At 42.0% G+C, this 63846-nt stretch overlaps 1 protein-coding gene across 6 annotated transcripts; it reads right to left on the reverse strand.

The window, feature by feature from the left end:
• Positions 1 to 10707: 10707 nt before the first annotated feature.
• Positions 10708 to 32169, reverse strand: Mro (maestro). Of its 6 annotated transcripts, XM_047525952.1 has the most exons (8): positions 32141 to 32169; positions 29602 to 29737; positions 24305 to 24437; positions 18826 to 18925; positions 17171 to 17317; positions 15942 to 16124; positions 12265 to 12420; positions 10708 to 11703 (listed from the first exon to the last, which is right to left on the reverse strand). In XM_047525952.1, exons 4-8 carry the CDS (start codon positions 18919 to 18921, stop codon positions 11539 to 11541), a joined length of 747 nt encoding a protein of 248 aa, XP_047381908.1. In that variant the 5' UTR covers positions 18922 to 18925; positions 24305 to 24437; positions 29602 to 29737; positions 32141 to 32169; the 3' UTR covers positions 10708 to 11538. The 6 variants fall into 6 exon arrangements, with proteins under 6 accessions (XP_047381908.1, XP_047381909.1, XP_047381910.1 ...); XM_047525953.1 differs by lacking the exons at positions 29602 to 29737; positions 32141 to 32169 and adding an exon at positions 28277 to 28295; XM_047525954.1 differs by lacking the exons at positions 29602 to 29737; positions 32141 to 32169 and adding an exon at positions 24736 to 24754.
• Positions 32170 to 63846: the final 31677 nt, after the last annotated feature.

A 63846-nucleotide genomic window follows, 5' to 3' on the forward strand; every position in this document is an offset into this window, starting at 1 on the left:
GTCAGGAACTAATGAGAAAGGAAGGGGGAGTGACTGATTAAAGCACATGGAATTTCCTTCTGGGTGCTAAAATGTGTGGAACCAGAGAGTGTGATGGGTACACAACATTATGGATTCTTGCGCGTGTTCCCAGTGGTTGAGGGAAAGGGTTCCTGTTGGAGGGATGGGCTGGTTGTAAATTAGCCACCAAGAAATTGATTTAATAGAAAAAAACCATAGGAGACAATTATCTTTTGAATCAAGGAGTGTGATGGGTTGAGCCATGTCTGACTCTAACAAAATGGAGGAGCCCATGCTCTCTTTATTTATAGCTGCACTGATCAAAGGGGGACGGGGGGGGGGGGAGCTTCTTCCATGAGAAACAGGTTGGGGTGGAGTTAAGCAAACTATTTTGTTTTAGCAGGTCATTGGCACATCTAGGGCCTACAGATTTCAGTGGCGAACCAGTCTGCACAGAAACCACATACTCCAGGCAATCTGGAGCAGTATTTCATGATTGCCAGTTCCTGAGCGCCAGATTCCTGTGTCTGATGGTTCAACCAGGCCTAGTTTTATTTGCAGGCCATGAATGGCACTCGGCAATGGATGTATTAAATTCCACTGAAATGTGCACTTTAACAGCTAAAATGATAAATTTTATGTTATATGAATTTTACCACCACCCTCAAAATAAAAGATACCCCAATACTCAAAGGGAAAGGGTTTAGCATGGAGTCTGATATAGTGATGGGGAATTAGCCAACCCAAGAAAACAGGAAGAGGCACTTCCCTTGGGGCAGCTCAGGTCACTGTGAGCAGGCTGGGCAGGGGCACCTCAACTATCCAGAGATGCATCTGCAGTCAGAGCTGTGGGAAAGCAGGGTACTGATCCCTTGTAACAAGGTGCCCTAGGGATTAGCAGCAAAGCATGACAAAAGCTTTCAACAGATACCTATTTAAAGGTTGAAGATATGAATGAAAGAAATTTCATGCCTTTGCAGGGAAGAGTGATACCCTCTCCTCCCATCACCAGTAGCAGAACAAAGCCTTTCTAGCTGTAACAAGTCCAAGGGTGACCTGGAAATCCTAAACCTTTCTGTGTTGAAAGAATGGCTCTTGAAAGGTGAAAGGCAGATGCACCAGGCCCTGGGTTCAATCCCCAGTACCACAAAAAGAAAACAGGAAGGAAGGAAGGAAGGAAGGAAGGAAGGAAGGAAGGAAGGAAGGAAGGAAGGAAGGAAGGAAGGAAGGAAGGAAGGAAAGAAGGAAGGAAGGAAGGAAAGAAGGAAGGAAGGAGAAAGACAGGGATGTTGCAGCCCTCCCCTGGTCACTGAGCAGCTTTGGTTTTCTCCCTCTGAGGAAGGAGAGTCCCGCCTGCTAGTGAAGGGGAGGCTGGCTGAGATACCAATGCCATGATAGCAGCTGGCCCCTTGCTCTCCCTGACTCTCCATGCTCATTGACCTCCTGCACCCTCTGTCCTCCCGTGCAGCTGCTCCTGAGACCCATATGACCCCACAGACACCCTCTCCCCTCTTTGCCTGCTGCTGCATAGACAAGTTCATGACTCTCTATAAGAAGTTTCTTGCTGTCCCTCACAAGTCCATTTTGCATCTCTGAATGTGACCCCCCTGGGAACCTCATGAGTGGAATCCTACAGTATTTGTCCTTTTAGGTCTGGCTTTTTTCTCTTGGCATGGTGTCTTCATCCATATCCTTTTAAATCTTTTTAAAGCAGCTGAGGATCTTTTAACTACTCTTTTTGTTGTTGCTTGTTTTTACAGTCCTGGGGACCAACCCAAGGCCACCAGTAAGCTAGGCAAGCACTCTACCACTGAGCTACGCCCCAAGCCCATCTTAATTTGGACTAGCCATATTTAAAGAACTCAATAGTCACCTGTGGCTCATGGCTACCATTTTGAAAAGCACACACTCAAGAGCCAGGGTACAATGCAAACATCCACAAGAAGGGCACTACACAATCACCACCCACATGCAATGGTCCAACCACTTGGTCTCCTTGAAGGTCAGAAGGAGTGGAGCCCTTGGGAAATAGGATATGGAATTATTCATTCTTTTCAGGGGGCTGTGCTGGGGATTGAACTCAGGGGCACTCAACCACTGAGTCACATTCCCAACCCTATTTTGTATTTTACTTAGAGTCTCACTGAGTTACTTAGCACCTCGCCATTGCTAAGGCTGCCTTGAACTCTCAATCCTCCTGCCTCAGCCTCCCAAGCTGCTGGGATTACAGGTGTGCACTTAATTGTAGCAGAAAACTGTCAAGTCCAGGTCAAGAAGAGCAGGTTTGCATGGGGTTACTGCCACTATCTGAGTCTGGACAGGGACCCCTACTAGCAGCTCTTTGCCTGTTTATGATCTAAGGCATCAGGTGAAGGGACTGTGGAGGGTACGTGCAAGACTGAAGACCTCTCATGCATGACTAGGACTTTCAAAAGAAGGAAGCATGAGTGGGTGTCACAGGACTGGACAGAGAAGTGAGGAGTGCCTCTCATGCCTCCATCCCTACCCAGCTGAGGCCTCAAGTTAACATCACCATTGGCCATGACTGCTCACAGAGCACCTCTCTTCCAAAGAACATTCCACAGCAACCAAAGCGGAGACATCAGCTCATGTCAGTTCAGCTATGTAAGCAGAACCATTCAAGCAATGCTTCCAAAATGAGGGTCCCAGAACGAGATCAGCAGTTCTTAATACAGAACACCTTCTCAAATGGATAGAAAGAAGGCAGAGGGCCTGATCGGAAGAACGTAATCGTGGATCAGAGGAGGTTAAATCCCTAGAGTCCAAAAGTCAGTTGTCAAATTGCAAGTACCTCAAAAAGAGAGAGAAAGGAGGGAGAAAAGACAAGACTAAAAAGGAACCCTGTCTAGACCTGTCTGTCATAGTGGGGTGGAGCTTCATTTTTTTTTCCCCAGCACTCTTTTCTCCCCAGACACTACTTGATAAGTAGAGTGTATTTGGAAGTCTCTTCCTCTGCAGAAGTAGCACTCAAACATACCCTGTACACACACACACACACACACACACACACACACACACACACACAAATATTCCCCAGATTATATTCTATGCACTGTATTGAAGTCAGTCAAAGAAATACATTCAAATTTGGGAAGAAATGGTAACCTGATGGTGAGAGGCAGTGAACAGCAATCCTAACTGCCACGCTTGCCTTCCTTGCAGTTTCTGAGCCTAATAATACCATTCATGCTGTTGAATGGTTCAGAAAGGGCAGGGCAGCAGGAGGTGTGTGGAGTTCCTTCTGCAACCTGCAAACCTGCTGCAGCAGGCTCTGGCTGAGATAATCACCAGCACAAGAGCATGAAGGCCAAACTGGGTAATCGAGGTACACCTAACAGCTGACCTCCAGTGGAAGGATTACACTAGAAAGAACAAGGAAACGTGCCCGACAGGCCCTGCTGAGTGGCCACATCCATGATGGGGAAGGAGGCACTAACTTTCGAAGTGAGAACTTCTCTCTACCACTTCACCACACATGCCCTGACAGAATGCCATCCTAGCCAAGCTTTCCCTTAGAAAGTCCACCAGCGATGACTTTCCCCCCACCTGCTTCTGCAAGACCTCACATACCACATAAGTTGTATTTATTCTTCCCAGGGGAGCCAAAGCACAGTCAGAAAGGGGGAAGTAGAGGAGTGAATGGGAGAAGAGGCAAGGACTTTTCCAGTTGGTTCGTTGCTTGTTTATTGCTAGTGATTGTTTTATTCCCACCCATAAAAAAATATTGACTGCTATTTCATTAGTCAAAAGAGCACCATGAACCACTTGAATTTTCAAAGTGGAAAAAGTCCTCAAGCAAACCCTTTGCACAGGTTGCCTGCTGTGGGCCACACCACCGGGTTCCAGCTCCAGAAATGCCTAGATGCACAAAGGGCAGGATTTGGATGCTCCTTAGAGAGAGGATGACCTAGCCTGGTTCTCTCAGTCACCCCCAGTCTCCGTCGCCACCCTCCAACCTGGTTCTACAGCCTGAGAAGTAAAGTCACAGTCTGCTAGGAGCCTTGCATCAGTGTTGGGGACACCCAAAGTTACAGGTGTTAATTTCTCAGGCAGACCTTGTTTATTGATATGCAAGTCTAGATAATATTTCATAAAAAGCCTTGTAAAATCCAAAATGCAGGACCAGGCATGACTTTTCTTGGGAAAGGTGCAAGAGGTTCATCTATAGTTAGGTCCGGGTAGAAACACGGATGCTGGGAGGACAAAGGTCTTTTCAGATTAAACCAGTTTAACTGTGCCCTTCTCACTACTTTCATAATATGCTCTGTTGACTGATAGTTAATGAGAGGAAGCCAGATGTAAATAAAATAGTCTAACCGTCTAAACAAGTAAACTGTGTTTAATACAGGAAATTGTGTTTGTTCCCTTAAGTCATAAAATTTTTATTTAGGAAATTGGATGACTCACTTAAGTTGTAAAAAGAGATTTGGCAGCTTTGAATTAATTTAATCCACCATTCTGCACATTGAATAGATTTTCTTGCCAGTTGGAAAATTGAAGATCCCTAGGTTTGCTCTGAGAAGGCTTGTGAAGGGCTAATAAATAAACTGTCTCTCTAGCAGATTTATATCCAAACACAGTAAATTTTTCCTCTTTTCCTGATGGACTCATAAATAATTTTTTAGTTCAACTGGATTCTAATACTAAAGTAATCCAAAGTAAGAATGGCAGGTTTCCCACAATTTCTGAATGTCACATAAGATGCCTATTAATTTGAATGCAAATGTGAAGGCAATGCTTTGACATTTCTTACTTTTAAACATTAGGTATAGGACAGCTGAATAAAAGAAAAAGGGATGTTCCTACTGGAAAAGTGAGTGTAACTAAATTGAACAAAATAGATACACTTTAATTTGTAAACTAAATTTCACATGTAATAGGAGTACTTGTCATCTGGAAAAGCATTCTTAGGTAAACAATGTATCAGATCTAATTCACTGTTTATATTCTAAGGCTTTAAAAAGAATACTGATTAGCTGTTGCTTTTAAATTGCAATTGATGTTAACATTCTATTTCATTCTTTCCACCCTTCCTCTCCTGATAAATAGTGGCTACGGTGAAAACACCCCTTGTGGGGTAACACTTCCGTTCTCACAGGTTGGCATCTGATCCTCATGGCATCTTGTGGGCTGGGTTATAGCCCCATTCTGCAAAAGAAGACGCTGAGGTTCCACAGTTATGTGGCTTGCTCAAGAGAACCAGTTAGTGATAAAGTCAGGGTGCAAAGCCAGGTCTTGGGCCATGACGCCTACTGTCCTTCCAGCACAACAGGTCATGCTGGAGAACTGAGCGTCCCCGCTTCCCAGCAGGTGGCTGTGTCTGCTGATGCAGTCAGGCAGGCTCGTGGAAAATTTGCTTTGGATGGCTCATCGCATTTTTGCCAGGGCAGAGGCATGTGCCTCTAGCAGTGTGGCTTAGGAAATGACATTTTAACTCTCTGATCTACATTCTGAAAGACATTTTCTTCTTGCAGGGAGACATTTGGGTCGTTCGCTGGTTAACACTGGCAAACTGCTGTAGGAAATTCATTAGCTTGAAAGGAACACGAATACAGCAGTCACATCCGGAAGCAGAAGGCGGGGCATTAATTATTAACAAGAGATTGCCTAACAGAAACAATACAGAATTATTAATGGAGCTTTTGGGAACATTAGGGGGGATGAACAGAGCCCACTGAGAATATCTCCGGAGCACAAAGCAGTATTACACCTGCTCTGAGTGCTCATGACACCCCAACAAGGGCCCACGGGAAAGAAAAATTTGCTGTTCTCATTCCTTTGCAATTCACATTTTTATTAAAATTCCAAAACCTATCATGTGGTAGGCCCATGTTTGGACAAGGCACCAGTGTTTGCAGTTCAATAAATTCAACCAATCTCTGCTGAATGCCTGTGTCAGACCAGGCTCAAAGCTACATTTTTGGAGAACTGGTGGGGAGTAGGTTGCAGAAGCTGCCCCAAGTGCCAGTGGACTGAGATAGTACTCAAATCATCATAAGTCACACCACAACAGACCTCTCTGAAGACCTAGGCATTTCAGAGAAGGAAGAAAGAATGTCTAGCAAGCTGGTTGGGAGTCACAAACAAAAATAATCCCCAATTCCAGAGCCAAGTACTTCTTCATGCCAAGCACTGTACCAAGTGCTCAGTGTTACCTAGTGGAATCTATGTGGCCCAGCGACTCTATGAGCTGGGGTATTATCTCCATTTCACAGATCAGCAAACTGAGGCTTGGTGCACTGACCTGCCCGCAGTCAGCCTCATGGGTAAGAAGCAAAGCCCAGCCCCATCCTCCCAACTGCTTTGTTCTACCCTCTGAAGAAGGTGGTGTATGGAATCAGCCCAGGGACTAGTGGATAGAAACAAGGAATGGGAGAACAAAGTATTCCATCCCAGCAGCAGGAATTGAGGAAGATCCTCTGCAATTCTAAGTTGGTGTCTACTGTGCAGAATCTTAAATGTCCGACTTAGGAGTCTGTGCTTAATGTAGTAAAGAATAGAGGGTTTTGCATATCAAATCATCTCTCCTCAATAAATTGGGATATGTCAGATTTACCTAGAACCCAAGTTTTTCTAAGAACATTTAACATGTAAATACAGGAACTGCCTACACATTGATCACTGGATGGTTACTGAAATGATGTAAACTCAGTAACTCAAAGGGATAACCAGCCATACACCATGTGTCATCAACAAGTTATGTTATTGACAAATTATTGTCATGACAGGTTACAACAAAATGGCACACAAGGATAAAGGTATTGAGAATGAACAATGGCCATCCCAGGCCTTCCAAAGCATGTCACTCACTGGACTTTTTTTTTTTTTTTTTTTTTTTTTGTGGTGCTAGGATTGAACCCAGGGCCTTGACTAAGCTATATCCCCAGCCCTTTTTGTTTTTCTTTGTAAAAGGCATTTTGCGTGCATTTTATGATTATAAAAGTAACACATGCTTATTACAAAAAACTCTGAAAATTCAGGAAAGCACAATGTGTATCTGACTTATTTATATCACTTACTGCTCACTGTCCTACACAACTATTGTTTCCTTCTAAACACAGTGTTTTGTTTTGTTTTGTTTTGTTTAACAATGTGTGAAGTGTTTCCCCAATTAATTGCTTTATGGACTAGAATAAAGGCTTCTGTTCACACTAATTACCAGAGATGGTTATACCCCTTAGATTCTCAGACTTCCTCTGGTATTGTCCCTCCATTTAAGAAAAACTCATCTCTTGCCAGGCAGGTGGCACATGTCTGTAATTCCATCAGCTTGGGAGGCTGAGGCAGGAGGATTGCAAGTTTGAAGCCAGCTTTAACAACCTAGTAATACTCTGTCTTGAAATTAAAAAAAAAAAAAAAATTAGACAGTGCTGCGATAGGGTTGAGAATATAGCTCCATCTCCATCGGTAGAGTGCTTGTCTCACAAGCCCAAGGCCCTGGGTTCAATCCCCAGCACCACAAAAAAAAAAAAAAAAAAAAAAAAAAAAAAAAGCTGGGCGGTAGATCAGTGGTAGAGCATCCCTGAGTTCAATAACCAGTACAGAAAAAAAAAAAAAAAAAAGAAGGGTTCATCTCACTCATCTCACAAGACTCATCTCTTCCCCTGAAAGAATTTTATGAATAGCTCTACCCTAAGCACTTCGCACAGTAACACAGGAACATCTCTTTTTCTTTTATTCAACTGTCCCATATCTAATGTTTAAAAGTAAGAAATGTCAAAGCACTGCCTTTAGATTTGCATTCAAATTAACAGGCATCTTATGGTGAAGGGAAATTTTAAATAAATAAGTATAAAGGTAATCTGTGGATCAGTTATAAGAAGCAAGTGAAATAACAATACTTATTTGTCAAAATGGGGCCCTCCTAAGAATCAGTAATAGCTCCAGTGACTTTTTGACTTCTGCATACCTGGTCAGCATTTATTTACTGAGCACCTACAATCACAAGAGAGATACAAGACAACTTTAATCTAAAAGGAATTTAAAAAAGGACATTTCAGTGAAAAATCTTCAGAGGAGAATAAGACAATTTAAGTGACACAAAACTGGTAGAATCTCCTGGGAATTCAGAGTTTCCAGCTCTTTCCTAACCGAGGGGATCTGACATTGGACCTATCCTTTGGAGTATAAGACAGACTTACTTGTGAAATTGTGTGTGTATTGGAGTACTGGTGTGGGGGGTGCGGGATGCATGTGACTGTGGGGGAGGGGCAGGCAGGAAGGGGATCAGAGTAAAAACAACACCCTGAACAAAGGCAAGGATGTGTAAGAGAACAAGAAGCATTTGGGAAAGGAAGAGCATGAACCCATAGTTGAAAGACCAGAATGGCAGACTAGACATTGACTTTATTCCCTCTATGATTTGGAACCATTAATCAGTCAGCGAATGTTTCTTAATCATCCACTCTGTGGCAGGGCCTGTGACAGATATGGCGAGATGCAAAAAGAAAAACAAAGCAAAGTCCCTTGCATGATCACGTAACTTTCTAGACATAATTTAAATTCAAAGAGGAGTCATTAAGAGCAAAGCAAAACTGGTCAAAATGACAAAACTCATGAGGAGGAATTTTTTGGTCATTTCTTGCGGTGTGACAAACTATTCCGAAAGTTAAATGACTTAAAACAGCAATGATTCCTTATTCACAATTCTTCAGTTGGGGTGTGTGTGATGGGAACATCTCCTCTTTCTCGGGCCATGTCAGCTGGAACAGCTTGAATGAGTAGGGCCTGGCTGGACCAGCCAGCTGGCCCCACGTGTCTGGGCCTCAGACTTTGTTGAGGGCTGGGTTCCTCCTCCACACAGGGATCTCAGACATTCGCCTTTGTTCCTGTAATCTGACTTCTTATGTGGCTGCTGGCTTCTGCCGGAGTGAAAAGAGGAAGCAGCCAGGGCTCCCACAACCAGCATGGTGGCCCTTTCTTCACATTCTAATGGGTAAAGCAGTCACAGAACTATCCTGGGTTCAAGGGGAGAGGACGGCATAGGGGCATGAATATCGGGAGGTGTGGCTCACTGGGAGGAAAATCAAAAGGCTGCCACGGAATCTTGAAGTCAAATAATCCAACGGCATCTTTCACAGATTAAATCAACTAAAGGACGCTACCTGCGTAGATTTTTCAACTTCACAACATAGGCGTCCATCCACCTCCCCCCATCCCCACCTTTATGAGTGCCGCAAATTCAGATGTTTCTCACGCCACTCACTGATCACTTAGGAGAACTGCATCAGATTGTAAATCAACCTTGCAAGATAGTTTGAAGAGGCCAACATCTGGAGAAGGAGAGGGATCACAGCTTGGGCCCTTCCCACCTGCTCCTGAGCCTGCAAGTCACTCCTAGGAGGTCTTGCTGTCACTTCAGCTTCAAAACAGGAAGAAAGAAGCCCCGTTCACAGCTGGCACTTGCCACCCCTTCTGCCATCTCCACATCCTGTCTCCCAGAATGCTCCAAAGCACCCTCATCTCCTCACAGCCCAGTATCTGGGAGAAAGGGCAGAAAACTGAGTTCCTGGTTCTCAGAGTGCCACTTTAGATCACTCTAGTTTTTATGACCTTCTCATGATTTTCCCCCTTGGTGATCTTTCCATTTCGAAAACTGAACATAGTGTTCCAGGCGTGACCAGTACTGCGTGCAGTGGTGGTACCAGAATTAACCGCAAGAGAAGCTTAGGAAGCAATTGTGTTGGTGGAAAGTGGAGGAACTAAGCAATTTTTTTTTTTTTTTTCCCCTGAGCAAACAATGTTGCTCAGGCCAGTCTTGAACTTGGATATTCAAATGATCTTCCTGCCTTAGCCTCCCAAATAGCTGGGACTACAGGTTTTTGCCACCACGTCTGGTCAAAACTTTTTTTTCTTTTTAAAATTTTTTAGTTGTAGATGGACATTATGCCTTTATTTTATTTATTTATTTTTATGTGGAGCTGAGGATCGAACCCAGTGACCCCTCAGATAACTAGGATTGGTCATCAAACAATTGGCATTTTGTTCAGGAAATGATTAGTAAAAATGTGTGCTTAGCTCACTTAAATTAATAAAAATGTAGACCAGGTATCATAGCAATTAACTGTGTTTAATAGAGGAGCAGACGATGAGGGTTTCTGTTTTTTGTTTTTTTGGTTTTGTTTGTTTTAATACTGAGAATTGAACCCAGGGGCACTTAGCCACTGAGCCACATCCCCAGCCCTTCTTATATTTTATTTAGAGACAGGGTCCTGTGAAGTTGCTTAGGGCCTTGCTGAGTTGCTGAGGCTGGCTTTGAACTTGTGATCCTCCTGCCTCAGCCTCTTGAATTTCTGGGATTACATAAGTGTGCTGAGATTTTTCTTGTTTGTTCTGCCTTTAATCACCAAAGTTTCCATGAAGAGTAACTGCACACAGGCTCCAGAAATCAGATTGTATGAATTTGAATTCTGGCTCCACCATTTGTCTTGGACAAGTTACTTAATTTTCCCATGCCTTAGTTTTCTCATCTATCAGCTGAGAACAATAAAAATACCTATCTCATAGGGTTGTTGTGAACATTAAATAATAACTGCAAAAAGTTCTTAGTGTCAAATAAATTATAAACACGCCCAATAAATGTTACTATTTTATTCCTTAGGTTATCATCAGTCTATCATTCATAGATTTTTTTTCTCTTCATTAGTTCTTTTTTAAGATGATCTTGAAGGCAATGACATTTTAAGACCATGAAAAACTAAAGACGCCCCTGCAAGCTATTTTTTTTTTTTTTTTTGGTATCTTGGCCAACTTTAAATAAGTCTTGGCAAGAAAAGGCATCAATAGCAAATAGCAAAATATCAATAGCAAATACATTTTTTAAAAAAACTTAAGGTAATTTTTCTGCTAAGCCTCAGAAGTTTAATATTAGAAATACAAGATAGTTAACAGCAATAAACTTTAGAAGGAAATAGCTGAGAAATAAGCACTGAACCTGCATATACTTTGTGTGTTTTTAGGAAAATGCTTTCTCATTAAACTTGTGTGGGGAGAAAATGAGATATGTGAAAGCAATTTAGAATTTTACTTTGGGTATAATTATGCAATTCCACGATATTATTTTTGCCCCCATCTGCTCTCCTGACATCCTCTTTTCTAGCAGAAGAGGCATCCAATGAGACAAAACAGAGGGAACACAAGGTCCCCCGCAGGACACTCGTGTGGGACCATTCTCCTGCCTCTCCCGCTTACAGAATTTTATTTGCGTAGAAGAACTGCAGGAGCTCTGGATGATAGTGACTCTGAAAGAAATTAGCAAAGGTACATGTGAGGGAGGGACTCAGCAAACCTCCTAGATATAACTAGTGGACAGCTGTGGGTGCACTGGGCTAAGCAGTAGGAGAGCAGGCGGCACCGCCTGTACTTAGCTAATGACCTGAACGGGAACTGCCCGTGACACTGTGCATAACTCCCAGGTGTTCACCACTTATATTGCATCATGGGTCAATCACAATCGAATAATTGGTCTGAGTCGTTTTATGGGTGGATAACTCCCTCCTGTGCTTGGCCACCTTTGTCTTAAGCACTGGGAGGGCAGGGACTGAGGAGAATTCTCTCCTGCCCTGGCTCGCTCACCAGCTGCCTGCAGAGTTTGGGGTTCCTTTGATCTTCTTCGCTCCGGAAGCCGTATTCGTTTCTCAGTTTCAGATACGGAGAACAGGCTCGAAAAGTCGTTTTGCAAGCCTGAGGGAAAAAAGTAATATCACCGCCGTGTTGTCAAAAATACCAGAGTTCCAGAAGCCCAGGTGGGGAAGAGTATCCCAGAGGCGTGTACCCAATCTGTGGTCAGGGACACTGCAGTGTTAAAGGAACTTCCAGGTAGTTCACAGACGTGAAATTACAGACATATGTGTGTGAAATGGTCATGTCTATAATCAGGGGACTGGTGGGGAGGGGAAGTGAGAAGCCAGGGATGGGAAATCTGTAACAGATGCAGTGACAATCACTAACTGGGGGTGAATAGATATCCTCACTACATGAGCCTAAACTTGCACCCTCTGCCCACCCACCATGAACCTGAGCTTATCTGGCCTTGACAGGCACTCACAAGAGCAGCTGGGGCAGGAAAACAACACCCTTGCTCAGCAAAGGGTGACATGTCGGGGAGGCGATTTCTTCAGGAGTCACCGTGACACGCTGCTAGTGTCCTAAGGGCACTCGCAGGAACCTGGGGGTTTGCCCTCTCAGCCCCTCTGTGGACAGCACAGTGACTTCAGACAGTCAGTTGGAGAATTAAGGTCTTACCGTGGCAACCTGTGGGTTTCTGTCCTGTAAATGGGTCAGGAGGGAATCTCGTGTCTGCTTAACCTGACGGGCGAAAAACTTCTTCCATTTCCACCCAGCAAAGGCAGCCAGTTGCCCGAGCAAGACAAAGGCCAAGTACCTCATGCTGTCATTCTCCTGTGGGTTTCCGTCAACAAAACAAAAGAATAAATCCCTGCTGTTTTAAGATGCCAAAAAAAAAAAAAAACCACAAAAGCATCAGAGCACATGGCTCCCACCCTAGCCATCGTTCTTGCAGGGACATCCCAGGGTGGGCCACCAGAGCAGAGCTCTTTCCCCCTTTTACATAAATAGACACACCAAAGGTGATGTGCACCTTGGTTTTTCTACCAATCTAAGTGGGAGCTCTTTCCACATAAACACATAAAGGAATTTTCATTCTTTTTCTCTCTTCTCCCTTTTCTTTTGCTTTACTGCATCATAATTCACTTGATCGTTTCGCTATTTATTACTTCCGGCATTTTTTCCAGGTCACATCTCAGTCTCTCTCTCTCTCTCTCTCTCTCTCTCTCTCTCTCTCTCTCTCTCTCTCTCTCTCTCTTTTATTTTCTTTTTCTTTTTTTTTTTTTTTTTTTTTTTTGTACCAAGACTTGAACTCAGGGGTGCTCAACCACTGAGCCACATCCCCAGGCCTTTTTACCTTTTGTTTTTTGGGACTGGGTCTTGCTAAATTGCTTAGAGACTTGCTAAGTTGCTGAGGCTGACTTTGAACTTGAGATCCTCCTGCCTCATCCTCCTAAGCCACTGGGATTAAGGCGAGCACCACTGCAGTGCGCCCACTTAAGTCACCTCTCTCTACTTTTGGTCTGAGTTCCTTCTACCTGTAGTGGACATAGGATTCTGTTTTACCACCACCACCACCGCTCCCTCCCACCTCCCTCTTTTCTTCTGATGGGTTGGCTCACCCCTGAGCACAGGGGAGTGGACTCAGCCCTCACTTTCTCTCCTTTGTGAGCTGTTTGTCCTGTGTGTCTCTTTCCAGGTGAGGAGTCCAGAGCCCAGGGCATTTCAGTGACTTGCCCAGAGTCACACTGTCAGAATACAGAACCAGCATAGGACCCTGTCACTTGACTCTGGTGCACAGATTTTTGGGGGTGGGAGGAGGTCACCAGAGAATTGAATTCCTGGTAGAGGGGCACTCGACCATTGAGCCACATCCCCAGTCCTATTTTGTGTTTTATTTTAGAGACAGGGTCTCACTGAGTTGCTTAGTGCCTCACTTTGAACTCAAGATCCTCCTGTATCAGCCTCCCCAGCCACTGGGATTACAGGTGTGCACCTTCACACCTGACTGGTCCACAGATTTTTATATCACTGCTTCATGGTCTTGTCCAGCTCCAGGTAAAGCAGGACAGGGCCAGTGTAGGCCACTCCAGGGAGCAAAAGCAACTAGACCTGGGGTCACAAAGACTCAACAAGACTGAGAACCACTGATCATTTTGTAAAGTATTTAAATATACATTTTATATATTACAATATATAATATATTTAATAATTTATAATATATCAATATACTTATATATACTTAATACATAAATATGTTTATATGTTATAATAAATATAAATTATATATTTAAAAATAAACATTTAGTGCTGGGTATGATGGCACATAACTATAATTCCAGTGGCTCTGAAGGCTGAGGTGGGAGGATCATGAGTTTTAAGCCAGTCTCAGCAATTTAGTGAGGCCCTAAGCCAATTAGAGAGAGAAAGAGAGAGACCCTATCTCTAAATATTTAAAAAGGGCTGGGGATGTGGCTCAGTGGTTAAACACCCGTGGGTGTATATATATAAACATTTAGCATATGTGACACAGCAGAATTGCCTCTGGCTTGCTATTTTGTCCACTGCCCTGTCAGTGTGTTTATGCATGCCATCCAGAGCCCTCCCCTATTGCTGACTTACACAGGAATGCGTAAGACAGGTGCATGTCCCCCAGGAGTTTGCCACTCATCCAATGGGGACACATGAGCAGGAGCAAAACCTAAGGCAGGCAGCAAGGAGTGCTGACCGTGACAGAGATGTAAAATGTTAGCACAGAGCTCAGCAACAGAATTTCTTCATGATACATCACCAAGGATTTCTCATCAAAAATCACAGGCAAGGTGGGTTTTAAAAAGTTTTTGAAACAAAAATAAGCCTTGAAGTTCAGATGGCACCTCTAGAGAGATTTAAGGATATGTCCCTAAGACATTTGCTGGCATTCCAGGGTGGTGAAGTAGACACCTTCCTGTCTCCTCCTCAAAGAGGACTGGTTTATATTGAAGAGCAAAACTCTGTCTCTCTGAAAGAAGGCGGGACAGCTCTGCCAGCAGCTTCTATATAAGCGGCAAGCTTCATAATCTGGCGGTTTCTCTTCCTCTCATGTGGAGCCGGCACACCAGCGTGCTCTGTGCAGCTTCCTGGGGAACCAGGGTGTGAGGAACTGATGCTAGTTGCTCTGGGAGCATATAAAGGGACTGTTTCCCATTCAACAGGTCTTGTCTTTCAGAGAGGCAGAGAATAACTGCAGCAGGCTAACTTATTAATTGGAAAACTAAGGCGCTCTGACTTATGGTTCAGACCAAATGCTGTCCCAGCACAATTCCTGCTTAGCCTATCCTTTCATCTGGTAGTTACCAGTTACTAGTGCGGAAGCTGCAGCAGAGAGCTTGCTTTTCCTATCCCCTGACAGGCTCTGCAAACCTTGGGCAGGTTCCAACCTTTCTGTGCCTTGTACTTCCTCACCCATGAAGTGAGGATAATTACAGTGCCTCCCTCGCAGGATGACTGCAAAGATTAGATGAGATGCTCCGTGTACATTGCCTAGCACTGTATGCGGCACACAGGAAGGGCTCGCGAGATGTGACTATCGTCATTCTTAGATGCATAAGAGAGCATAGACTATATGCTGCTCACTGCCATCAGTGTACAACATTTACTCTTCAGATGAAAACTCCTTAAGGAGTAGTGATGGAATATTATGCATCTTTTATGTCCTCCTTAACCCACACACAGTACTAGTCCTGAACAAGATTCACAAATGTTATGGTGTGGATCTGAAGCATCCCCTACGGCTCATGTGTTGAAGGCTTGGTCCCCCAAAGTGGCAGTGCTTAGAGGTGGGACTTAGGGGGACGTGATTGGATCACGAGAGCCCTGATCTCATCAATGGAGTAATCCATTAAGGGATTCATAGCTGGATGGCATGACTGGGAGGTGGAGGAAACTGAAGGAGGTGGGGTCTAACTGGAAAAAGCAAGTCACTAGGAGCACGCCCTGGAAGGCTATATCTTGTCACCAGTCCTTTTCTTGCTTTCTCTCTCTCCTTCTCATGTTTCCCAGTTGCCATGGAGTGAGCCCCTTTCATCCATCAAGTCCTTCCACCATGATGCTCTGCCTCACCTCAGGTCCAAAGCAATGGAGCCAGTCAACCATGGATTGAAACTTCTAAAATTGTGAACCATAATGAATCTTTCCTCCTTTACGTTGTTTATGGTAGGTATTTTGGTCACACCAATGAAAAACTGACTAGCACTATTAATGAATAAGTGAATGATATAGACCTTATTCCCTAAGCAACACACAACCCAGGGCTGTCACTTCTAATGTCACTTTGATTTTAATACCCCCAAATTTTTATGAGTTGTGTCACTTACATCATCCAATAAAGTCCTGATCTGAAGGGTGATGTCTACGAAGAAGGAGCCCAATCCTTTCCCCTGAATCTTGCCCAGGATGATGGTCAGCGTCTTCATACTCTCGTGGATGACTTCAGAACTCACAGGGTCATACAATCCATGCACCAGCAGGTCTAGCATAATTTTCTTGTACTTTCTCACCTGGTATCAAGGTTTGAAAACATTAGTAAGCACAGGAATTGCTCTCCATACGTCAAAAAACAACTCCACTTCCAATCTTCCAGTAACCTAAGACTTGAAAAGAGAGACTCTGACTTTCTTCAGGGTCAGGGGCAACTCTCATCATAATGCCAGAGCTCCTATTAGCCCAACCCAGGAGCCCAACTCAGTCTTGGGAGGACAGAAAGAGCGAGCTGGAGTGTGGCCTCTGGGTAGGCGAGATGGGTAGGATACTTTAGAAGGGCAGTAGACCAGGGCAACTCAGAGGTCTGGGGAGGACATGAAATGGCCACTGAAGTTGGCACATACTAAAGAAAGAGGAATGAAAAAGAACTTTTACTAAAAAACATAAATCACGGAGAAATCACTGAAATTCCCAAGGGGGACAATGGCGGCATGTATCAGCCCTGCCTGCAGCTACCGCCTGTGGTTGATAATGCTGAGTGACCCTGAACGAGTCATGCACTTGTACAATCTGCTCTTCTCAGGTACAGAAGGAACCTGTGGCTTGCTTTTAGCCTAACAGAATATGACAAAGGTGACTGGATGTCACTCACGCGGCCACTTTACATTATACCAGACTCCACTGTGGCAGGCAGGAGTGAGTGACTCCTGCTGGCCTTGAAGAAGAAAGCTGCCACCTATGAGAGGGTGGCCTCTGGGCACTGGGATTGGCCCCCAGAGGACAGCCAGACAGAAGACAGAAATCTCAGTCCTGCAACTGGAAAAGCCAAATTGTGCCAAAACCATAGAAGCTTGTAGGAGGCTCCTGAGCTTCGGGAAGGAACAGTCCAGCCTATGGGTTCCCGGCCTTGTAAGACCCTGAATGGAGGACCCAGGTGAGCTGTCCGCAGACCCCTGACCAACGGACACTGTGGGTAAGCATTGCGTGTTGCTTTATGCTGCTAAGTCTGGCAGTTGGTTACAGGGCAACAGCCCCATGGGGTACCCCACCCCAGCCTTGGGGGCACCACCCAGGAGGGCTGGAGGGCTTGGGAAGGTTGGCTCAGCTCCATGTCCTTCCTCACCTGGTCAGGGGCTTCACAAGCCATGGTGCCCAGGCCTCTCATTGCTAGGTGGCGCTTTTTAGCACTAGGGTCCCGAGCTCTTTCCGCCAAGATGAAAAACACATTCTTTGAAGAATCCTGCTTCTGGAACTTCAGCTTCCAAGAGACCTGAGTGATAGGTCAAAAGTGTGTTAATAGGGAGTGTTCAGAGTCGTGCTCTGAAACCAGCCCCATTCCCTCCCTCTAAAGAAAATCCTGTCATTGCCTGATCAGTTTTGCTCTTCTTTATCCAACTAAAGATGCTGGTGTATGCGTGCGTGTGCATGTGCACGTGCACGTGTGTGTGTGCGCGTGTGTGTGTGTGTGTGTTACCGGGCATCAAACCCAAGGCTTCGTCTATACTAAGCATACACTCTACCACCGAGCTACACCCCAGTCCCTATAAAGGTCGGAAAACATATTAGTTTGATCTATATAATGAAGAAATTGATGGAGAGAAAGGAAAGGGGAAGTAAAATAATGCAGTCTGGTGTTGTCTTTGGGGGGAATTATGGAGAGAGATGCTCTATAGCAGTGAGGAGGGGGACAGAAGTTGAAAAGAAAGGGGACTTTAGAAGAGTCGATGTGGACTGAGAATACACAGGCTATTCACAGTATGTGTTGGTATTTCACTCACCTTAAACAGTTTCCATGCCCGTTTCCTACAGCCCCTCCCCATCTTTCTGCTCCACTTTGTAGCAAAACACCTCCAATGACAAGTCTATATGGTGCTTGATTCCCCTGCTCCCTCCCCTATTCTGTTCTGAACACTCAACAATCGGACCCCCCCCCCCACATCCCTCCACGTGGCTCATTCCAAGGGCGCATTCTCAGTAGTTACCTTAACCTCATAAAAGCATGTGACACAACTGGCAAAGCACATCAACAAAAATCAGTTACACATCTACAAACATTTCAGGGCCCTGGAAGGCTGTCCCAACTCCAAATGCACGCATCAGAGCAATTAAGATGGGGAACAGGAATGCATGAATAACGCAAATTGGGGAACACTGTGTGTCTGACGCAGAAAACGACTTCAAAGACCAAACTCTACGTGACTGCAGGGCAAGAGATGGGGCAAGAGATGGGCTGCCCCCTGTAGTGAGCAGTTGAACTCTAATTCCAGGAAGGCCCTGCTGACCTTTAGAATGCAGAGCAGACTATTAAAGTCAGAGTCCAGACACTGAAAGATCCAGATAAGATCAATGACCAAAGTCGCTGCCCCCACCATCCTCTGTGTGTGTGTGTCAGGAGGGAGGGGTTGGATCCAGGTCTCTTTCCATAGTGCTATTGAGAAGATTCAGTAATCTGCAAGCTTTATGGTAATTTCTGAATATTTATCATGGTTCATTCTATATTTTTATTGTTGGGTTAGCAGCAAGTTAAATCCTTCTCAACTCATCTTCTTCTCTTCCCATAAATATTCTATCCATGTTAAAAGAACTGACATCAAAAGTTTTTTCCAGGACTGAGGATATAGCTCAGTTGGTAGAGTGCTTGCCTCCCATGTACAAGGCCCTGGGTTCAATCCTCAGCACCACAAAAAATATAAAAAATTAAAAATAAATTTCCAGAAAGAACCTCAAAATGATTCCTTAGAGGGGACATTTAAATGTGCATGATATTTGGGATCAGACCTTGGAAAAGAAAGCTATCATTGATGTCCTTATCCTCTTGGGTTGGGAAGGAGGTACAGAAGAAGGTTGATCCGGGATACTCTGTGTTTGGTCCATCAAACTAAAAGAAGAAGAAGAAAGCCAAGATCATCACATGAGCCACAAACCCCTCCAAAGCCTCATCATCGACAAACACTGCTGTGCAAAGCGCTGTTCCAGAAGAATATAAAAAGGTAACAACTCCAGACCTGACCTTAGGAACCTTTACCTTGGTGAGGAGACACAGTCACATGAAAAGTGAAACAGCAATTGCACGCAGCCCAAGAGGAGCAGCAGCCTGGGCTCAGGGTCCCTCACGGCTCCCCATTCCATCCTGCTGACTTCTTGTCTCACAATCACCCAAGAAATAAAATAAATAGAATTCAGATTCCTAAGCTCCACCCAAAGAATCCTCAAGACTTGAAGTCTTGAAGTCTTGAAGTCTTGAATTGAGAGTGGCCTCATATTTTGTGTTTTTAAAGCTCCCCAAGAATGTCAATAGGTACTATTTTCTGGAGGGGATCTTAGTACCCTTCACTGTTTTAAAATAGACCTACTGTTCTACTCGGAAATTCTTTAATCTTACAGACATAAGCACATCATATACACATAAAGGATAACCAACACAGCTTTGTAACCAATAAAAACATGTCCTTCCATGGTTATAAATTAAGTACATTACATCTATATTACACCTCTACAACTTTTTGATGACTGCTATGTACAAATCTACATGTGCTAAAATTCTCTCCAAAATAAATTGTTGAATGAAAAGTGAAAAAATCAATGTGTACAGTATGCTACCATCAATGTAAATCAAGGGCAGGAAATACTTATTACATTATGTTTGCATTTGCATAAAGCAGAACACCCAGGAAGCCTAACAAAAATCGCCACTGGGGTGGAAATCTGAGGATCTCCTCGCTCCCTAATCTCCAGTCCCTTTCTCTCTCATCTCCGGCCTATGCACCTACCTGCACCACGGTGGCAGGAACCCAGATTAAAACCCAGAAAATTTCACCACCACCATCACTCCAGTTAGTAAGAGCGTCTCTTTACATCAGCTACCTGGCTGGACGGAGATTCTCTTTGTTGAGTCGAAGGCATTCCCATAGACCTTTGTTAAGTCAGTGGCTCTCACTCTTGAGCATGCGTAAGAATCACCTGGCAGATGTACTAAACCTGCATTTTCAGGCCAGATCCCCAGAATCCCTGGCTGTGCACCTGGAGCAGGCATTTCATAATAGGATTTCTAGCAGACTCCTAGATGATACTGATACTGGGATGCAGCTGGCATGGGGACCACACTTTGAGAACCACTGTATTAAGAGAAAGAAACCACAGCAGCACAAGGTCATTTCCTTCCAGAATAAAGGGATTATAAACTTGTACTGAGGCCAAAAAGAAAGGAAGATCCCACAACAACAAAGAAAAACACTCGATTGTTTCTTTCTGGGGTTTTCTTCGTCCTTATGTTCCAGTAGAACCTCCCAGCCCTCGGGGAGAATGCTCTGGATCAGACCCAACAAATGCCTGACAATGGGAATGGTTAGCTTAAAAGAAGCCCAAGTCCCGCAGGCTGGGGGCCTGCTCACTGAGGAAGACATTGGCCTCATTGTACACCAGCTGGCATGGGTATTCCAAGGCACAGGAAACCAGGCCTGGAGCTCCTCCCCATTGGGATGGACAACCACCTGCTCCTTCATTTCTTGCGCTTGACTTCTCTTGCAAGTTAGCACAGCAGTTAAGGACTCTAGCCAGCCAGGGCAGCTTTCCCTGGCTTAAAAGAACCAAGTAGCCAGCCTGGCCTTAATAGTCAGGTCCAGAGTTCGAGAATGTGGAAGGCCCTTAAGAGGGGCAAAGGGCAGGAGAGCTGAGCTTCATGGAAGTTTCAGGATATGTGGTCAGAGAGACACACACAGGTTCCATCTCCAGCTCAAAGTGTCCCAGCAAAACCTTCCCCACGGGCCCACCTGCCTATCACAAAACAACTGTGCGCTCATTTAACCTCACAGGTGTCTCCCAGAGCTCATCATGATCTCTGGTGCAAAATCAAAAGCAAAGCAATTCTTGCAGTGTTGGGGGAAGCTCGTATGTCAGAATTCCCTGGTACATGTTATGAACTGCAGGCCTGCCCCAGAATTACTGGATCAGAATCTCGGGTACATTGGGTTAGAGCATTGCACTTTTTGTACAAAGTTACGGATGCTGGTATACAAGAACCTCTGAACTGGAAATTAATCCCAGGATTGGCACACCTCATAAAGCTCAGGTCACACATCAGGAGAGAGTCCAGAAGTCCCAAAAGGAGCTGGGGTGAGAGAGAAGCACATCAGTGTCTTTGCAAAGAACAAAGGATTGATAGCATGCTTGTGGGACAATGAACTTCACTGTTGCGAAGGTCGGAATGGAGTTTGTCCTTTCCAGAACTCATGTCGAAATTTAATCCTCATTATGAGACATTAAGAGGTGGGACCAGGTGGGACCTTTAACAGGTGATTAAGACTCTGCCCTGGTGAATGGATTAGGCCACTCATGTGATTAAAGGGGGTTTTCTCCAGAGAGGTTCTGCTGTGACATTTAGTTTGGCTTGGTCTTTTCCATGCACCCTGTCTCACCATGGGATGTCCCACATCAGCTCAGGACTCCGTCAGCAAGATCACCATCATCTGATGTGATCCCTGGACCTTGGACCGGAACTGTGAGCCAAAATAAGTCTCTTTTCTTTACCATGTACCAATCTGTGGTACTATGTTATTAGCAACAGAAAATGGACTAAGATAACTGTCAAAATAAAATTAAAAGTGCAGCATGGGCTGCAGGGGGCGGCTTAGTGGTGCAGCATGAGCTTAGCCTGCGTGAGGCACTGGGTTCCATCCCCGGCACCACCAACAACAAAACCACAGGGAGGTGTGCAACCACGACTTGTGCACTTTTCTAGGATGCTATTCTTAAAGTTTTCTTTAAAAAAAAAAAAACTGAGAAGGTAAATCAGAGTCACAGAATCCTTGCCTGGAGCGTCATGTTTTCAGAGTTTGCAGTGTTTTAAAGAACACCCATCACCACACACGCCCCTACTGCCTGCAGTGTCTTTGCCTTCCAACCAGTTACATCCTTTACACCCTCTCCAACCCAAACAAAAGGATCATTCCCATCTGTTGCAACTCAGGAATCTGAGAAGGAATGTTTAAACACACAAAAAATGAACACAGTACACAGATTCCAAGATTTCTTAGGTGTTCTGACTTTTTCTAGAAGTCCCCTCCCCGCTTAGCAACTATTCTTCTATTGGAGGCTTTTCTGTTGGTCTCTATGGCTCTCACAGGTGCAGAGCCTGGCATGACCAAGGCTGGGAAGCCAAGTGGTCACCCTAAAGTCAAAACTTCGTTCATCCCTGTGCACATTGTTCAACCAGTCCTTCTTCCTCTGGGAGGGGTTCCCTGTGCTTACTATGCCCAGACCCCTGGTTTTCACCAGCCCCGAGGCCCTGGGGCTTGTCTTCAGCACCCTGCCATGATTTTACCTGGTCTTACTGAAAAGACATGGATTTGAGGTACCATAGAAGACTGTTTTATGCTTTATGCCAACTCCCAGATGCCTCTGCAAACTTAATCCTTCTGACTCAAATATTAAGTTTATGATCAATAATCCTTTTACTCATTGAAGCCAAAAAGTATATGCTAAAGGCAAAATTTCAAATACTTGAATCTGTTCTCAGTTGTAAAATGAAGAGAAAACAGATTTCTAGCCATCCTTGCAACTCTGATCTTATTAATTACAATAGGAATAGCTACCAGCTATTAGACACTTTTGTATGCAAGGTGTTAGGTTAAACACTTTATTTATGTACAGTGCAGGAAAGGCTGTTTTAGCTGACCTCTGCTTAACCAACCTGACAGGCTAAGGGAACTATAGACTCCAGGGAACTCCCCAGGCTGCCTGGGAACTATACCAACCACTGCTACTCTTGCCCCACAGTAGTTTCATGTTTACCAAGAATTAGTTTAGGACAATGTACTTGTTACTGTCACTGTGAAATTTTATTTGTCTGCTTGTTTGGTTTTTATTTTGCAGAGCTGGGGTGGAACCAGGGTCTTATGCATATTAGCTAAGCACTCCACCACTGACCTACATCATCAATGTAGCTATGAAATCTAATTAAATATACTTAATTAAATATAAACTAACAAAATATGAGTATAAGAAAAGGAAGTGGTTTCTCTGAATGCAAGGTTGAATGTTTTAGAAGAATTCCATTATGGGAAGCTGCTAAAATATTGCCATCTAATTAGGTATGTGGAGAGTAAAAGTTTTGGAAGTATCTAATAATATGGGATGATTTTTGAAACTGTCATGGTTCTGTAGAAAGTGACTTTACAAGTGCCTTCTCAAGTAAATTCTTTGCTGCATTTAAAGAAACTAAAGCTAGAAATCACAGATAAAGTATTATGCTTATGGTTTATGCAAGAAAGATAACTCAGAAATGCCAATTAGTGAATTCATATTCAAAGAAAAGACCATGGTCCTGTATTAAAGATAAATTTTACATTTTAAGGTAAAATACATGAATTATGTATCATCTTTTACGATTTTCTACTTTAATCAACTTCATTAATTCTGTGAAATCCAGTCCCAATCTCTCAAATAAGAGAGCTTTTGTTTTTTCTTTCTTTCCTTCCTCCCTTCCTTTCTTCCTTCCCTGCTTCCCTTCTTTCTTCTTTCCTTCCTTTATTCCTTCTTTTTTTTTTTTTTTTTTGGCACTCGAGATTGAACTCTACCACTGAGTTACATCCCCAGTCTCTTTATTTTAAGACAGGATCTTGTGAAATTGCCCAGGTTGGCCTGGAACTTGCCACACTCCTGCCTCAGCCTCCTCCAAGCTGGGACTACCGGTGTGTATCACCGTGCTCCTCTTTAAATAAGAGATCGTTTATGATACTTCATTTAATCTTCACAATCCTTGAAAAGTGTGTATAATTATCTTTATTTTAGAGAAGAAACTGGGGCTTAGAATAACATTAAACAATTCACCCAAAGTCAAACAGCAGAATTCAAGACTTCAAAATCTCTGTGTTTTTCCCTTTCTGAATAACAAAATCTATACTTTTCATCGCTGTTGTAAGTCTGTATTCAGCTCCTAGACAACGGCCTGCGTGCTGACCACCTGAGTGTGTAGACATTTCAATTGAAGCATTGATGCTTCTCCCCAGTTCCTCCCACTCTAATGCTCTTTGCTGACAATATAAAAATCTATAATTTGTGAAAAGAAAAAAAAATCGGTTTCATGGTCCACATTGCTGTCTTGTATTTTCCAAAGGCAACATCCCAGATAGCTCCATCATTAGCATTCAACTCCCTCTACACCATAATCAGAGCGGCATTCCAGGAAGGGTGTGGGAGCCCAGGCACAGGGCATCGCTCCTCCTGCGGTCCCGGCTGCCCCCGCCTGCAGTCGTCTTACCTGCGCTCCTGGGGTGGCTGTCACGTGACGAACTGCTGCGGTGGGGCTGGAGGCTGGTCCTGGGCCACTCCAGAGGGCTGCTGTTCCAGAGCCAAATGTGATGACTCGGCTAGATCTTCCCAGTCCTGAATTTCTAACACGCAAAAAGGGAGATTAAAAGGTGAGGCAGGATCTGCTCAGAATAACGGGGCAACACAGAGCGTGAGAAAGTGAGCTTCAAATGGGGGTGGGGGGATCAAAGTGTGCAAGATAGCGAGGTGGAGGCGGGAATTGCCCCCGAATGATACGGACGAGGTGGTTGGTTGTGCCCTTTCGGTCCCCACACTGTGACGAGCTGTTTCTCCTTCCCTCTTGCTGTGCTTTCCCCTTATTCTTCCCTCCTGTCCAGTCTCATCCCCACTCTCTGTCGAAAGGACGGCAATGCTGAGGACCTTCCCCTGCACCAAATGACTCGGCGCTGCCCAGCGACGCTCCCTCGTGCTGCCACTAGATGGCGCCATCCCTCAATGCGCGGCTTCCCGGCGCTGCGGCCGCTGCCTTCCCCGCCTAATCCCGTTAGAGCCGCGTTTAATTTAAGAATGGGACGCTATGTTCCACGCCAAGAAGCACCGTTGTGACTGACTGTCGCACCGACAACTAGGGCTTTAACCGCTGACGCCTTTCCGACTTCTGGAACATTGTACATCCCAAGGTGTGATTTAAACTCCCAGCGATTTAAATGGTTTATTGGTAATAACATAAAAACGTGGGTATTACACCCCTGCGGATGTTAGGAGCCCTCTGCTGTCATCCTCTTTCCCTGAGCTTTTCCACCACTACATAAATCTATGTGTCAAAAATTATTTATTGTCTGATTACATCATGTTGGGTAATGCGAGCAGTATGTCCTAAAAGAACAAGTTCTGTTTTCAAAGACCTAGAAGTTTATTGTTATGCTAATAGGTACCATTAACGAATACTCCCAAGGTCCAAACCTTGGGGTAAATATTATAGGGACTGTCATGTTCAATTCTTGCAACAAATCAAGATAAGAACTCTTCCTACCATCCCCATTTTAAAACTGGGGAAACTGAGGCAGTGAGCAAGAACCTTGTCAAAGGTCATGCAGTTAATTAGTGGCAGAGTTAGAATTCAACCACAGGCACAAAGATGCTAGAACTTGGATTTAGCTGGCATGCTAGGCAGGGGGACCAGTTTGGAAAATTCATTTAGGAAATAAGGGAACAAACATAAACCAGAGAAGTACATCAGAGTAGGTGAAAGAAAAATCAGTGCTCCTGAAAAAAAAATAACAATAATGAGACTAAAATAGAACCCTTTTTGGATTGGGCTCCAAGGGCACCACTGTTGACTTTTAAGAATGCACTTTCAATAGAGTGACAGAAAAAGGAAGCTACACTGCCAAAGTAAGGGGCCACGAGGAAAGAGGAAATTGAGATGTCTCCCTGCGAAAGGAAAGCAATAAATAGACCAGAAGAGACTGCAAGGTCAAGCAAAGGCATTCTGGTTTTCATGTGCGCTTTTAAAAATAGAATAAAGCCTGGGCATGTTTGAGATCAGTGGCAGGAGAGCCCTAAAGTGTGCCAAATAGTGAGTGTAATAGGAAGATATGGAGGGAGGCCTGGAGGGTAGAGGGGAAAGGGTTAGCTCTGGGCAGGAGGAAGAGAGAGCCAGGCACAGAGGCAAAGAGGCATCAACATGAAATGAGAGTTCACATGGAATTACAAGTTCAGTCTTTCCAAATTAGCCTTGATTTTTTTTGATATAACCAGAGGTAGGTTCTGCAAGAATAGGAAAAAGACAGAATCCCAGCTGGGGCTGTAGTTCAGGGGTAGAGCGCTTGCCCAGCGAGCATGTATGAGGCCCTGGGCTCAATACCCAGCACTGAAAAAAAAAAAAAAAAAAAAAAAGACATAATTCATGTGCTGAACTAATCCATTTAGTGCTTAAAATCAAACCAGGAACAGAGAAGACCAGAGAAGGGACATCCGCACTGTGACTGTGAAGATTCTCTGTGAAATCTCACACCCTTGCATGAACAAAAACATACTTTTCTTTCTTTCTTTCTTTCTTTTTTTTTTTTTTTTTTTTCTCCTAGTGCTGGGAATCAAATCCGGGGCCTTGCACATAGTAGGCAAACACTCTGCCACTGATTTATACCCCAGCTCCAACAAGGGCACTATTACTCCTCTTCTTTCTAATATTACTTTGTATTCAACTTTGAAGACATTTGACAGAGAAATGAACTTCTTGACTGATAAATGGGAAAAGCAAGGGGGAGAGTTTCCTTGTTTGACCTAAAGCCACAAAGGAAATCAGGACCAGAACTAGACTTGCTCTCCAGGAGCCTCCTGGTGCTTGCAGTGGTCTCGTGTCAGCCCTCTTACAACCTTCTCACAAGTGACATGGTTAGAACTAATGGCCCAGAGTGTCCCTGACACTGTGCCAACCTGAGGAGAATCTGAAATCAGGGCACAATGCCCAAGAGAACCCAAGATTCCCCTTGTGGCCTTAGGCTGCAGCACGGTTCTTCTGGGAATAAGAGAGGAAGTTTCCTGAATAATTTGATTGCCACATATTGATGTATCGATGACATGATGTCCTTTAAAGTAACACATCATAGTTATTTGATTTAATTGCTTAATGGTTCTACTTTCATTCTCTTTTAGCATGCCTCTTTGTCAGAGGTACACCTAGGCTGATGTCACTGGAAAAAAAATCAAAAGGGTAATTATAGCCAGCATCGCTGACAAAAAGGGCAACAGGCAGAATGAAATCCATCAACAATCCACTTGCCATTTAGACTTGGGAAATAGGGTCAAATGACAGTTGCCAATCAGAGTCCTTTTCTCTTTAGTTTCAGGACTGCCAGAAGCACCTCCTTGTGTGAGTGTGCATTGTGTCCTCTGGAAACTTGTCTAAAAGGGAGAGATTTGTTTCCTCCTTCTCATCTTCTTCTGGGAGATATCCCCAAGTTAGGCCAAACCTTGTCTTGATTTTCATTTCTAAAAAGAAGTAAAATCAGGGGCTGGGGCTGTAGCTCAGAGGTAAAATGCTTGCCTAGCATGTGCAAGGACACACACACACACACACACACACACACACAAGTAAAGTCAGCTGCCTCCTCAAAGATGGGGAATGCTTCCCATTTGTTCATCCTTCAGATGGTCACTGAGATCCTACTGACATAAACAGCAAGCTCAGCAGGTAGAACCAAAACCCAAGAGTCCCCCAAGGGGAACAGACCAGGAGAGGACTTCACACTGGGCCTTCTGTGTCCCTATCACAGGATAGGAATTACAAGTGCCACAAAGAGGGCTGATAAAGAGCCATAAGAGTCAAAGGGCATGGGGCTGTGGCTGTGGATCAGTGGTAGAGCACTTGCCTAGCATGTGCGAGGAACTGGGTTTGATCCTCAGCACCACAAAAAAATAAAAATGAATAAAATTATCGGTTTGATAAGTACTAGATTTCCCTTCCCAAGCCTGCAAACTTTAGGAGGAAAAAAAAAAAAAAGAGTCAAAGGGCAGTCACCCAGGAGAACCTTCACGAGGGAATGAACATCTGTACCTGGGCTGCAGAGAAACAGTGTGACAGGGAGAAAGGCCTTGGAGCAGGGAGGTAGAGCGCGGCGGCCATCTAAGCACCAGCCATCTAGACGACACCATGAGGCTGCTGGTTCCCCAACTCCTCCACAATCCACTTGCATGTTTGCAGAGCCGCCTGGGCAAGTGGACATCCTCAGGAGGCTCTTCTCGAACTTCATGCAACTTTCAATTCCCCTGCTCTATGTGTGACTCACTTTGGTTTTTGCAGTGCTAGGAGTCGAACCCAGGGCCTCACACGTGCTAGGCACGCACCCTGCCACTGGGCCATACCCCAGCCTGTGAATTTATTTTAAACAAAGCAATGGTCTTTCTGCTTCAAATTTTTAAATAAAATACATGCCACAGGAAAAAGTACTGGGCTTACCTCTCAACATCAAATATGCCCTGGCAGGGGGAAACAGGAGTCCCGGTGGCCCTGGTCTCCTCACGTGCAAATGCAGTGCAACAGACTCTAGGAACAGAAAGCTGCTCTCAGCGACTTCCTTGCCCCACTCCCCCACGTGGCTGTTCTGCCTTGGTTTTTGACCTCATCACGTGACAGTCACTCTTAGCCCTGGAATGCAAGAATGACTCCAGGCTCTTCCTGTGACCTCTTCTTGGCTTGAGGTGATCTCTGAAAAGGATTCCCTGCTCACTTGACCCAGAAAAGTCCACAAAATCACTCAAATCAAGAGGTTCGAATCTTCAAGTCCCCTGAAGAACATCCAGGCAACATCCTAGGCCATCAGAAGTTTGCATTTCTAAAACACCAACTAGGGCTGGGGTTGGAGCTCAGTGACAGAGCACTCGCCTAGCGTGTTTGAGGTCCCGGGTTCAATTCCCAGCATGGTAAATAAATAAATAATTAAAAGTTTGAAAACTAAAAATCCGAGTAACTGAAAGCAGTCACTTCACAAAAGCAGTGTGTGCCCCTCTGTCCTGAAGATGATGGGGTTGGGAGGTGTACCCAGGCCAGAAAGCAGGGTTGATGCAGGATCTCATGGGCCCAAAATGAGTGCTGAGTTTTTGCTGCATGTGCTTAAAAATGCACAGTAATAATGGCCTTACTGGTTAACTGTGGATTCTTTGACTCCTGAACACATCCAGGTGAAGAAGGCCCCCAAGTCGTACACTGTATACCCAGAGGTCATTGTCAGCTCCTTCCACCCAGGAGCTCCCCCGCCACATTGGCATGCTCCTCACTGAAAAGGAGCGACTTCCTAAGTCAGGGGGATTGCACGAAAGAAAAAATGTCCCATTAAAAAAAAAAAAAAAAAAAAGGATATCCCTGAAGAAACTTATGGCCCAGGAATAAATTCAATATAAAATAAATGTAAAAGATGGTTAGTTTTTCTTTTAATATTTTCAGTTGTAGATGGGCACAATACCTCTATTTCCTTATTTTCACGTGGTGCTGAGGACTGAACCCAGCACCTCACACGTGCTAGGCAAGCACTCCACCACCGAGCCACAACCCCAGCCCGAGAGTTGTTTTTTAAAGAAAAGAAGTTCAAGTTTAAATACCCCTCCCACAGGAGACGGTCATTTTCCCCGAGCGTCACCAGTATTCCTACTTCCAAAGAGTCATCATGAACTTAGGTAGACATTTTTCAGCCTGACTGATTAAATCTATAGCCACTGATCAACTGTGTGGCACAACAGTACCTAGCAGAATGGGTGGGATCCAGAGAGTGTCCCGTGCCGTCTTACCTGAGCTAGGCGACGAGTCGCTCAGCGCCGCTGGCTGGTCCCTCTGTGCTCATCCTGACGGCAGGCAAATGTAACTAATGCCGGGAACATCGCTGTGCTCGAAGAAGCTCGTGGTCCACTGTAACTGCGTTTTGTCCTTGAAGATGATACATAGAACAGATTAGAGTTTAAACACATAATGAGACCTTTTTGAGGCTCTCCGCCCCCTGATAATTGCTAAAGATACATTATAGGTCTTGAAGTTTTGCAAACTCCTATGCTTCTCACAGCGCATTTCCCGTCTCCACCAGGGTCCACTGAAGCCGCAGGAGCTTTGTGGTGAGCCGCCTGGACCAGGAGACAGCGCAAGAGACTGCCGGCACTCTCTGCTTTTGATGTCCCAAAGCGTTTTTGTGCTGTTTGTCGTTTTGTCCTCCCAGACTTGGGAAGGGGATCCTTCTCATGATAACTAACCCAAGCCTGGATGCAAAGTAAACTAAGCATACTCTTGGGAGAATTAGTGCCAGGGAGAGGGAGAGTTCTCCTCCCATCTCTAGTTCAGGGAACTGGATTAGCACCATCCACACCTACCTTTTGGATTGTAAATCAAGTCCCCTAGGATCTAACGACTTTTCCTTTGAAGTGTGAATGCCCTGGTGGAGGCTGCAGGCCCAAGGCTGGAGATTTCCTGAAGGCCTTGTAAGAGGAGCCAGTTCTTCCCCTTATCACGCTCTGCGTCTGTAAACATACTTCCCATTTGAAACCCCATGCACAATTATGTATTGTGTAGATTAGAAAATTTGTGACACTAGATAGCCTGGAAATGTGAAAAAAGAGTGGTGGGCGCTCCGAATTTGGAGTCCGATCTCCTCTGGGCTTACTGGTGTAAAATAAAGTTTGGAGCTCTGTCTGAGTGCTGCTTGCTGCCTCTCCACCGATCTGTTTCCACAACAGTGCCTCTTGGAGAAGTGGGGAAACCCGGGGACTGACCAAGAAGGGAGCTCATCCAAGTCTCAAGCCTAGTTGAGCACTGGTGCGCTTCCCCTTCCCCGTGACCAGCCCTTCACCGCTTCCTCCCACCCTCTGCCTTTCCTCAATATAATTATATATTATAATTCAGTCTATGTACATATTTTAAAAAATATACACTGGCATAGCACCTTTTTAAAAGAATCCATTTAAGAAATCATTAACAAGTCTCTTAGGAGGAGAGTAATTAGGTGAGGAAGGAAACTTTTAGTTCAAACATATTTTTCTATATTATTCGGATTTTTTTACTAAAAGCATTCATTGTTTTCCATTTCAAAATCAACAAGGATTATTAGACCAAAAAGATGAGAGATATTCCTTTTCCTCATGTCTTTGAGCATAAAAAAAAAAAAAAAAAAAACAAAAAAACGGATTTTTTTTTCCTTGCTGAGTACATCCCCCAACAGAGAGAAAAAAAAGAAAAAAAAAAGACTGCAGGGGTTTTATAGGAATGAGAACTAAGAAGGGCAGGGAGAAACAGGCTGCTGGTGAGGGGGTGGCTGAGGAGGGTCCCAGACCCCCTCTTCCTCTGTTCTCTAAGGCATTTCAGTTCATATTTGTGAAAACAAATTTTACATTCAGTTATCTATTAGACAATTCTTTTCTTTTTTCACAGTAGTGAGGATTGAACCCAGGGGCATTTTACCACCGTGCTACATCCCCAGCCCTTTATTTTTTATTTTGAGACAGGGTCTCACTAAGTTGCTGACGCTGCCTCAAACTTGCCATCCCCCTGCCTCAGTCTCACAAGTCACTGGGATTACAGGGATGGACCACCGTGCCCACTAACAATTCATGTACCTATTCATAGAAAAAGAGTATCATTAAGCACATTTTCTTTTTGTTTTGTTTTGTTTTCATCTCTTTTTTTTTAAAGCACACTTTTATTAATTCAGTTCTAGTTGAGTGTAAGCTCAACGCATACAGAGTTGTCCTTCATTGAAAAAACTCAGGACCTACCAGAGAGTCCCTGATTGCCAACTTCCTTCATCTTACTACTGTAAGTAGGCATGGAAGAATGAAATTCTCTTTTTCCCTTAGGTCTTGGGCCTACAAAAAGGAAAATTTAGCTTTCTATTTGTGTCCAAAATTTAGATCACTATTATTATAAAAAGAAAATCAACTTCATTATTACAAGTCCTATGCTAAGAATTCACCTACCCATGGATATTTGATATCAAATATTTCTATTTGATAAATAGAAATTACATTTACTAATTAAGTAACATAGAAGTCTCAAATCTAAGAATGCAGTTACATTTATATATTTTTCTTAAGAGAAAGTATTTGTATTAAATGACATTTTTTTAAAAATTCCCTTCAAGAATAAATGTCAGAGGAAAGTTCTTTAAAATGTCATAAATTTTCCAAAACATTTTTCTACTTTGGATTTTTTTTTTTTGCACTCCACCCCATGTATTTGTTCCAATGTCAAAGCATCAGACCTTGATTTTGAGTACAAGTTACAAACATTTTTATTCAAAGCTACACATTCTATTCTTCTGCACATTGGAAAAGAGGTTTTACTGACCTTGTTCCAGGGCAAGGTCTTCTCTTGACACATTAATGCAACAAATACTTTTACACCTTGCTGAATTTCTGTTTGGAGTCTGATTTTTTACAGCCCCAGTATTTATTTGCTTATTGTATTTGCTTATTTGCCCTGTGTCATTACACAAATGTTTGTTCATTCTTTAAATATTTATTGAGAATATTCTAGGTCCCTGGCTCTCTGCCCAGCACTGAAACTCAGAGAATATAAAGATAAAAATACTAGATTAAAAACAATATGGTCCCTGCCCTTAAAGAGGTCACAAGCTAGGAGACCACGGGCTCTTCAGTCCAATGTCCATTATAATGTTTGTTCCATACAATCAGGTCCAGGACTAAGGGGAGGGAAGGGCCACCTAAGGCATTTGCTCTCAGGGTGTGCAGTGTGGGCGCCTGACAGTGTGGAATCCAGTCAAACTGGAGCTCCAGGGCTCCAGTTTCACCCTGTTCCTGGCCCCCAATGCATGAGTCTCACTGACAGGCAAAGCAATCTCATTTAGTGTCGTTTTACATGTGAAATAGACTCAGAAAGGTTGGATAATTTGAAATAGGACTACCTAGATAGTATGTGGCAGAAGTGTGTCCTAAGCCCACAACAATGGCTCCTGGTCTTTTGAGTGATGTTATGTTTATTAGTGTTCTGAGAAATAGAACCAACAGAATGTGTGCATAGACAGTCATCCTCACTTTCCAAAAAAGTCTGTGCCTGATTAGTACAGACACAATTTTTTCCCCAATAGTTTGGATCCACAGTTGATTGAATCCATGGATGTGGAGCCTATGGATATGCAGAGTGGACCATATATATCGATGGAGGGGAGAGAGAGAGAGAGAGAGAAAGAGAGAGAGAGAGAGAGAGAGAGAGAGATGAATTTTTAAAAATTGGCCCATGCAATTGAGAAGCAAGCCCCAAATCTGATGGGGTGAAAACTTAGTCTGAGTCCCAAGGTCATCTGCTGGGAGAATTCCTTCCTGCTCAGGGGAAGTCAGTCTTTGTTCCGTTCAGGCCTTCGCCTGATTGACCAAGGTCAATCCATTTTGCTTGACTAAAAGTCCATGAATTTAAGTATCAACCCATCCATAAACACCTTCCCTGAAACATCCAGAAAAATGCTTGACCAAACTTCTGGCCACCATAGCTCAACCCAAATGACAAATGAGATCACAATATACGGTGCACAAACACTCACATCATATTTGTTTAAGAATAATCATTCTTAATTTTTCCACTTGACTTTTTCACTTTCACTCCTCTGTTGTGATTTAAGTCTTTCCCCCTACCTACCACTGCTCTGGTTCAGGCCCTTCCCAGATCCCTGTAGAAGTTTCCTTACCAATTTCCTGGTGTTTCTTCCCAATCCATCAAACATGTTACTTTGAGGGTCATCTTTCAGGAACCTAAAACCATGCTACAGCTTCAGTGGCCCCTCATCACTAACAGAATAGCTGTACTTCAGGTTGGCATCCAGACCTGCCTGTGTTCTAGCATGTTGTTATGGTTTAGATAGTAGGTGTCCCCAAAAGCTCTTGTGTGAGACAATGCAAGAAGGTTTAGAGAAGAAATGATTGAATTATGAGAGCCTTAGTCCAATCAGTGGATTAATCCTCCGATGGGATTAACTGGGTGGTAACTGAAGGCAGGTGGGGTGTGGCTGGAGGAGGTGGGTCATTGGGAGTGAGGCTTTGGGGTATTTATTTTGTATCAAGTGGAGCCTCTCTCTCTGCTTCCTGATCATCATGTGAAGCTGCTTTCCTCTGCCACCCTCTTCTGCCATGATGTTCAGCCTCAACTCAAGCCCCAAGGAATGGAGCTGACTGTTCATGAACTGAGACCTCTGAAATCATGGGCCCCTAAATAATCTTTTCACTGTTACAGAAGTGAAAAAGCTGACTAACACACCTGGGCACATGGCTGCCTGTCACCTCACTGTCTGCTGTCCTCTTCTGCTGTCCTCCCTGCTCACAAAAGTACTCAGACTTTCTTCACAGGCAGTTCCTTTCACTTCCCTGAAAACGTCTACACTCCTGTCTGTTTTCACATCCAGCACCAGGCAACCTCCTCATAACCACCCCCAATGGCCATTCTTGCAGGCTTGTTCTCACCCCACTGAGAGGCCTCCCGACTTCTGCCTGACGGATCTGTCCCAAGCACTTTGCACTCCCACGAAGGCCTTCATCACTAGCCCATTTGTGGACCACTTGTTACATGGGACTCTACCCCACCCGTGCTGGACTGTGAGTACGTGGAAAGCAGCGGCCAGTGTGCCAGCCTTTATGGGTCTCCACCCAAGCCCATGGCTCCAGCAGAGTGCTTAGCACATGATGGGTTTTCAGCTGATGATTCCCCTGTTTATCTGAATCTTTATGATCTTCTCATGCTAAAAGCATCTTTCCACTTTAACAGAAGCAAGCATTGCTTTGAAGCATTCACAACACTTGAAGCAAGATAGGAATTATAATAAATCAGTTTGCTAAAACAAACAAACAAACAAAAAAACCAAACATGCATTTCCCAGCAGCTAATTAAAGGCAATAGCAGCTTAAGTAAATGAATATTTTGCTTAGGACTAATTTCATGGGAGGCACAGATATTAACTTGTTTATGACAATAGATTTCCTCTTTGTTGAATAAAAGATGGCCAGTTAACCAGGTACAGTGGTGCATGCCTATAATCCCAGCAACTCGGGAGGCTGAGGCAGGAAGATCACAAGTTCAAAGTCAGCCTCAGCAATTTAGTGAGACCTTATGTAACTTAGCAAGACCCTAATAAAATAAAATAAAAAATAAAAAGAGCTGAGGATGTGGCTCAGTAGTTGAGCACCTCTGGGTTCAATTCCTGGTATAAAAAAATTAATTAATTAATTAAAAATAGCTAAAATAAAATAAATAAATAAGGTCAATCACTGGGCAGAATCTCTGCAGCCACTGCTATGGAATACCTTCTAATGAATTGCACTGGTGACCCTATTTCAATTGGGCAGCTATTAACAATAGCAGGATCTTCTCTTTATTGTAGCCCCTCCAACACTGAGGTGCACCATTTCATCCAGGCAGGAACTTGCAACCCACCACACCACCTGACATGTGTCCAAGTGTAGAGTTAGGGTGCTGCTGGAAGTAGTCCTGGAAGAGTTAGTGATTGGTGATTCCCAGCATAATCTTATTAATGGCATTTGCTGGACACTTGGCCATGAAAGGAACTAATCTATCACAATTATTCCAGTAGCCACTCCACTTTGGGCTTTTGTGAAATTCATCCAGAATTAACCTAATGGCCAAAGCTTGAATTTGACCAATCAGTGGAATAAGGGAGTGGCCAATCATTTCCCTTCCCTTGCTGTGTCCCTACAAGGACCTCCTATAGGATATGTCCTCATGGTGTGATTTGATAATACAACTTGGTTACAGCAGTTTTGCTGAAATATTTTAGGCAAGACAATCCCAAGTATGCATGGACTGGAAAGCCCTTATCTTTCCAGAAAGATCTTAGCTAAAGGCCTTTGTGACTTGTTTTTCCTTCTTCCTTCCTCCATATCCTGCGTCATTTCTCTTGCACCTACAATGTGTAATAATTAAAACCATGTGCTTAAAGTGGGAGTTTTCTTGTCCATGGTAACTTTACTTCTGCAAATGCCCAAGTCGACGAGTTCCCCAAAGATCACCAGGGAGCCAGAGTCCAATGCAAGCGCAAAAGGATCAGTTTATTCAAGCAACTTCTCGGGCACTCGACACAGACCAGCTTAGCAGTCCATACCGAGTACCCTGAGCACAAATTTACAAGCTGTTTTATACACTTCAGACAAAGGGACTCACTTTCTCTTTTACAATTGGAGGGTTTGTGTCCTTGTTTGCATATCAGGATACGTTTTGGCTGCCAAGTTTTAGTCATCATAGTAACCACTGGTCTATATGAGGTCAGCAGTGAGGTCAGCTTGACCGCAGTCAGGGGGATCCCCCATTACCCCTAGCAACAGCCTAAATTAGCTGTCAAGGTCATCCTGTTATCTAGCTAAGCTACTTCAGCTCATCTGCAGCTTTTCATTTTTAACCCCTTTTTAGCATCAGCAGCTCTGGCAATAATTTTAAGTTAACTCATTGGGGCCTTACAAAAATCAAAATAGGCATGGTTAACCAGGAAATGTTCCAAACTTAGAAGATCCAGCACACATCCCATCTGGAGCTGTGCCTTGAAGGGCAGGTAAGTTGTGGTCAGGGGGTAAGTAAAGGGATAAATGAAGAGAAACGGTGTTCAATAAACACACTCTGGAGAAAGGTTGTATAAAGACTGACACACTGTGAAAATTTAAATCTAAGTAATTGGGAATTGTATGTTTTAAAGCAAATATAAGTGAAGAAGCATCTTCTGTTTTGTTTACTTTCAAGTTTTGAGTTTGTAGCTTTCCAAAAGTGGCTGGTGAGCTCAATGTGGGGGTTTATGACCTACAGATATGAACGAAGAAAATGATGAAGGGTCATTTCAGTGCAGGTGCTGGGGGCCACATCATTCATTTGAATTGGTAATGGAGGGAAGAAGAATGTTTTGTTCTCAGTTTTTCACATTGTTGTGAATTAGAAAGAAGTTTTGCAAAAGTTCCGGAGTCCAGTTGCTTCAAGCTTGAGCGTGTGTTTCTTTGTAACAGTCACTTCATTGGTTTGGGGTTAGGGTTAGCAATTATGAGAGATATTTTCTAAATACATATCATGGCTGTGTATGGTGTGGTTTATACACACAGGGATACAAATAAATAGATGAAAGATGAACCCTCTATCTTTAAGAAATTTATAGATTAACTAAAGAATCAAAACCAGATTTTCTTAATTTCATCCTCTGTATATTTCACACCATCCTGTCCCATAACGTTACATCCAGCTAATTTCTCCAATATATTTGCTTAATTGATCTTCCTGTTATTGATCATGAAAGGTCACCACAATGCCACTGGTCAACAAAGACCATAAGTCCTAGAAAATGGAAGACTGTTTACAAAGATCTCTGGTGGCTTGAGCTAATTAGCTTCCATCTCTTTACTTCAGATAGGCCTGTCTTTATCCAACTAACAATCTTTTATGTAGTAGAACCTAATTGATTCTTATAATTTGGAATACTCAGATAAGGGTTAATTCGAAGTTTGACTTTTAAAACTGACGAATAGCAGCAATTAATAGACAAGCAAATTTTATGGAGGATTTTTAAATATCTTAAAAGACCAAAAGATTTTAGCACCTTCCAGTATTTTAGAAATACTCTTTTTAAAAAATAAAGAGTACACTAATACAAGCAAATCTTATCTAATTATTAAAATAAGATTCATGCAAGTAATCTGTTAAAATTTTATAAACTAAATTAAGATACTGTAAATATTTCAAAGTAATCAAACTACTTTTCCTTTATATATTACATAATTTAACTTTTTCACTAATTTCTGTCACCTTCAATTTCATGCAAATAAACCTTATTCATTTAAAGATCATTAAAATATTCTGTGGGCCTAATTCCTGTCTCCAAAATTTACTGTGTGATTTTAGATGATTTATTTTATCATCTGTAAGGCTCAATTATATTCTACATAAAATGGGAAATAATTTGCAAGGTGTGTGAAAATTAGGTATAAAGAACCCCATATAATAAAGAACCCCATTAAAGCGGTTGGAGTTGTAGCTCAGTGGTGGAGCGCTTGCCTAGCACATGTGCAGCCCTAGGTTCGATCTTCAATATCACATAAAAATAAACAAATAAAACAAAGGTATTGTGTCCATCTACAACTTAAATATATAGAAAAATATATAAAATTTAAAATATATAAAATTATATTATATATATATATGTATATACAATAAAAATTAAAAAGACACCTAGTAAAAAGCCCAGATAGTGCAGACACTCATAAACTACCATTTCTTTGTCCTTATCTTCCTTTTCAGAGATTCTCAAAGGATAGTCTGTGTATATCCTTCGAATAAGCTTTCATCACTGTATAGTCATCCCTCTTTCTGTCTGTTCCACTGTAGATCAAAAATATTTGAAAAAATCTGCATCTGTACTGAACATGGACAAATTTTTTCTTGTCTTTATTTCCTAAACAATATAGCATAACAACATTTTACGCAGTATTTATGCTGTATTAGTTGTTATGAGTCATCTAAAGATGATACGAAGCCCCGGGGGAATGTGCAAATATGACATCATTCTGTACCAGTGACTTGAGCCTCCATGGGGTCCCAGAACCAATCCCTCATGGACACTGAGGGCCAACTATATTTTCCTTTGAATATGAATTAATTCTTTTGTAAAACCAAATTGGCAATTTATTAAAATAAATCCAAGTGTTTTCCATCAGTTCTAGTAAATTCTTTTGGTAGGATTGAGAACATCTGGTCACTGATGTATCCCTGTTGGCCTTATCAATTAGGAATGCTTTCAACTGCAAGCATCAAGATACCCAATTCATGAAGTCTAAACCAGAGAAAAATTTTACTTCTTTTGGTTTTTTTTGGGTTTTGTTTTGTTTTGTTTTGTTTTTTTTAATGTAACACAAAATCTCAGTGACAGGAATTATTAACCTGGGGCCAAGGCTCAGAGGGGCCATCAAGAGTCACAGACCTTTTCATCTTCTTACTCTGCTGTGGCCATTATACCAATGCTCTACTTATCTGAGATTGTTGCCACAGCTCCAGGTTTTATACTAGATCTAAAGTTGTTTGAAAGGGAAACACCAGCCACATCCTTTAGCAGAAAAGCAAAATCCTTCTGAGAAGTCCTTTGGCACTTTCTCTTGTATGTTTTTGGCCAGAATGAGTTACATGGATGCTTCCCTTCCACCTGCCAGAGAGGCAAGGAAATCGAGTTTCTGTCAGAGTATAATGGATGAGCATAATTTTCTCAAATGAATAATGAGTCATCAACTAGACCAAGGTACATTACTACCCAGAAGAAAATCCAGAAAACTTTAGCAATGAAGAAGAAGTAGCGAGGCGATGGCTTTGGCAACAGTTTGATATGTGAACTTTCTGCTCCAGGGATTGGTACTCTCTTCAGGCTGAAGCACTGGGCTCTGCCTGTGTTCTCTCCAGCTTCCACAGCCTGGGTCCTCTCAAACTTGTATGAATTGTCAATATTTTGGTTTTTGGCTTCATCTTTCTTTAAAAACAATAAATGACAAAGTCTCTTCAAAACAGGAAAGCCAGCTGGGCATGGTAACACACACCTGTAATCCCAGCGACTTGGGAGATTGAAGCAGGAGGATCACAAGTTCAAAAACAGCCTCAGCAACTTAGCGAGGCCCTAAGCAACTCAGTGAAACCCTGTCTCTAAATAAAATACAAAAAAGGGCTGAGGATGTGACTCAGGGGTTAACCGAGCATGGTGCTTCTGAGGCAGAAGAATCATAAATTTGAGGCCAGTCTCAGCAATGTTGTGAGCCTTTGTCCCAAAATAAAATAAAATAAAAGGACTGGGGATGAAGCTCAGTGGTAAAGTGTCCCTGGGTTCAATTCCCCAGTGACAAAAAAAAAAAAAAAAAAAAAAAATTTAAATAAAAAATAAAAGCAGGAAGCTGCATTGGATGATATCATGAAATTTCTCATAGGTCCAAGCCCTCTGGTGCAAATTCAGTAAGTGTACTGTATGTACATCTTATAAAAGTGTACGGATACCTTGTACTGTACCCTTATCTGGACCTTATGCAAACTTTGATCTATTAGAATCTTAATCTCTGTTTCAGAAACTCGCTTTATCTTTTTGGGGGGTGATGGCGGGTACCAGGGATTGAACTCGGGAGCACTGGACAAGCCACATATGAAGATGGAGAAGAAACAATTCTTTGTCTACAGGGGCTTATAATCCCGGAGGGAGACAGATTTATCAGGCAGTAATGTACAAGCCATAGGATGTCATTAGCACTCTGATACTTATTAGCCACTCTGTCAAAGACAGGAGGGATCAGGCCTTGGTGGGGTATAATCAGAGTTCTAAAAGTCTGACTCATTAATATCAGAGATCTTCCCAGAACTAGCATTTTCTGGATTTTTGCTCCAGGACTGTCTGCTCTAACATGAGAAGGATCTGCTTTCCCTGAATGTTGCAAATGAGGTGTTTGCTTAGGAGTTCCAAGTATTTGGGGGTTCATTCAGATGTGCTTTTCCTTGATTAACAATTGTGTGTGTTCTACACTCTCATATTAAAGATTGACTAGGCAAGTGCTACCACTGAGCCACATCCGAGCCCTTCTGGCTTTCAGTGATGACAAGAACATCCATCACTGTCTACTGGGATGGTCTCAAGGCTGTAGGAAGATAGCCAAAAGAAAAACAGTGGCTTCCTGGTTTCTCTGCAGCCTCAATGGAAATCATTTTTTTGCCCCCTGGTCACTTGATTCCAGTGACAAACACATTTGATCACTAGCTTCTGAATTCACCCGATTTTTAGCAAAGGAAAGATGGGATCAGAAATTCAGTAACTTCCCAGCACTAAGAAAAAAAAGAGGGAGAGAGAAAGAAAGAAAAGAAACTTAGTCTTCAAGTATCAGTGTCTTCTGAATAGCAGATCATGACTTGTTAAAGAGTTGTGAAATCATATCAGTGGGTCTTAGTCAGCCTTTTTGTTATTAAGAAGTAGAACAGAGAATGCATGAGTGGAGATCCAAGATGGCGGACTAGAGGGAGGCTGCATTCTTTGTCGCTCCATAAATCCAGTTTAAGCAGAGGATTCTGTTTCTTGGTGAAGCAGTTTTTGCTGCTTATCGATCCCCTGCTGTTTACCCATTTGCCTGCTGTGATCACCTGCAGTCTGCCAGCATATGGACGCCTTTTTTGAGTGCAGATTGCTCACTGTCAGGCGCCTATCATCCGCCATTTGCCTGCCTCTCGCCTGTCCATCGCCTGCCTTTCACCTATCTATCACCCAACGCAGGAGGTTCCCCTCCCGATCGTCTGACAACAGTCAACAAACTGATCACTGACCACCAGTGGAGCACCAGCTGCCTGCTGTTACCTGGAAGTTCATTGTGACAGTAACTGCAGGTCTGATTACACGTGGCTACCCCGTTTTGAGACAACAGCCAGGCCCCGTGGACCCCTGGCTGGACTGACTGAGCCCCGTCTCCAGGATCCCTCAGCCCGACCGATCACTCCCTGCCTCTGGGGCCCTCACATCAACTGACTGCTCCGTGCTGCCAGGACCCCCAGACCAACTGACTGCACCATATCACCGGGACCCGAGACCAACAGATTGCACCCGGCCTCCAGGATCCCGCAACCACACCAAACACACGGACCTCCAGGACCCTTGCCTGACCAACCGCACCCTGCCTCCTGGACCTCCAGCTGACAACATCCTAATCCTGAACTGCAGCTCCCCATTTGCCATCACATTTTGAAGCCAGAGCGGCCATCTTGGATAATCCTGGAAGCCATAGCTCCAATCTTTAGGTGGGGCAAATCCCATCCTGAGATGCCTGCTGGAGGCTTGAAGATCATTGTCAGGTACCTCTCATGCATCAGGCTACTGAAGACTGGGAGGTTTCATTACTATATCACTGTTATACTGTAGATTTTCTTTTTTCTCCTTATTGAATAAATTTAAGTTTTTATTTCTTTACTTTTCTTGCTCTCTTTTCCTTTTGTTTACCTGTTCCCTCAGAGTCTCTTTCTCCCTTTTTTGCATGCTAACATCCAATTTCTTTTGATTACATTCTCACCCTTTCTATTATCTAGAACTTCTGTATATTCTTTTCTTATCCCATTAACAGCTACATTCTACATCCCTTTGCATCCTCTTTGTCCTCCATTTGAAACTGCAGACCTTATTGCAAATCTGTTTGTTTTACTAAAGATAATATTTGAACTCATTCTGTTTATTATGACAATTTTGTTATTGTCCTCATAGGGGCTATTTGGTCTAGGATTGCATAGGGTCTGAATTGGGCACTGCTAATATTGATGTCCCCTTAAAGAAAGGGTTTTGGAAACCTATATGGCCACTATAAGCCTATAAGGGGGAAATCTGCAATACCCCAGATCTGCACTGCTAGAGGGGAAGATACATGAACAACATGAAAATACAAGGGAAGAAAATGATCCAAACAAATCTAGAGTCTATATTAATAGAATCCAATGACAGTATGTTAGAAGAAATGTCAGAAAAGGACTTCAGATTACACATGACTAAGATGATTCGCGAAGCAAAGGATGAGATAAGAGAGCAAATGCAGGCAATGAATGATAATACCAATTAGCTGACAGAGCAACTGCAGGAAGCAAAAGATCATTTCAACAAAGAGATAGAGATTCTCAAAAAAAAAAAAAAAAAAAAAACAAATGGAAATCCTTGAAATGAAGGAAACAATAAACCAAATAAAAAACTCAACGGAGGGCAGGGGAGATAGCTCAGTTGGTAGAGTGCTTGCTCGCAAGCACAAGGCCCTGGGTTCAATCCCCAGCACCACAAGAATAAATAAATAAATAAATAAATAAAAACTCAATGGAAACATCACCAAAAGACTAGGCCACTTGGAAGACAGAACCTCAGACAATGAAGACAAAATATTTAATCTTGAAAATAAAGTTGCCCAAACAGAGAAGATGGTAAGAAATCATGAACAGAATCTCCAAGAATTATGAGACATCATGAAAAGACAAAATTTAAGAATTATTGGGATTGAGGAAGGCACAGAGATACAAACCAAAGGAATGAACAACCCATTCAATGAAATAATATCAGAAAATTTCCCAAACCTGAAGAATAAAATGGAAAATCAAATACAAGAGGCTTACAGAACACCAAATGCACAGAATCACAACAGGTCCACACCAAGGCACATTATAATGAAAATGCCTAACATTCAAAATAAAGATAGGATTTTGAAGGCCGTGAGAGAAAAGCATCAGATTACATATAGGGGGAGACCAATGCGGATAGCAGCTGACTTCTCAACCCAGACTCTAAAAGCTAGAAGGGTCTGGAACAACATATTTCAAGCTCTGAAAGAACATGGTTGCCGACCAAGAATCCTATACCCAGCAAAACTAACCTTCAGATTTGAAGATGAAATAAAATCCTTCCATGATAAACAAAAGCTAAAAGAATTTACAAATAGAAAGCCTGCACTACAGAATGTTCTCAACAAAATATTCCATGAGGAGGAAATGAAAAACAACAATGTAGGTCAGCAAAGGGAGGAACTACCTTAGAGAAAAACCACTCAAAGGGGAAACCAAGTCAACTTAAAAACCAAAAATAAGCCCAAATGACTGGGAATACAAATCATATCTCAATAATAACCCTGAACATTAAAGGCCTAAACTCATCAATCAAAAGATGTAGACTGGCAGAATGGATTAAAAAGAAAGACCCAACAGAGACTTGCCTGCAAGAGACTCATCTCATAGAAAAAGACATCCAAGAATAAAGGTGAAAGGATGGGAAAAAACCTACCACGCACATGGATTCAGTAAAAAAGTGGAGGTTTCCATCCTTATATCAGATAAAGTGGACTTCAAGCCAAAGTTAGTCAGAAGGATAAAGAAGGACATTTCATACTGCTTAAGGGAACCATAAATCAGGAAGACATAACAATAGTAAATATTTATGCACCAAACAATGGTGCATCCCTGTACATCAAACAAATCCTTCTTAATTTCAGGAATCACATAGACCACAACACAATAATTCTGGGTGACTTTAACGCACCGCTGTCACCACTAGATAGATCTTCCAAACAAAAACCAACCAAAGAAACCATAAAACTCAATAACACAATCAATAACCTAGACTTAATAGACATATATAGAATATTCCATCCATCAATGAGAGGATTCATTTTCTTCTCAGCAGCACATGGAACCTTCTCGAAAATAGACCATATGTTATGCCACAAAGCATCCCTTAGGAAATGCAAAAAAATTGAGATACTGCCTTGTGTTCTATCAGATCACAATGGACTGAGAATAGAAATCAATGACAAAATAAAAAACAGAAATTACTCCAACACCTGGAGACTAAATAATATGCTATTGAATGAAACATGGATAACAGAAAATATCAGGGAGGAGATAAAAAAATTCTTAGAGGTCAATGAGAACGACGATACAACATATCAAAATCTCTGGGACACTATGAAAGCGGTACTAAGAGGAAAATTCATTGCATGGAGCACATTCCAGAAAAGAATGAAAAGTCAACAACTAAATGACCTAACATTACAGCTCAAAGCCCTAGAAAAAGAAGAACAGAATAACAGCAAAAGTAGTAGAAGACAAGAAATAATTAAATCAGAGTTGAAATCAATGAAATTGAAACAAAAGAAACAATTCAAAAAATTGACAAAACAAAAAGTTGGTTCTTTGAGAAAGTAAACAAAATACACAAACCCTTAGCCACACTAACAAAGAGAAGGAGAGAGAAAACTCAAATTACTAAAGTTTGTGATGAAAAAGGAAATACCACGACAGACACCAGTGAGATACAGAACATAATGAGAAGCCACTTTGAAAATCTGTATTCCAACAAAATAGAAACTACCAAAGACATTGACAAATTTCTAGAGAAATGCTCCTCTCAAACTGAACCAGGAGGACACACACAATTTAAACAGATCAATATCAAGCAATGAAATAGAAGAAGTCATTAAAAACCTACCATCCAAGAAAGCCCAGGACCAGATGGATTCTCAGTCGAGTTCTACAAGACCTTCAAAGAAGAACTCATTCCAATACTTCTCAAAGTATTCCAGGAAATAGAAAAGGAGGGTACCCTACAGAACTCATTCTATGAAGCTAATATCACCCTCATACCCAAACCAGGAAAAGACACATCAAAGAAAGAAAATTTTAGACCAATATCCTTGATGAATATAGATGCAAAGATCCTTAACAAAATATTGGCAAACCATATCCAAAAACATTAAGAAAACCATGCACCACAATCAAGTGGGGTTCATCCCTGGAATGCACGGATGGTTTAACATCCGTAAATCAATAAACGTAATCAATAGACTTAAGGATAAGAATCATATGATTATTTCAATTGATGCAGAAAAAGTGTTCAACAAAATACAACACCCCTTCATGCTCAAAACACTAGAAAAAATAGGGATAGTAGGAACATACCTGAACATTGTAAAGGCTATTTATGCTAAGCCCATGGCCAACATCATTCTTAAGGGAGAAAAACTGAAACCATTCCCTTTAAAAATGGGAACAAGACAGGGATGTCCTCTTTCACCACTTCTATTCAACATCGTTCTTGAAACACTAGCCAGAGCAATTAGGCAGACTAAAGAAATTAAAGGGATACAAATAGGAAAAGAGGAACTTAAGCTGTCACTATTTGCTGATGACATGATTCTATATTTAGAGGATCCAAAACACCTCTCCAGAAAACTTCTAGACCTCATCAATGAATTCAGCAAAATAGCAGGCTATAAAATCAACACACATAAATCTAAAGCATTTTTATACGCAAGCAACGAAACAGCTGAAAGGAAAATGAGGAAAACAACCCCATTTGCAATAGCCTCAAAAAAAATAAAATACTTGGGAATCAATCTCACAAAAGAGGTAAAAGATCTCTACAATGAAAACTTCAAAACATTGAAGGAAGAAATTGAGGAAGACCTTAGAAGATGGAAAGATCTCCAATGTTCCTGGATAGGCAGAATTAATATTGTCAAAATGGTCATACTACCAAAAGTGCTATACAGATTCAATGCAATTCCAAGTAAAATCCCAATGATGTACCTTACAGAAATAGAGCAAGCAATCATGAAATTCATCTGGAAGAATAAGAAACCCAGAATAGCTAAAGCAATCCTTAGCAGGAAGAATGAAACAGTGGGTATCGCAATACCAGAACTTCAACTATACTACAAAGCAATTGTAACAAAAACGGCATGGTATTGGCACCAAAATAGACAGGAAGATCAATGGTACAGAATAGAGGACACGGACACAAACCCAAATAAATACAATTTTCTCATACTAGACAAAGGTGCCAAAAATATGCAATGGAGAAAAGATAGCCTTTTCAACAAATGGTGCTGGGAAAACTGGAAATCCATATGCAACAGAATGAAACTAAACCCCTATCTCTCACCCTGCACAAAAATCAACTCACAATGGATCAAGGACCTTGAAATCAGACCAGAGACCCTGCATCTTATAGAAAAAAAAAGGAGGTCCAAATCTTCAACTTGTTGGCTTACGATCAGACTTCCTTAACAGGACTCCCATAGCACAAGAAATAAAAGCAAGAATCAACAACTGGTATAGATTCAAACTAAATAGCTTTCTCTCAGCAGAGGAAACTATCAGCAATGTGAAGAGAGAGCCTACAGAGTGGGAGAATATCTTTGCCAATCATACTTCAGATAGAGCACTAATTTCCAGAATCTATAAAGAACTCAAAAAACTCTACACAAAGAATACAAATAACCCAATCAACAAATAGGCTAAGGATATGAACAGACGCTTCACAGAAGAAGATCTACAAGCAATCAACAAACATATGAAAAAATGTTCACCATACTTAATAATAAGAGAAATGCAAATCAAAACTACACTAAGATTCCATCTCACTCCAATTAGAATGGTGATTATCAAGAATACAAGCAACAATAGGTGTTGGAGAGGATGTGGGGAAAAAGGTACACTCATACATTGCTGGTGGGGCTGCAAATTAGTGCAGCTACTCTGGAAAGCAGTGTGGAGGTTCCTTAGAAAACTTGGAATGGAACCACCATTTGACCCAGCTATCCCACTCCTTGGCCTATACCCAAAGGACTTAAAATCAGCATATTACAGAGATACAGCCACATCAATGTTCATAGCTGCTCAATTCACCATAGCCAGACTGTGGAACCAACCTAGATGTCCTTCAATTGATGAATGGATAAAGAAACTGTGGTATATATATACAATGGAATATACTCCGCTATAAAGAATAATAAAATTATGGCATTTGCAGGCAAATGGATGAAATTGGGGAATATCATGCTAAGTGAAATAAGTCAATTTCAAAAAACCAAAGGATGAATAATCTCGCTAATAAGCGGATGATGACACATAATGGAGGGTGGGAGGGGGGCAAGAGTGGAGGAAGGAGGGACTATATACAGGGAAAAGAGGGGTGGGAGGGGTAGGGGGGAAGGAAAAAATAACAGAATGAATCAAACACCAAACATCCTTACCCTATGTAAATGTATGATTATGCAAGTGGTATGCTGTTACTCCATGTACAAACAGAAACAAGTATCCCATTTGTTTAAAATTAAAATAAATTAAAATTAAAAAAAAGAAGTAGAACAGAAAAAAGAAAAAGAGTAGAATTGAAAATATCTGCTGGACATGGTGGTACATAGCCCCAGCTATTCAGGAGGCTGAGGAAGGAGGATCACTTGAGTCCAGGAGTTCAAGGCCAGCCTAGGTACACAGCAAGACACCATTTCTTGGCAATAAAAGAAAATATCAGAATGCATTTCACTTCGTTTGGTAAAAATTGTTTCATAAATTTTGTTGTCCATGTGCCTTTGTATTTATTGGGTCACAACATAAAATATATTTCTTACTGACTCACAGAAAAAATTAAAAGTCTTTTATTGGAACAAAATGATACCCTATGTATGCATACAATTTTTATATGTCAATTAAAAATTTTAAAAATTAACTCACTGAACCACATGTTAATTACCATAAAGGCACTTATTAGCCATCTGGCAAATATTTGGATTGAATTGATGTGTTTGTGTGTTCATAGATTCACTCAACAAACACTACGACTGCATCTACAACGTTGACTGTTACCATCTCACATTTAAATTTGCTGAAAATGTAGGACACAGTGGGCTCTCACAGGTCAATCAGATTCAGTGAATGTTCTTTGGAGGGATAAACCTTCCCTTTTATCAGGACTGCTTCATAATCTTAATCCGGCTTAACCACCCCTGCTCCCCGCACCTGCTGTACAAAACAGATCCTGAGGTCTCTAATCAGATATCCAAAAATACATCCTCATGAAAGCACGTCGCCCTGGGTCCGACGTCCCAGCAGAGGCAACGTCACAGGTCTTGGTCCCCAGCGTTCCTCTTCAGGCCTTGGGTGCTGAGCAGTTCTTTTTGTCGTACCGTTCCCAAAGCCAGCAGCTCTGCCAGTGGAGGCCTTGCTACCCCAGGAGGCCACGTTCTCACTGCCCCTTGGGATGCCCAGCTCCAGGGTCTTCACAGTTCTTAGTGCCCAAGCTGTGCCCCAGGGATTTCAGGCTGTGTCCAGGAAACTGCAGCTTGCTGGGCCCAGGCCAAGCCCACAGCTCCTGCTCCATCTGCTCTTCCATCTCCCTTGCCTGCAGAGTTCTCTGCCTGCCTTGGGCAAGTGGGCCGAGGTGGGGTGGTGGCATTAGCTGGAGAATGTAGGCAAGACCAACCTTGCTTCCGACTTGCTGGCAGCCTGGCACCCATCATGCTCCTCAGATACATCAGGAGGGCAGGCAAAACTCTCTGAAGTCCCCTTCCTTCCATCCTCCCTTTCCAAAAGAGAAGGTACGTCCTTCTCCATTAGCCGGGAGCCTAAGCAGGGCACTAAGGTGGTTACAACCTCCTTGCCAGTGTTTCCTGGAGCAAATGCCAGTCACATCCCTGTCCCCTCTCCTGAAAGACCAGGTATCTGTCCTACTATCTAAGTTCTGCAGTCTCTGAGCTACTTATGTGAAAGTCCAGCTGGGGCCAGTCATGTCCAACCACTGCTACTGCACTTTTTTGTGGGGGAGGGGTACCGGGGATTGAACTCAGGGGCACTCTGTATTTTATTTAGAGACAGGGTTTCACTGAGTTCCTTAGCACCTCGCCCTTGCTGAGGCTGGTCCTCCTGCCTCAGGCTCCCGAGCCGCAGGGATTACAGGCCTGAGCCACCATGCCTGGCTGTCAGTGCATTCTGGAGCTATCTTTACTCCCCAGAAAACAGGTAAAGGGTGAACACTCACACAGGAAGATGAACATTCTTTTTTTTCTTTCTTTCTTTTTTTTTTTTTTTTTTTTGCAGTGCTGGGGATCGAACCCAGAGCCTTGTGCTTACAAGGCAAGCACCCTACTGACTGAGCTATTTCCCCAGCCCTAGAATGAACCTTCTTAACATCATTTCTTCCTCTGTCTTTGATTGAATCTACTTTGTGTTGAAGGTTATTAGATCTGCAGGGGGTTCTCAGCCTTGTTCTCCCTCCTCCTCTGTGTCTAGACTTCCCCAGGACCTGGCAGCACCAAGAACCATGGCTAAAAACAGCCTGCCTCTGTTGTCTGCTGCTCCTGTGAGCTCGTTCCTGTCCTAGAGTGAGGAAAAGAGTGTCCCATCCACAGCAGCCAGGGCTGAACTGATGAAGGAAACAGCTGCTCTTTTCTTCCATCCCTCACAGATTCTGTCCATTGGTTTCTCGTCACAGAGGCTGTCTTTCTTGTTTAGCAGAACATCTAGACCTTCAAAGGGCCTTGACTCTTGTGGGGAGATTCAGAGAGGGGTGAGGGGAATAGCTTCAGTGAGATGGAACACCAGAGCCTGCTACCCAGACAGAATCTATGAAGAGCTCCACCATGGTGCCCTTGTTCCCACATCCAACATCCCGCCTGCAGTGTCTGTCTCTCAGAGCAACTCAGAGTTCCAGAACCTCAGCACAGACAGCTTGTGAATGGAGCAACACAACAGTATTCTAGATGAAATAAAATCCCTCAAACTCCCTAGGAAGACCCTCTTCAGAAACTGAAGAAAAAATCTTGTCATTCATTGTGACCTGGAAGATTGATTGCTTTCTAGATTTTCTTCTAATTAAAAACCCTAGCAAAGGAACAGGTGCCAGCTGTCTGGTTGTAGTACTGCAGCAAACTTGTTTAAAAACTTGTTCTTGGAATCAGATTTGGGACCAAATCCCAGGTTTGCCACTTAACAGCGTATAATTTAACAATCCAAGCTTCAGTCTCTCATGCTATAAAATAGCAGCCTACCTCATCAGGCGGCTACGAGGAACAACCAAGAGACCTGATGCTAAGCACCAAGAACCTGGTGGCAAACTCAATAAATGTTAACCATTGCTATTATTAACAATGATGAAAATTAGTGAACGAGGATGGTAAGATAATTAAGACACATGACATGGCATTTGTAAATCGTTTTTCACAGTAAAAATTAAATTGATGATATTTCAGTCAATTCCACTTGTTTGCTTGTCTGTTTGACAATGCATTAGACACAGAACACAGGACAGTGGAAAGAACATGGACTTTGGGTTGGAACTTGTGCTAAAGTCTCTCCTCTTGTTGAATGACTTGGGCAAATTCTTTAAGCTCTCTGAAACTCAGTTCACTCATATATAAAGTGGGAATGATAATAATTTACTTGCAGACTTGCTCTGAGGACTAAAGTCACTCTGCCCACCCCACCTCTCTGGGCTGCAGCCCCTCCACGTGCACAAACTACGGGAACACGTTGTACCGTTTTGTCAACCACACTTGAGTGAACACTTCTTAATGGAAATGAGTCTCTTCGTCTTTTGGTGTCTGGCATCTAGTGCAGCTCTTGGACATAGTAAGTGCTCAGTAAAAGTTTATGAGCAGATTAAATGAAATAACTTAAAATGACTGAAAATAGAGTTGGTAGAATAAGTAATTTTCCTTTGTTACATGCACATTGATATGGTTTGAATATGAGGTGTTCCCCAAAAGCTCCTGTTGGTTCAGGAATATTTAGAAGTGAGGTGATTGGATTGCGAGAGCTGTAACCTAATCAGTACATCCTAGTTTGTATGGACTGATTGGGTGGTAACTGTAGGCAGCTGGGGTAACTGTAGGCAGGTGAGGAAGCAGGCATGCCCCAGAAGTGTGCCTCTTGCCTGTGGCACCTCGCTCCCCCTTCTATCTACTTCCTGATCCCCACATGAACTGAGCAACTTCCCTCCGTTGGGCCCTTCCCCATGATGTGCTCTGGGCTCACCATGGGCCCAAAGCAATGGAGTTGGCCATTTATAGATGTAACACCTCTGAATCCACGAACCCTACATAAACTTTTCTTCTTTTAAGTTGCTCTCGGATATTTTGGTCACAGCATCACAAAAACTGACTAAACCACATATATTCTAGGAAACATTGTTAGCAGCTATATTATAACTGTGTTCTAAGCTGAGGTTTTTCCCCACTGTAATAGAAGCCCTTTGATTAGTATGCCATCAAATATTTGTAATAAGTGGTATTTACAATGTAACCTGTCATATTCTCTTGTCCCCTGGGTTCCTGTTATCTAACCCTGCTTCTAAACTTTCTTCTGAATGGAAAACTGTTCTGAAATTATCATTATGTACAAATAAAAAATGTAGGACTGGGAATATAGCTCAGTTGGTAGAGTGCTTGCCTCATTAAGCACAAGGCCCTGGGTTCAAATCCCCAGCATCGAAAAAATAAAAAATAAAAAATGTAAAGGACTGGGATGTGGCTTCGTGGGAAAGCAACCCTGGGTTCAATCTCCAGTAACAAATAATCAATCAATCAATCAATCATCATTACACAAAGAACACATGGTCACAAAACCAGGAGTACAGATAAGCTAAGCTAAAAATAGACCTAAACAAATTCTATCATCAAATAATTAATGTTAACATGTTGGATATTGACTTTTAAAAGAAAATATCCCCACTGAGAAGTAATCCACATACTGTATTAGTTGTTTAGGGGTATTGGTCAGAATTATTCAGAGAAACATCAACAGGAGGCATATGCATACAGATAGTGTCTTAGTCTCTTTTCTGTTGCTAAGAATGCAATACCACAGACTAGGCAAGTAGAATAAAAAAGGTCACAGTTCTGGTCCAAGATCAAGGGACCACTATCACCATATGACCAATTATAGCACTATGCAGTATTTATCCTAAAGTCCTCACACCACAGCAATACATGCATCTACATGTTTCTAGCAGCACAATACAAAATAGCTGAACTATGGAACCAGCCTAGGTGTCCATCAGTGGATGAATGGATAAAGAAAATGTGGTATATTTTATTCATCCATAAAGAAAAATGAAATTATGTCATTTGCAAGAATATGAATGGAACTAGAGATCATTATATTAAGTAAAATAAGTCAAACTCAGAAGATAAGGGTCATGTTTTCACTCATGTGGAAGCTAGAGAAGAAAAAGGAAAAGTGTGGTGGGGGGTCTCATGAAAATCAAAGGGAGATCGTTAGAGAAGAAGGATCGGTGGGGGGGTGGAGTGGGGGCGTGGGGAGGAGTGATACTAACCAAATTATATAGTTCTCTTGTGTGCATGTTTGGATATGTAACAACAAATTTCATCATTATGTACAAGTGTAATGCACTAATTAAAATGTAGAAAACAAGAAGAAGAAGATCCAGGGGCTACTAATGATGGCCTCTTGCTGGCAGGGTTCTTAGGGGCACAGAGACCACATGGTGAGAGGCTGAGAGCTCGAATGTGATTAAGTGCATGTGCATATTTGTGTGACATCCCTCTCTCTTTTTTTAAAAAAAATATTTTAGTTGTAGATGGACACAATACCTTTATTTTATTATTTATTTATTTATTTATTTATTTATTTATTTATTTATTTATTTTTCTGTGGTGCTGAGGATTGAACCCAGTGCCTCATACGTGCTAGGCAAGCACTCTACCCCTGAGCCACAACCCCAGCCCATCCTTCTCTTCTTATAAAGCCCCCACACTCAATCATGGGACTCTTCCCTGATGACCTTTTCAAATCCTAATGATCTCCCAAAGGCCCCACTTGTAAACACTGTGTTCAGATGACTATTCTACCCTCCTAAAACCTCATGATGGAGATTAAGTTTCAACATGAGTTTTGGAGAGTACAAACCATATTCATAGGAGAGGGAGACTGATTTTAAGGAAATGGCTCACATGATTGTGGACATGCAAATACAGAATCTGCGGGTGGACTGGCAGGTTGGACACCCAGGGAAGAGCTGCAGTCCGAGTTCTTCTTGCTCAGGAGAAGTCAATCTTTATTCTACTCAGCACTTCAACTGATTTAATTGGATGAGGCCCACCCACATTGTGGAGGGTCATGCTACACTCAAAGTCCACTGATTAAAAATTCATCTCTTCCACTCATAAGTGAATTCAGTAAAGTAGCGGGATATAAGATCAATGCACATAAATCTAATGCATTTTTATACATAAGTGATGAATCTTTGGAAAGAATAATTAGGAAAACTACCCCATTCACAATAGCCTCAAAAAAAATAAAATACTTGGGAATCAATCTCACAAAAGAGGTGAAAGACCTCTACAATGAGAACTACAGAACACTAATGAAAGAAATTAAAGAAAACCTTAGAAGATGGAAAGCTCTCCCATGTTCTTGGATAGGAAGAATTAATATTGTCAAAATGGCCATACTACCAAAAGTGCTATACAGATTCAATGCAATTCCAATTAAAATCCCAATGATGTGCCTTACAGAAATAGAGCAAGCAATTATGAAATTCATCTGGAAGAATAAGAAACCCAGAATAGCTAAAGCAACCCTTAGCAGAAAGAGTGAAGCAGGGGCTATCGCAATACCAGATCTTCAACTCTACTACAAAGCAATAGTAACAAAAACGGCATGGTATTGGTACCAAAATAGAAAGGTGGATCAATGGTACAGAATAGAGGACACGGACACAAACCCAAATAAATACAATTTTCTCATACTAGACAAAGGGGCCAAAAATATGCAATGGAGAAAAGATAGCCTCTTCAACAAGTGGTGCTGGGAGAATTGGAAATCCATATGCAACAGAATGAAACTAAACCCCTATCTCTCACCATGCACGAAACTAAACTCAAAATGGATTAAGGACCTTGGAATCAGACCAGAGAACCTGCATCTTATAGAAGAAAAAGTAGGTCCAGAGCTTCAACATGTCGGCTTAGGACCAGACTTCCTCAACAGGACTCCCATAGCACAAGAAATAAAAGCAGGAATCAATAACTGGGATAGATTCAAACTAAATAGCTTTCTCTCAGCAAAGGAAACTATCAGCAATGCGAAGAAAGAGCCTACAGAGTGGGAGAAAATCTTTGCCAATCATACTTCAGATAGAGCAGTAATCTCCAGAATCTATAAAGAACTCAAAAAACTCTACACCAAGAATGCAAATAATCCAATCAACAAATGGGCTAAGGAAATGAATAGACACTTCACAGAAGAAGATCTACAAGCAATCAACAAACATATGGAAAAATGTTTAACATCTCTAGTAATAAGAGAAATGCAAATCAAAACCACCCTAAGATTCCATCTCAACCCAATTAGAATGGCGATTATCAAGAATACAAGCAACAACAGGCGTTGGTGAGGATGTGGGAGAAAGGTACATTCATACATTGCTGGTGGGGCTGCAAATTAGTGCAGCCACTCTGAAAAGCAGTATGGAGATTCCTTAGAAAACTTGGAATGGAACCACCATTTGACCCAGCTATCCCACTCCTTGGCCTATACCCAAAGGACTTAAAATCAGCATACTACAGAGATATAGCCACATCAATGTTCATAGCTGCTCAGTTCACAATAGCCAGATTGTGGAACCAACCTAGATGTCCTTCAATTGATGAATGGATAAAGAAACTGTAGTATATATATACAATGGAATATTACTCAGCCATAAAGAATGATAAAATTATGGCATTTGCAGGCACATGGATGAAATTGGAGAATATCATGCTAAGTGAGATAAGCCAATCTCAAAAAACCAAAGGACGAATGATATCGCTGATAAGTGGATGATGACACATAATGGGGGGTGGGAGGGGTTAGTGCTAGGGTTAGAGTTAGGGTTAGGTAGGGGGGCAAGAATGGAGGAAGGAAGGACTGTATAGAAGGAAAAGAGGGATGGGAGGGTGGGGGGAAGGGAAAAAATAACAGAATGAATCAAACAACATTACCCTATGTAAATTTATGATTATACAAATGGTATGCCTTTACGCCATGTACAAACAGAGAAACAACATGTATCCCATTTGTTTACAATAAAAAAAAATTTCATCTCTTCCAAACAAAAGACAAAAAATCAAAAACCATACTCATGTACACTCAGAAACATTCAGAATAATGTTTGACTAAATATGTAGACACTTAGCCCAGTCAAGTAGATCCATAAAATTAGCCAGCACAGACTACCTTAACAAAGTGCCCCAGACTGGGCTGCTTAAACAACAGAATTTTGTTTTCTTGAATTTCTGAAGTTTAGACATCCCAAATCAATGTGTCAACAGGATTTGTTTCCTCTGATGGCTTTCTCCTCAGCTAATCGATGGCCATCTTCTCCCCATGTCTTCACATGGTCTTTCCTCTGTGTCTGTGTCCAAATTTCCTCCTTTTATAAGAGTAGCAGTCATATGTAATTAGAATCTAACCTCATACCTCACTGTGGCTCAATTACCTCTTTAAAGACCCTGGCTCCAGGTCAGGTGTGAGGGCACATGTGTAATCCTAGGGACTCAGGAGATTTAGGCAGGGAGATTGCAAGTTCAAGGCCAGCCTCAGTAACTTAGCAAGACCCTATCTGAAAAAAAAAATAAAAAGCACTGGGGATACAGTTCTATGTTAAAGCACCCCTGCATTTGATTCTCAGTACCAAAAGGATTTAAAAAAAAAAAAAAAAAAGGCCCTGTCTCCAAATAAAGCTACATTCTGAGATATTGAGCGTTAGGGCTTTAACCAGGTGAATTCTGGGAGAACATATTTCAGCCCGTATCACTTTCCACTCAATTCATTCATTTAATGTACAATTCAGTATTTTTAACATTGAAGAAGGAAGATCTCTAGCTCTGTTTATAATCAAGATTAGTCCAAGACTAAACAGCTAGCTTCCAGCTGAGGAAAATCACATGGTTTCCTACAGGCAATAATTTAAGATACTGCTAGAAGTCATTTGCTTGGTTGTACTTTTTTTTTCTTAAGTTTCAAGATAAGAATTTATTATACTCAGGAATTTTTCCAGCTGTGTATTTGAAACAATAATTAAAATGTGTGATTCCTTCCATGGCCTATCCTGTAGATTTGCTACCTGCTGACTGTACAGCTAGAGATCTGCTGCTCTGCACTAGTTCTGGGCACTTTATAATCCACACACATTCTATTTAGTACCCCTTGGGTAAATGTACTTCATAGCTCATAAAGAGTTATTTGAATAGAAATTTTCACCCACGTACCTAAAAGTTAGCACGTAACACTAGTATCAGGAAAGACTCATGATATTAATTGTTCAGAAATATTTCAACATTATCTCCACTTGGAAGAAACAAACCAATCGTTTTTATTTACTTTACTTAAAAGGACAATATGAACTGTCAAGATAAATTATGGAATGGGATATATAGCTTTGGGATTTAAAAATAGCAAGGGAAGCTTTCCTTTCTAGTTATTGTATCCCTACTGGTTACTTTTGATTTTAATTACTTAGTTACTGAAGTGACTTCAAGCACAGTACTCAGCAGATACCCTCAAACTTTTAGCTGGTAGTTTTTAAGCAACGTCACTATGCAGTTTAAAGATGTCCACACAGCGTATTATGGTTTAAACAAAACGAAGTTATTCTTGGGTGTTGGGGTTTCTCATTAAAAAAAGAAAAAACTTATAGGAGACGAAAGTTACTGGAGTTAAGATCACTGGTCACAGTTTGGTATATCAGGATAGATGGTTTAGTATAAGTGAGAACAAGCACCTTTCAACAAGTTAACGTATTTTTAGTGTAATTCAGTTTACTGAATTTAAAGACCTTGAAAGTTAGAAATAATACATTCTGCCTTGTGATAAAAGCAGTTGTGGACTGTCTGTCCTCTCTTTATGTCACAACAACCCTAACATTACAGGGTCACAGAATTATATAGTAAACTCAGAATCCCCTATGGTTTAGAGACTGAATATAACCCAATTACCACAGTTAAATACCTCCTGGTGAGAAAGTTCTGTAGCCAGACTTGGGCTTTGCTTTGTGGTATGAGGAATTTTCCAGAATATGGAAACAGGTCTGATACTCCTTGAATCAAAAGTCAGGACCCTGTCAAAGTTATGATCCTGTCCCATTGGTATCCTTCTGGCTCGAGTTGCCAGCCTACACCCAGATTTCCTCCTCTTTGGATCCAAGAATAGAACCAGAGATATGCACTAGCCTTTTTCTAGAAAAATATATGGATACTACAAAGGTACACACCTCTGCCCAGTTTGTATACCACTCCTGCCTCCCAAAACAGAAGCACAAACCTTGTCACATTGGCAACTGTAAAGAACAACCCAATCCTATTACAAGTTGGTTTTTTTATTTTTTATTTTTTTGGCATCTCTATGGTATAATTATCTATTAATAATAAAATAAGATACTACCTGTATTAATTAGGATTCTTCAGAGAAAGGGAGCCAATAGGAGATTCATCTATCCCTCCTATTGTCCTTTCTATTTATCTATCTATCTATCTATCTATCATCTATCTATATAAAACGAGGTATGGCTTACCTGGTTACAAAACTGAGAGGTCCCTAGAGACCCAGGAAAGCTGCTGGTGTCATCTGAAGGCCTCCAAGTCTGAAAGCTGATGGTCTAGATTTCAGTCCAGTCTGAAGCCATGAGAACCAGGGGCACTAAGGGCAGCAGATAGATGTTCCAGCTCAAGCAAACAGGCAGGGGGTGACTCCAGTCTTCTTCCTCCTTTTTGTTCTATTCAGGTTCCCAAAGGATTGGATGTCCAATCACAACGGGGAGGGTCATTTGTTTTAATCAGTCCCCTAATTCAAATGCTAATCTTTTCCAGAAATGCCCTCCACAGACGTGCAGGAATATAATGTCTCCGTCAAGTTGATGTGTGGCATTAGCTGTCACACCACCATTAACAATATTAATTGATTTTCAGATGAACCCACTGAAAAACAGAATCCTGAAAGCACAGGACAGATTCATACCAACAAAGTGAAGGGAGAAGTACTCCAACCCAGTTGCTTCCCTCCATTTAGGATTCAGATTTCCTTCCCAATCCCCATTTTTGTCAAATGCAGTCACCGGCTTCTTAATCACCTAAGTTTACAATTGCAAAACACATTCAACTCATTCATTCTGCTTGCCCCCTTTATCCCATTAGCCTTTAATGTCCAGGCATTATTTCCTTGAAAAGTCTCCTGGCCTTTCTTCTTCCATCCTTGGTGACCACACACTGATCATAGCATCTTACTCTGGACTCCTCCTCTCCATCCCATTTACCCAGCACATCTTTGCCAGATATGCCTGGAAAACCATCTTCATTGACCCATCCCTCAGCTCAACCTCTGAAGGGCAGCTTGCTGACACCTCTACATCAGTCTATGGTCACTACCAGGCTGTCAAGGCCCTTCCTCACTGACCTTCCTCCTGGAGACTTTCACCTCCTGAGGGGCAAGTCTAATCTTGCTGAGCCTCTGGTGTATACATCATGTATCACACAGTTGGCAGTGAGTGAATTCCAACCAAATGAGCTAACAGACCTCAAAGCCCAAGGTCATGTCACCCATTGGACTATAATTACTCAGGAGGAATGGTTAATGGGCAGTGTGGATGTTTTACTTTTGTGGTGGTAGAAAGCACAGGAAAGACATTTTGACAGGCCAGTGCTATGCATGATCTGGTGAATCCTTGAGATCTTTCTTAGATGCAGTATAATGAAACCCAATCATTTCATGAGTACTCATAAATAATAGCAGACTAAGAGGAAGTGATGCCAGAAAATTCTTAAAGTTTATTATACATAATCTGAGTGGCAAGAGTTTGTTTTATATTTCTTTAGATACACTTACAAACCACAATCACTATACATAGGATTATTTGAAAGCATAAAAATAAAGGACAAGTGACTTTGGGCAAGTCACTTAACACTTTTGGGTTTCAGATTCCTCCCTTAAAATGAGAAGTTTGCACAAACCAGATAATTTGTTTCCTTCAGTTTCCATCATTTGGTTCTGTATGCAAAAAAGTATCTTAAATCAACAAGGGCATTTGGTTTTTTGTTTGTTTGGTTTTTTTTTTTTTTAATTGTAGATAAACACAACACCTTTATTTATTTATTTATTTATTTATTTATTTATTTATTTATTTTTATGTGGGCACTCAGAATCAAACCCAGTGTTTCACAGGTGCTAGGCAAAGACTGTACCACCGAACTACAGCCCCAGCCCTGGGCATTTGTTTTAAAACTTCATATGCCAGGAAAGATCCTTCTCCTACAGTTTTTCCTGTGGAATCCTCAAAAGATCAGAAGTCTTTTATTTTACAAAGAAGTTTGTTATTTTTAGTGCCACCATCCTACCAACCATTACTATCATGTCATTTTAGGACTAAAATTTTAATCTCTGAATAAAAGATAATCCTTGTGTTTAGTATATTTAAATTGATGGGAAAACTCAATCTTTATTTTTCTCCTTTCCTCACGTACTAGTGAATACACTGTCATGAGTTGGTATCTAGTGAATACATTGTCATGAGTTGGTATCTGTTGTCCCTCTGACTTGACACTTTGTTTCCCTCTTTGCAGCCTAAGATGTATTAAATCCAGCTTCCCAGCCAGGCATGGAGGCACACACCTGTAATCCCAGCAGCTCCCGAGGCTGAGTCAGGAGGATCACCATTCAAAACCAGCCTCAGCAAGGCCCTAAGTAACTCAGTGAGACCCTGTCTCCAGTTAAACATAAAAAAGACTGGGGCTCAGTGGTTAAGCACCCCCTGGGTTCAATTCCCAGTGCCAAAAAAAAAAAAAAAAAAAAAAAAAAATCCAACTTCCTCATCAATTCATCAGTTTCTCAGTCACAAATATAAAATCTAAAACTTCAACAGGAGACCATGGAGGCAGCGGCACTGGGGCTCCCAGAAGTGATGACTAGGCCAGAGAACACAGCCAAAGATCCGATGGTACACCTTCTGTGGTCCGTAATGAACACCACCAGCCAGCAGAGCATATATTCCTATCATTCAGAAAATTAAAATCACCATTTGCACTGTTCAAACATATTTTGGAAACTAGTAAAGGACTAGGTGCTTTTTCAAGCTGCCACAGACATATGGAAGCAATTGTCCAAGAGTGGATTCTCATGAGAGAAGGTAGCATCAAGTCACTGCAAACTTCCCCTTTTAACCTGTGTCTTTAAAAAAGGCCTAACTTCCAAAAGTATGTCCAGGAACAGATTCCATCTGCAGCAACAGTAATTGTAAAATGAGTATCGCTAGATAAATCAGGTGAGTGCAAAGGCATTTTTCATGAAATCAGCCAGTTGATAAGTAGTGGCAATTCCACTGTAGATGAAGAAAATTCAAGAACAAAAGATTCTTCTGTTTAGAGAGTTAAGACGTAATAAGAACTCATTTTGTTCCTGATTCTCATTGTATTATTAAGAATGTACTTTTATGGGTGAATTTGTACATCATTTGTGTGAAAGTTTGCTCTTTTGGAGGAGTGTATTTACTGCTTTGACTTAAAACCAGTTCCACAATCTTGGGGGCCTTTCCTTTGATGAAGTTGGTAGCTAGAGGAAACTTAAAAATCTTTCCTTATTTAGCCAGGCACAGTGTGCCTGTAATCCCAGTGATTTGGGAGGCTGAGGCAGGAGGATCGCAAGTTGAAAACCTCGGCAATTTAGTAAGGCCCTAAGCAACTCAGAAAGACCCTGTCTCTAAATAAAATATTTTTAAAAGTCTTGGGATGTGGCTCAGTGGTTCAATACCTTTGGGTTCAATTCCTGGTAACACTCACCCCCAAATCTTTCCTTATTTTGAGCTGCAACAACCTCAACAAGGTTGTCACCTGGTTGTGCTTGTTCCTTTCCTTCTTTGTTTCACATCTTGATCAGGAGTATATGCATGTCTGGGTTTGTGGCTCAGTGGTAGAGCGCTTGCCTAGCATGTGTGAGGCACTGGATTCAATTATCCGCACTGCACACAAATAAATAAATAAACAGAGGTTCAACAACAACTAATAAAAAATTTTAAAAAATCAAAAAAAGTATATGCATACAATCTTATAAAATACTTATTTCGCATGAAAGGAAAGGTTTATTGTGAGTACGTGTTGAACATTTATTAGAAATGTTTTACTGAAAATTTGAATGTGATTCTATTTTTAAATATGCTGTGAACCAGGTACGGTGCTAGACCCTAAGTAACTCAGTGAGATCCTGTCTCTAAATAAAATATATATATATATATATATATATATATATATATATATATATATATATTTTTTTTTTTTTTTTTTTTAAAAAGGGCTCAGTAGTTAAGCACCCCTGGGTTCAATCCCCAGTACCAAAAGAGAGAGAGAAAGAGAGAGAGAGAGAGAGAGAGAAAGTTTACCACTTTGTGAATGTACTTAATCATCTATGGCAAGCTGTAAATTGTGAAAAATTGTTATAAATCTTATTTGTCAGAACAATGGTTTGTATCTGAGGAGTGCTTCCAGATTTTTATGCTGCCTGTTTTTCAATAGAGATTATCTTATCTGAGATTTTGATATTTTCTCATTTAGGTATCTGTTCATAATTTCCTACTTCTTTTTAGAAAGTTTAGGTGAAAAACTAAGGTTAGACTTACAAAAAATACAAGATACTAAAAATTGTCTTCAGAATCACAGGATCTTGAAATTCATTTGTTAGATTTTTGTGAGTTAACATTTTCCTCTGAATTTCATTAATTTGACTTAGTACCTGTTTATTACTTTACTTCATGCCTATTTTCCTCACTACATTTAAAAATTCATGTTAGCCAGGTGAGGTGGTGCACGCCTATAATTCCAGTGGCTTGAGAGGCTGAGGCAGGAGGATCACAAGTTCAAAGCCAGCCTCAGCAACTTAGTGAGGTTCTAAGCAACTTACCAAGACTCTGTCTCAAAATAAAAAATTAAAAGGGTTGGGGATGTGGCACAGTGGTTAAGCACCCTGGGTTCAATCTCTGGTACAAAAAAAAAAAAAAAAAATCCATGTTAGCAGTTGATCTGATACCATTTAAATGTGTCTGTGAAGAGTGGATTGCTGGCACTTCAATCATTCATTAATCACCATTTGAAAAGAAAGCCATTTTTGAATTACTTTTTTTAAAAAAATATTCTTAGCTGTAGACGGACACAATATCTTTATTTATTTTGTTTTGTGGTGCTGAGAATCGAATCCAGCGCCTCACACATGCTAGGCAAGTGCTCTACCACTGAGCCACAACCCCAGCCCTAAATTACAATTTTGTTATCTCAAAACAAAGTCATTTTACCTAGTAAGTTTCTAAAATCTCTCTAACCTGTAAAATGACATTTGATAAACTGCTTTGTCTAGGAGAAGATTTTGTGCCTGATTCCTTGGACCACATTTTTTCCTGGGGCCATGCAAAGCAGTTAAATAGGTGCTTTTTTTCTTGAAGATTTGGGGAGGAGCAGACTTTTTATATTAAAATAAATTTATATTTTGGAGTAAAAAAAAAATAAAATCTAAAACTTCAGCATTGAGAAATATGTTGAGTAAAGGAACGGTAAATGTGTCCATCCGTCCCTGAGTAACATGCCTGCATTCTTTCTACTTCACTACCACTGGATAGTCAGCAAACCTGTCGACCACTGAGCAGGTCTCCGTCTCTGAAGGTGGGGGAAAGAATAACAGTCAGTGATGTTTGGAAATGCTTCCTTACCACAGGCTTCCCATTCCCACACTTCACATTGGTGACTTATACACTCTGAAATGGGCTGAGAAACATGAGCATGGGTAAGTATATACGTTCAATATAATGTGGTTAAAATATCTCATATCTGGCCAGGCACAGTGGCACACGCCTGTAATCCCTCAGCTCCTGAGGCTGAGGCCAGAGGATCGTGAGTTCAAAGCAGCCTCAGCAAAAACAAGGTGCTAAGCAACTCAGTGAGACCTTGTCTCTAAATAAAAAATACCAAATAGGACTGGGGATATGGCTCAGTGGCCCAATGACCCTGAGTTCAATTCCCAGTACCCCTCTCCCAAAACCCCTCATATCTGCACATTTAAATCCATTCTCTGTCTCTCCCTGTCTCTCTCTCTCTCCACTGCTGGAAATGGACCCTAGGGCCTCACACATGCAAAGCGCACACCCTACCACTGAGCTATACCCACAGCCATCTTCGTTTTGCTTAGTGCCAGTGCTTCCTCCCCTGGAAGCCTTCCCCATGTCTTCATTCAGAAGCAATCTGGTCTATTTTGAACTCCCTCAGTATTATTGACCCTCTGTTATGTCACTTTCTAGTTTCTTCCACCTTTGTGCTATGGTGAGATATTTAAAAACCTTAGGTGCTTCTCTAGTTTGTAAAGTCCTTGGCATCAGGAGCTACGTCTTTGGACATCATGTTCAAAGATGCATTCAGCGGAGTATCCGACAGGAGGATTCCCAGTAAATTGAGAAAGAACTGAAGCAAGGGAAGAAGGAAAAAAGGGGAAAGGCCCAAAGTGAGGGGGCAGGAGAAGTGAGCGGGGTTGAAAGTCCACTGAGTAAGGAAAGAGATTTTGTCTAAAACAACCAGGAGTAGATACAGAGTGGAGGGGCCTGGGAACATGTTGTCTAGAAGGGTGAAGATTGTCCTGGTGGCCTGAGCTTTCCCTCTTCTTTCACCTGCTGCTTTTTAAGTCCACTCACTGGGTGGGTTTACTTGCCAACTGCTACCCTTAAAGAAGTCAGAGCTGGC

Source organism: Sciurus carolinensis, chromosome 15, assembly GCF_902686445.1.
Source record: "Sciurus carolinensis chromosome 15, mSciCar1.2, whole genome shotgun sequence".
Taxonomy (NCBI): Eukaryota; Metazoa; Chordata; class Mammalia; order Rodentia; family Sciuridae; genus Sciurus; species Sciurus carolinensis.

Coding starts and splice junctions, on each gene's coding strand:
- Mro (XM_047525952.1), bottom strand. CDS start 18,921: ATGGACCAAACACAGAGTATCCCGGATCAACCTTCTTCTGTACCTCCT. Junction 12,421..15,941: donor TCAGGACTTTATTGGATGAT/GTAAGTGACACA, acceptor GGAAACCCACAG/GAGAATGACAGCATGAGGTA. Junction 11,704..12,264: donor GAAACCCACAGGTTGCCACG/GTAAGACCTTAA, acceptor TTTTTCCCTCAG/GCTTGCAAAACGACTTTTCG.